At 40.0% G+C, this 72,089-nt stretch overlaps 2 protein-coding genes across 8 annotated transcripts in view; one reads left to right on the forward strand and one right to left on the reverse strand.

Annotated features, from left to right (window-relative positions):
- Window positions 1-22,571: 22,571 nt before the first annotated feature.
- LOC114313943 (uncharacterized) lies at window positions 22,572-31,518 on the reverse strand. Of its 6 annotated transcripts, none has more exons than XM_082865886.1 (6): window positions 31,202-31,518; window positions 30,950-30,987; window positions 30,724-30,839; window positions 29,077-29,249; window positions 28,872-28,954; window positions 22,572-23,300 (listed from the first exon to the last, which is right to left on the reverse strand). In XM_082865886.1, the coding sequence occupies exons 4-6, from the start codon at window positions 29,189-29,191 to the stop codon at window positions 23,142-23,144; spliced, it is 357 nt and encodes a 118-aa protein (XP_082722012.1). In that variant the 5' UTR covers window positions 29,192-29,249; window positions 30,724-30,839; window positions 30,950-30,987; window positions 31,202-31,518; the 3' UTR covers window positions 22,572-23,141. The 6 variants fall into 6 exon arrangements, 5 of the variants coding, with proteins under 5 accessions (XP_082722012.1, XP_082722010.1, XP_082722013.1 ...); XM_082865884.1 differs by having other exon boundaries at window positions 30,950-30,999; window positions 31,202-31,515; XM_082865888.1 differs by lacking the exon at window positions 22,572-23,300 and adding an exon at window positions 23,386-24,540 and having other exon boundaries at window positions 30,950-30,999; window positions 31,202-31,513.
- A 36,160-nt stretch (window positions 31,519-67,678) lies between these two features.
- LOC114273243 (uncharacterized) overlaps window positions 67,679-72,089 on the forward strand; it is a 7,615-nt gene continuing 3,204 nt past the window's right edge. Inside the window, exons 1-2 of one of the 2 annotated variants that reach the window (XM_082865890.1) lie at window positions 67,679-68,210; window positions 68,593-68,691. Coding sequence is in view for 1 of the 2 variants with exons in the window: in XM_082865889.1 (XP_082722015.1) it covers window positions 71,413-71,464; window positions 72,045-72,089 (97 nt within the window). In the remaining variant the exon portion in view is untranslated. Of the gene's footprint in view, window positions 68,211-68,592; window positions 68,692-71,057; window positions 71,465-72,044 lie in introns of those variants that run through there. The other variant, XM_082865889.1, reaches the window with a different exon arrangement.

A 72,089-nucleotide genomic window follows, 5' to 3' on the forward strand; every position in this document is an offset into this window, starting at 1 on the left:
CCTTGTCAAAATGGGTCGTCTTTGGGCTTTGACATTCACTCATGTCATTTCATACTTCGAGTTCTGTCAAAAAGGGGCAACTGTAGACACCCCATTTTTGACCGCCCTTACTACTTGGGCACCATCGCTTGCGCACCCAATGATGAAGTTATATATGCTTGTCAAGTGCTTGAAATCCTCAGCAGAATGCCACAACTTTGAGCCCTCAAAACCCTACACACCTTGTGTCTTGTTTTGAACCAAAACCCTAGTTTTTCAAGTCTAAAAACCCTGGGACCTGCGAGCCCCTTTTTGTGGGCTACCGGCCACTTTTATTGGCTGTCGGCTACTTGTGTGGCCTGCCGGCCAAAATTTGTGGCCTACCGGCTACTTGTGTATTTTTGCAGATATTTATGCCAGCTGTGCCACCTATTTCCACAGATGCTTGCATCTGCCTACACGTGTACATATGAATGTTTCTGAGGAAGTTGCATGTTTTTCTATAAATAGAGGACCTCCCCTTCCATTTTGTGGGTTAGAAAATTTGGAGCACAATATTTTCCCTCTCTACAATTCAGTCTCTCTCTCTCTCTTACAAATTCTTGAGCCTTTGCCTATACACCCTTAACCAAACCTTGTGGTCTTTGAGCTGAGGTACTTTTGAGCCTGCATTCAGCTCTTGAGGGTGTGTAAGTGTTAATTTGTTGCTTAGAAAGTGTTCTCCTCTTCAAGAGGTATAAGTCTTGGCTTGGTTGTTTTGATTTATTTGCTTTCTTTCCACTATTTTTTAGACAGTTTTTGGGTTGTTTAAACTCTGAAATTTAGGGCTGAAACAGATGGTTTAAGGCCAATAAGGGTGGAGGGATGGCTCACCCTTCCTTCCACCTAACTTCCTAGGCCTTTGCCTTTGTGTTTCCCACCTCTTTGTCAACTTTTTTTGAGCTTTTTACTACTGATTCTCAAAGGTATTTCAGTAGCTAAAACCATGTTTTGAAGTCCAAAAATGGAAGGGGTAGCCTCCCCTCCTTATACTTTGTTTACTAGCTTACATAGCTCCATGTTGTGGCTTACTATTTTAGCTCTTTGTACTTCATTTTTAGCAATATTTTTGACTGTCTTATGACTACTTTAGGCTATTTGTTTTATTTGAGCTTTGTATAGCATGCTTGTAGTGTAGTAGTCCTCATAGGCTTGGTGGTTTAGGCCTTAGCCACCAACCTATTTGAGTTGATAGCATTTATTTCTTACTTTCCATACTTGTGATCACCTCTAATCACCTCTGCAACCTCCTTCATTTCTTGACTTTTTCTTTGTTTTGAAAGTGGCTTCAAGCTAAGTGTTTGTTTAAGCATGAGATTAAGGTGTTATGCTTAATGATTTAATCCCTTTGGGGGTTCATTACCAACGGCATGATGTCTCTCTCATGCCCAAAACAACTCTTGGTTTGATACTTCTTTCCATAAGAGGACTTAATGATCACTATTGGACTCAATGAATTAAAGAATGGTTGGTAATTAAAATGGAGTAATAAAAGTGGGACTAAAAAATGATACAAGATAATAACTTGGTTAGGGTTCAATTGGACGTTAATTGAACCCTTGAGTCTTTGAGTCGTTTCATACTTGTTAGTGATGAAAATGGCTCAAGAGCCATTGTCAACCACTTCCCTTGATCAATCCATGATAGGGAGGGGGATTTGAGAGCCTTTTATTGGTCATTTATTGAAATTGTGCCCTTTGGTTCATAGGCCATCATGCAATGAAATTGCATCGATTGATGGTTTGTGAATCAAACTTACCACTCCTTTGAGTTGTTTGATGATAAGGAAGGGTAAGTTGTACAAACAACCCTTGAGAATACCTTGTTTGTGCTCTGTTTGCTCTCTGTTACAGCAAGAGGGAATAGGCTCCAGTGGCTTGCCAACCTCTTTTTCTGGCCGGTAGGCCAACTTTTTTGGACAGCAAGCTCACTTTTGTGGCCGATCGGCCACTACTTTTGGCCTGCCGGCCACCTTTGCAAAACCAAGCAGTGGTTTTTTGAAACATAACAAAGCTAATTTTGAGGAGAAAAACAGTGCAAATATTCTGATTCTGCAACAAAGGCTTTCTAGCAACATGCCTGGATGGAAATCCAGGCATGCATAAGCACTCCTCACTTCTCGCGGCTAGTTTAGTCATTTCTTTAATGTTGTATTCGTGTTGTAACTAATTAGTTAAATTCTAATTTGTAATTAATTAATTAGTGTAATTAATTAGTTAGTTCCATTCGAATAGGTAATTAGTAAATTCCATAGAATAGTTAATTTGTTGTTGTAATAATTAATTAGCTAGTTTAGTTAATTTATTTCATTCGGTTTGTAATAGCTAGTTAATTAGCTTAGCTAATTAGTTTATTCAGACCCTCCTGCGTGAGGACACAAATGTTGTAATAATGTGTATGTCTTCCAACTTCACGCCTTTCTCCTTTTTATTACCTGCTTATGATGGTTAGATTAGATCATCATGTTTCATTTAGCATACTTTATGTTTACATCCACTTGTATTGCATGCATTGAGGCTTGGTTCATCATTCTAACTTGTATTGTTAGCTAAACATTTCTTTGAATACATGCTTAGACCGCATGCTATCAAATTGCTTCACATGTTATGTTAAGTAGCCGAGCCTATGTAGATTACATATCACATGTGATGCATTAGTCATATTGCATTAGTTAGGATCATGCATTTTTTTTTCTAACTCTTTCATCTTTTTTTAGCTTGGAGTACTAGGTAAGCATTTATTACTTTAGCATAATCGCATGTGTGTGTATTGTTGCCATGTCTAGCATATTCACCATGAGGCTAAATGCTTATATGGTAAACTATTTGAATGCTTGTGGATGAAGGCTAATTGCTTGAATTGGGATGATTTGATCAATGCACATTTAAGTCCACTTTTTCGAAGTGACACATTCAGAAACTCTTTTAAAAAACAAACATGAAATCAGATGTTCCAATTTTTGCAAATTAGTCTATACTTGTGTGTGCCACATAGTAAGTTAGCCTAATAAATCGGAACAAGAGCATATAATGTAAATAAGAATCACATCATGATTAGTAGAGGCCGATCTTTGATCGAACGAGCGGGGGTGCTCAATGTAACAACCCCGACCTCTGATTAACGTTAATCCATGATTAAGTATGCCTAATTAGTAATTAAGGAGAAAATTCTGAATTAAAACGCATGTGTGTGTTGCATTGTTGTGTTTATATCTGTTAGGCGTAGAAAGATCTGTTCATGTTTTAGTTTCGGTTTGCGAATTGAAAGGCTTATCGGCGTCCGAATTAGAAATTGATTAGTGTTATATGCTAATTAGGATTTATATGATTTTATGGTAGGTTTATTTAAAATTCAATTTGGAATGATTAAATTAGATTAAATAATGTTAAGCTAATTGAATCTAGGTAATTACATCATTGCCATTGAGTGGGCCACTTCCCAAAACATTGTTTGGGGTTAATTCATACACCATTCTTCAACCATCTTCTTGCCAAAACTGTGAGAGAGAGAGAGGGAGTGTAGGAGAAAATTGATTTCATCATGAGTTTCTTGGAAAATAAGAGGAATTGAAGGAGAATTACAAAATTAAGCTCCCATACTTGGAATTCAAAACTTAAGGTAGGAAGTTCTTTCTTTTAATTGTGGATTTAAGTTGTTCATGCATGAATTCATGTAATTTGAGCTATAAGATGTGAGAATCAAGCTTAAGGAGTAGGGAAGTAGATCAATCCATGCATGCATGCATGTTTCATAGCATTTTGAAGATTGATTTTCAAGAATTCCTTCATACATGTGTTGAGTTCACTCTAATTTTGGAAACACAATGAGTTTCATGTTATTTAGTAGCATTTGATCATGTTTTGGAGGGCCTTAGCTCAAGAATGTACATGTATATTATGTTCATGAATTAATTTCAAGTTTCAAGTTGAATGTTGCTCAATTGGCATACTTCTGGGCTTTAATTTTGTAAAATGATCTTCAAAACATGTTTTTTTATGAGTTTTCGTGTATTTCCTCAAGCTTTGGCCCAGAAAAATGAGTTTTGGATGCTCCAAGGTTGAATTTGAGCTTGGTGATCAAATTTGGAATTTCTAGAAATTTGATCCACACTGGAGCGGGGAACTTTACGCTCGAGCGTGCACTCTGAGTACATGCATCTCCGCTCGAGCGTCAAAGTTTATGCTCGAGCGTGAAATGCATATATCCAGAAGTTCTTGTGTTTTGCAGTCCGCTCGAGCGGGGGAATCTACGCTCGAGCGAAGGTCTGAGTCTCACTCTCAAGCGGAGGTCGAGCGTTTGTCGAGCATGAAAATCATGCATCCAGCACTTTTTCAAGAGTTTACAGTCCCCTCGAGCGGGGAAAGTCACGCTCGAGCGGAGCTTCATTTTCTGCATGTCCGCTCGAACGGGGAAAGCCACGCTCGAGCGTGGACCTTATTTTTTGTAAGTTTCAAGAAATGTTTTCCAATGCATTCTTGCATCATCATTCCATCCTAGGCATTCCTAGGCCATGTTTAAGATTCCATAATGAGGATTAAAGGTTAGAAACACACTAAGAGCCAACGAAGTAAGTTATGTGCAATTAGAACGTGTGTTTCAAGTGTGTGTCTGTTATGTGTTATGTAGGTCACGTGCCGTGTACCGTTTGACCAATCTGCTCTGTTTATCTGTCTCAAGGCCAACTGTGAGTAATAACATAGTAAAACTATGTTCAACTTTATTTATTTTCTGTGTGATGAATTAAGATCTGTTTTCTGAATAATATGTTATGTACAATGAATGATTGTCCAATTTTTTATATGTATTCGTGACATCCTTAGTATCATGTGATATTTGTTGGCTGTTACCCGGTACCGGAGGTTCCTTCATGGAACTGGTTATTCGTAACCCACATGTGTCTGTATCTGTTCTGTATCTGCTCTGTTAATGCTAATGGATGTATCACGTATACTTAAGCATACCTCATGATTTCTGTATATGATCTGGACAAATTATGAATTTTATATGAAACTGAATTTTGATTTCTAAATCTGTACGGACTCATTCTTTGAAACCCCTTTACTTTGTTATTGTTCACTGAGCTTTCGCTCACAGTTTATATTATGTATGTAGGTGAGCTGGCGCGTGATCAGGGCCAGAGTTGACGGCCGTCAGCCAACCGTTGTGCCTCCCAAGGAGGTTCCGATCGAAGTCTAGTTACATGGCTATTTTTGTACTTATGTTAGCCTCTGTCTGTTTTGTAAAGTCGGGTCCTGGGGATTACACTTTTGTAAATATTTGTAAATATTGGTGTCCTTCGACCGACATGCTTATGTATATATAAGTTTTTGAAATCTTCTGTCCCATGTACGTTATCACAGTTCATTGGACTTTGTCTATTTTGTATAATTGCTTCCACAACCCCTTAGTATATGCTTTTCTGTTAAAAGGCCTTTGGTGATCCACGGATTACTGGCCGGTTACGATGCTAAACCTACAGGGGTGAGTTTGGATCGTGACACTCAATTCATGACCTTCCCCTGTCGTACCTAAGTTCCCGAGCCAAGACAACTTTGGTGATGACGGACATGTGGCCTTTGGCACGAGTCTCGGGTTTTCTAAATTCTCCAAAAATATTTAGGTGGTGACTCTATATCTGGCAAAGCAGTCCATTTTTGGGATTTTGATTCAAAAACGATTTTCCAAAAGATTTGTCAGATTTGGACTCTTTGGTGTTTATTTATTTCAGATTGCACTTGTGAGATCAGATTCAGAACCGCGGTAGTCCGAACTGAAGGGCTTCTCGTCTTTCGAAAGGAGCGTGAAAAGTCGAGCTATAGATATCATCTAGAGAATAAGTTGTGTAATACATAAATTGAGCTTAGATAGATGGATATGGTAGTGAATCATGCATGCATGCATAATTCTCATGATTTTGAAGTTGAATTCAAAGAATTTTTCCACATGCATGTTCACATTTTGACCTTAGTTCAAGAAATCAACAAGTTTTCTTACTAAACATCTCGTTTGTTCATGTCTTGAAAGCTTTGAAGAAAAGTCATCTCATGTATGGTATGATTTCCTAAATCTCAAGTTGCTTTTGTACAATTGACAAAGTTTTGGGGCTTGATTTTGCGAAATGGTTTGTAATTCATCATGTACTATGAGTTTCTCAATGTTTTACTAAGTTTTGGCCCAAAATGAATCTTTGAAGGTTTATAGGTGAGTTTTGAACTTGGAAGAGCAATCTGGAAATTCCAGAAGTGCAGGACCCGCTTGAGCGATGGGATTTGCACTCAAGCGTAGATTTCATGCTCCCAGAAGTTTTGTAGAGTTTTGCATACCACTCGAGCAATCGAAGTTGCGCTCAAGCGGATACCCTTTTTACTCAGTCTTCATGTAACGTCCTAGAATTTTTACTTCTCGAATCCATTACCATAACTCTTTAATTAAGTCCATTTTCAAGATAATAAGCAAGATTAAAATAAATTAAATCAATCGAGGTTCTCTCTTGTATAAATACACAATGGTGACGTGACCAACACAAATAATTTCAAGTGCCCTTGGGCTTACATTGAGAAAAAAAAAAACTAAGAAAATGAGATGAGAGGGATTAACCTTCTTACAACAAAATGGCATCCCGCCTATGGGAAACAGGCCATTTGGCCACATTTAATGGGACGCCTTAGTCATGAAACAAGCTCTAACTTTCTACTTGAAAAAAAAAAAAAAAGATTAACATGGGATGGACAATAATGTCCAGTAGGAATCCCAATTATCCTAAACAACAACAGAGCATAGATAGGTATGATCATGAATGCTATAAGTCATAATTATATACATATAATGTGACTTTTTATATCCAAATATATATATATATATATATATATATATGCATAGGTATATATTTTCTCAAAAGAATCCTTCTTTTATCATTGCACAAAAATTCATTTCTCCATCCTTGTAGTCACCAATTTCCCTTTGGAAAGATTAAAAAATAAATAAATAAATAAATAATCCACATCTCGAATATCATGCACGTTAGTTATTTCTTCATTTCTATAATTCATCTCCGATTATTCAAATAATTCTAAGCCATTATTTATTTGCAAAATCAATTCACATTTAACCCTTACACTCTCGTGCTACTCATTTACATCAAGCAATATGCACATTATTCTTGAACTCAATATTCATCTCAATATGTAAATTTAACAATATCCTCAATACATATATTTATCAATAATTATCTCTACAGGTATTCACATTAGCAATCAAAATTCACAATCAAATGAACAACTTAAGGACTTGTCAAGCCTCACATCACCGCTGTGGTCTCACCAAACCCCACGTCTGCCTGCTTTACAAGTTGCTAGCCAAAAGGAACACATTACCTCTATATAGCATAGCCTGCTTTACCGGATGCTAACTAGAAGGAACGCATTATCTCTATATAACACATCCACCTGCTTTACCGAGTGCTAACCGGAAGAAACGCATTACCTCCATATAGCACTTTCATCACTTCATCACATGACACATTATTCAAAGTTATACCTTCAAACATTACACAAAACACGTGCATTCCATTCAATACAAGCAACACCATCCTCCACCGATGGCCAAGGAAAAAACCTCTAAACAATAAAGACATAATTTTCATAGATAACACGATATGATTATCAATCCATTTCCATATTTCATCTTTAGCAAGGTTTGTTTAGAGCTAACTCAACTATCACATTATCTCAAAAATCTCATTTTGGACAATAACATTCTCATAACAATTTCCACTTTTGACTCCACTATTAGCAATCATCAATAGTTTCGACATAAGGCAAATTTCAAAGCCATTACATGTATCTTTTCCTCTCCCGATCATACATTCCTAGCTCACAGCAAATACATTACAAAATCCTTAATCTTTCATTGTCTATTTATATTCCACAATTTCAATAATTCAATTTCATTAACTCAGTATCCCAACAAATTTCATATAATTATTTTCATGGCAAACCATTCATTTTTTTCTCTTTAATCAATGTGGTTCAAATATTATAATCTCACCAATTTACCTCATTCTCAAGATTATTAAACAAATAAATAATTAAGATTAGGGCTTTTCATCACACACCTTATGAATATATTTAATTAGCTCAAAACTCACCAAATTAACAACAAAACAAGAAATCAAACCCAATGAACTTGAAACCCTAACTCACCTCAACATGCTTTTCAAAACTCTCAACAAAATCAGTTTTTTGTGCAATAAAAAAAATACCACATAGCTACCTATAGCAAAGTATTATAAAAAATCAAGAAAATCCCTACCTTTAGAAGAGAAGAGGAGAAAAGCCCCAAAAATCAATCTTGCCGAAATTCAATCTCCACTAGCCAAAACGATGTCCTCAACATGCTCATCATTTTGGCCTAAAGGACTAGGGTGAGATTCTAACTCTAAATGTTGTAGATCACGAGTTTTGTGTCTTAAAATAAATAAATAAATAAATAAAATTGAAAGAGAGAAAGCAGCCGAGAGAGAGACACAGAGCGTGTCTGCCAAAACAACCAAAACCAAACAAAGATGAAGAAATAAAGAAAATGGAGTAAGGGATGGGGGTAACCCATGTGGGTTGCCTCCTTTATTGCTTCAATTTATTATATATACATCTATACATATATATATATATATATACATATACGTATATATCTATCAAAATTTTATTTTAACATCTTAATATTTTATAATATAAAATGATATAATTTTTTTTTCTCATCACAAATATACATTTCCATTTGGTGGTACATACCATAAATATTCACAATCTTCTTATAATAACAATAACAAGCAATTACAGATGACACATGATTTAATCAATTGGATCCAAAATGAATGAAGTTTAATAATCTAAAATAAATTTTCGATTGAGACTAGACTACAAAATATTTTAGATGGACTCAAGATGGTTCCCACTATTTATATAATTAAAAAGGACCAAACAGTTAAGTAATACTTAGACACATAAATCCAAATTAATATGTCATAGGTCTTAAAACCCAAAACTTCAACACCAAAATTCTGCTAATCCGTCAATTTTGGAAAATAAATACCCATCGTTTACATTCTAAATTTTTTTTATTTTTTTATTTTTTTTCGGTCTTCACACTTCAGCTCGAGCTTTCACAGACCTTGCATCCCCCTCGAGCAACCGATGTTGTGCTCAAGTGGATTGCCCTGTTTTTGAAAATTTGACTAAGTGTTTTACAGCACATTTTGGCATCCTCATTACATCTTAGACATTCCTAAGCCATAATTAAGACATGATAATGAGGATAAAGATTAGAAAACACACAAAGATAGAAAAGAAATAAATTAAATGAATTACGAGCGTGTGTTTCAGTGTGTATCCGTTCTGTGTTTGTATAGGTCACGCACTGTAGGCTATCTGGTTATCTGCTCTGTTTGTCTGCTTTATCTGCTCTATATGTCTGCTATTGGAGCCAACTGTGAGTAATAACTTTTTAAAACTATGTTCAATTATAAGTATTTTCTTAATGATATAAGATGATCTGTTTTCTGAAATATTATTTTTTCGTATAAATGAATGGTTGTCCAATGTTTCTGAGATGTATTCGTGGCATCCTTAGCTTCAGATGACATTTGTTATCTGTTCTGTTATGTCCCAATTATTGGTCAACTATACGTCTCATGAGCTAACTGTTCTGGTTCCTTCTGTATATGTCCCATTTATGGGCCAACTGTACGTCTCATGAGCCAACTATACCGTCTCTATGCGCGTGAGTCAATTGTATGCTTGCATGGCCTCTATTTATGGGTCAACTATTTCTGTTAGTGCTAATGGTTGTACCACATACAACTAACTGTAAATTCTGATTATGAATATGATTCTGATTCCATTTTTGTTATGACTATTGATTTCTAAAGAAGAATATGAATCCATTTCTGATGTAAACTAAATTCTATTTTATGTATCTGTTATGGACAACATTCAGTAAACCTTTTACTCCGTTATTATTCACTGGGCTCCAGATCATTCTATTAATTATATATGTAAGTGACCAGGCTCAGTGATGATTGCCTGAAATTCAATTTTGTTAGCCAACCTTTGTACCTCCCAAGGAGGCTCCAAAAAAGTCAAGTTTGAGTTTTGTGAGCTAAGTATAAGACTTTGTTTTCTTTTATTGAAACCTTAACAAGCTTCTGTTTATTTGTATACTGGCCAAGTCCCATTTTGGTTCTGTCTGTACATGTGGGTGACGTAAGATTAATGTCAATATGACGTCACATGTGTGTATATAAAGTCTTAAATTTCTGTTTCATGTATGTCAGCACAACTCTATGGACATTGTATTATGTATATTTTTTTCCGCTAGCCTCTTATTTTTGTTTAATTTGTATAGAGGCCTTTGGTAATCCCAAAATTACTGGCCAATTATGATGCTAAACCTATAGGGGCGGGTTTGGGCCGTGACAGAGTGGTATCAAAGCACGAGTTTTACCTCACACGCGAGTCCATACGAGCTATAGGATGTCCTAGAAAAGCATTAGGGCCATTACATCTGCATACGTGAGTGTATATGAATTATATGAACATATCTGAACTTAAGTAAATGACATGAATGTATCTGAACTGAAATGAACTGAAACTGAGCATTGTTCACATATATGTCTAAATTTTATTATCTGTTCATTTTTAAATTTTTTTTTCTATCTATTGAAATACTAAGCCAAACCAAATTTTATATGTTGAGATACAAAGCCAAACCAACCCTTATCTGTTGTAATACCAAGCCTCTATTTGTTCAAATTTTGAACAGATCTATCCTATTATCTGTTTCAAAATATTATCTGTTTCAAAATATTATCTGTTCAAAATTTGAACAGATCTATTTCATCATCATTATTATTATAATCAACAACAACAACAACACATAATGGATATGGAAATTTCCTTGTCCAAATATTTTTTTTTTAAAAAATTGTTGAAAAGATCTGTTAGGTTTTATTTCTTGGCAATCCCGTTTGACAAAACTTCTTTGAGTTGTAATTTTATTCGCATTTTTATTTCAGTGAGACTTTGAGTGTTTAGATGCGAATCCAACCCGAATCAAGCCTTTCAGAGAAGTTTGTGTTGATAAAGCTTTCAAGATTGCCACTTCGCTGATTATGACGGGGATCGAGCTGTCCGATCATGTTATTTTTTTTCCAGTTTTTCTAGTTTTGGCCTTCCCGCTCGAGCGGGGAAAGGGACGCTCGAGCGTGGATTGGAAGCTCTCAGCATCTCTGCAGTCGCCTAAAAATACTGGTGGGTGTGATTTTACGCTCGAGCGGATTATCCTACGCTCGAGCGCATCTCAGTTTGTTCGCACGCAGTTTTTGGTCAGTCCGCTCGAGCGGGCTGTGTTAAGCTCGAGCGAAGATCGCGAACCCAGATTTTCAGATTTGATTAAAAGAGTTGGTTTTCTTCTGAATCTAGGATTACTTTTGGTTCTCTATAAATACTTGGTTTTCTCCCAAAACTAAGGGGATTGAAAGACTTCTCCAGATCTTATTTTTGGATCTTAAGGTTTATATCTGGAGAGATTTTGCTTGGAGAGATTTTGCTAGTTTTCTTTGATGTTTTTATTGAGTATTCAACTCATGATCTAAAGAGAGTACATCAAAGGTTTGTTTGTTATACACAAAAGAGAGAGTTATTCTTCAGTTGTGGATTCTGAAGAATTCGAGCCTGAAGCTTTGGTGGAATCTGGAGTGGCTCATCAGAAAGACAATTCCGTGGTGAAGATGGGGTTGGAAGAGGCACATAGAGGTTGGTTCAATTAGGCGTTGTGGATTCGCTAGGTAATTGAGAGTATACCTGTGTAATTCCTTTAAATCTTCTTAGTGGATTGTTCTTGTGGCTGTTGCCCGTGGTTTTTTGATCACAGTTGGAGGTGTCCAATTGTGGTTTTTTCCACGTTAAATCGTTGTGTCTCTTTGTCTTGATTGTTTGATTGGGATTGTTATATTCTGCTTAAAATTGATACATAATCACAAATCAACATCTAGGGGATTTCTAGATTTTTTCAAGATCAAATGATCTATGATCTGGACATTTGGTCTGTTGAAACGATTAAGCAACCAAAAAAAAAAAAAAAAAAAGATCTAGAGATGCCTTTCTCTTCACAAACCCACTCACTCACTTTTTCTTCTCCGCCTCCATCATTAGATTGCCTCCACGGCATCTTCGCCGCCGACAGCTTGACTTGTCTTAATTAGCTTCCCGTACTCAGTCTCAAGAACAACTCGCTCGCTGAATTGATTCCTGACCTCCATTAACTAGGTTAGATCGAAGTTCTTGATGAATTGTAGAAGACCATGTACTAACTCACTCCCGATTGCAACATAAGATTGACAACCAAGTCGGTACAGAACAAAACCCAAGTCTGGCCCAATCGAGGTTAAATGTTCAAGGGGTTCAGGGAAATGAGAGGAGATTTCAAGGTCAGAGAACATGGGTAGTTTGGTCATTTTACAGAAGCTTATCTTTATGGATAAAGTGTTTGAGCGCCTGGACCTTTAGGCAAAGAAAATTCAAAATTGGATTTATTTCCCTAGCACCCATATTTTTATTACTAAAAGTGTCATTATTATATTTTTAGTAACAAAATTAGGCATTTAGTAATGAATTGTTATCATTTTAGGACCAAAATTTTTATCTAAAAAAATTAACATTTTTTGACCAAAATTATTTTGTCCTTAAAATTGTGTTTATCAGAGATATTTTTAAAATTTTATCATTAAAAATCTTTGTTTATTTATTTATTTTTTAAGATGACATTTTAACGACTATTCTCGCAATGGTAATAATTTCTTTCCAAATGTTTTTACAATAGAACTTTTACTTTTAAGAATAACATTTTAGTTTCTAAATTTCTTATTTGTTATAGAGCAGTCACCAACGTCTATCAAAGAATCTTTAGAAAGTGACCAAAGCTCATCAACAGTCAACCAAAAGGTCGCCGAAGGTTGCATGTGGCCATCAACACTAGTGGCCGTAGTTGGTAGAGAGGGAGTCAAATTTTATTTTTAAAATAAGTGAAAATGTTTTTTTTTTTAAATTAAAAAATTTGAAATGAATTTCACTTTTAGAAAATGAAAACAAAAAATAAGAAATGGAAGGGCTACGCCTTAGTTTTCTATTACTATAGGTTTTTTTTTTTTTTTTTTTTTATTTTCAAAGTATAAACTAGATAGTTAGTTCATCTCAATCACTAGCCATGATTCCGAATTTTGCAATACCAACCAACAAAGCACATGAGTTTTGGTTTAGGCTTCGTGCTTATTCCACATGATGAGGTTGCTTTAGGATGATAGAGATTAGGAATGAGAATGATTGAGGCTAGTACAAAACATCAATGTTATGCATTAAAAAAAAGTTACGACAATGCTACGTAGCTCAAATTTTGTGGCTCAAAAGTGGCTCAAATGGCCAAAACGACGTCGTTTTGGCCATTTTTATGTTGTTCTGTACTCAAAACGACGTCGTTTTGGCCATTTGAGCCACTTTTGAGCCACAAAATTTGAGCTACGAGACATTTTCCAAAAAGTTATTTGAAAAATGAAAATAAAATGTGTGGTTAGATTTATTTTAGATATAATTCACACTGTAGGATTATTTAGGATTGACTTTATTAGTTTTTTTTTTTTTGTCTTTCTTGAACTTTTGTTTAATTTTTTTTTTCTTTTTTGGGATTTTTTTCTGTTTAGATTCTTCCACACTTGATGGATCGGAAAAGTAAATTTTTGTACAAAAATTTAAAAAAAAAAATCACTAAAAAAAAGTTGAAAAAAATATGATTAGTTTAATTGGATTCCAAAAGAGGCCCAAATAGAATTTTGCACTATACATTATTTTTTTTTTCTTTTTTTAAAAAAAAATTAAAAAAATTGGGCTGGGCTTCCTTGCGATCTAAGATTTGGACTGAGGGTGATGTTCGGGCCTGTAGGGTCCATCACAGGTCCCGTTTCGATTATCTGAACAGTTCAATTTGTAAAGCCTTCTGTATGTATTATTAACAAAAATAAAATAAAATAAAATAAATCTGATAATTATATTCTATTCAATTTGTCACGTTTGTGAGAAAAAATATGAATGATTTTTTTTAAAAATGCATTTACTGTCTATATTTTTTGAAGACAAATGCAACAAATTGAATAAGTTATGAGATTAACCTAATTTTTTTTTATAAATAATATATATAAAAGATCTTACAAAATAAATAATTAAATTATCAAAATGAAAACAATAATAAATTCCATGGATACAAACTGTTTAGTTCGAAGATAATCCAAACCTGTTTAAATTTATAACATTTTTGCATACCAAAAACTTTGGAGATTGACATCTTCTGTCTCATTTTCTCTGCCTTCTATATATATATATATATATATAATGCTTGGGACCCCCTTTTGGGGGTCACCCTTCACCCCCCCCTTGCCACGTGGCAGGGGGTGATTGGAGGAGTAGGAAAAAAAAGAAAAAGAAAAAAAAAAGGTAACCAATGAGAGAGAGAGGGGGTCAAAGGGGATGGGGGATGAATCATTACTCTTTTCTAGTTAGATAGAAGTTCATAGTGAGAAGAGTGTTTTGGAAGCCCGAGTTGGTTTAAAAATTGTGGGGTCTAAGACAGGCTCATCATGTAACAATAGCCATAGATAGAAAATTACTATTCACGATAAATTTAAAAAAAGTATTACACATTAATAAAAAAGGTTTATGATTTTAATTATTAATATAATTAAAATAATGTTTATCATTTTTTGTAATTTTTTTTTCTTTACACAATTGAAGTGTAATTTTTCCTAGATATTATTGCCTACTTATTCAATGGGATTTTTGAGTAGAAGTTCCTATCCCGTGTTTTGCTTCTTGTTCATAGCAAATGTGCGGCCCTTATTGAAATTAAATCCAGATCTTTTACCTTTCCACTCGGTTGCTAGAGCCTTGGTTTGTTTCATTACAACCAAATTAGCTTAAGCCATTAAAGCCCTGCCAAGGACATCCACATATTTAGATAGCTTTAAAACACCAACCCGATCAAATACATCTAAATTCAAGGCACCTTTAAATTTTTGAACCTTTTTATAATCAGTATCCATCATGTGTGGAGCAAACCGGGCCAATTCGGTAAACTTGGCTTGATACTCTGCTATTGACATATTGCCTTGCTTGAATTCTTGGAATTCAGACATTTTCCTATCTCGGAAACATTGAGGGAAGTATGTCTCATAAAAGATCTCTCTGAATTGATCCCAAGTCAAAGTCTCACTGCTATCACGAATAAGTATCCACCAACATCAGTTTTCGTCCTTTAAAGTGTAGGTGGCCAACAAAACCTTTTGAGTTTCAGTAGATGGAAAGACTTCAAATAAATTTTCAATTTCTAGCATCCACGTTTCAACCTTTAAAGGTTCAATTCCATCCAAGAAAGTCAGTGGTTTCATCTTATTGAACTTCTGAGTCAATGAGATAATGTCGGCATTTACCGGTTGTAAGAGGAGTTAATTTAAGCCCACTAAATTATTTAGGCCCAATAGCCCAAGATTAGTGGGCCCGAATTTATCGCAAGTCCAAGATTGGTGGGCTTGGATTTATCGCCGTCAAACGGGCTGAATGGCTCTAAGCCTCGAAAGGGTTCGGATCCACGAACCTAGAGACTTACTCAAGCCCGGACTCGAAAGGGTATTAAGAACGCCTAGAGATCCGAGGCACTCGGACTCGAAAGGGTTCGGATCCACGAACATAGAGACTTACTCGGGCCCGGACTCGAAAGGGTATTAAGCAAGCCTAGAGATCCGAGGCACTCGGACTCGAAAGGGTTCGGATCCACGAACCTAGAGGTCCGAAACACTTGGCTTCGAACGGATTCAGACGCAATCTAGAAGTCGCTCCGTTAATAAGTCCCAGAACACTTGCGGGCTCGGAGCTTTCCGGGATCTACGCACCAGAACCATGGGCGTAATGGAGTTCGAACAAAGGACCCGATCCCGAGGACGGTGAGTGGAGACAAATTCACTCTTCGGTTAAACTAGCCTATACCCGGGTCGAGGTGGCACGACCTTGGGGGGTCCATGAGACTCGGCAATACTTTGCGGCAGGACGTCCTCTGGGACTACCCCTGACCCTTTGGGATGATTGGGGATCATTGGTTAGGTGTGGCTAAGAAGAAGGATTCGCCGAGGGATTGATCTCCTCTTCGGGGTTCTCTCATCCTCGGAGAAGTCACCTCCTCGGAGAAGTCACCTCCTCGGAGAGGTCACCTCCTCGGACAAGGTGGTTAGAGAGAATATCCCTCATGTGCCTTGCACATGGGCTCCATCCTATATCATGAGGTGCCTATAAATAGCACCCACACATAGCTTTACAAGGGATGAATTTTGGAGATTTTTTAACTCTTGGGAAAGAACTAATTTCCCTTCTCCATTATCAACCTTGAGAGTGAAAGTGGGAGATCGATGGGAGAGCCTTGCCATTATTCTATTCTCTAGCCATTTTGCCTTCTTCTTCACCCAATCTCTTATCTCCATCATCTTCTTTACTCTTGTGTTCTTAAGTTGAGACCATTGAAAAATCTAAGCCTCTCACATTTCTTCTAGAGAATTCGAAGTTGTTCTTCAAGGATCTTTGAAGATCTTCGAATTTTTCAACTCCTTTCTTGAACCCTTTCCTACATTTTGGCGACTCTGCTGGGGAGGCGGATTGGTTAATGGTCTCAACGAGATCTGGAATCCACACAACTCCAACAAGGATGGCGGGAGAAGATGAAGTTCACCAACAAGGATCCTCTAATGGTGGTGATGACAGGACCATGGCTCCAGATCAACCACTTTTACTTGAAGCCATTCAAGGACTTCAAAATACTCAGCAAGAGATTCTTACCACTCTTCAGAATCTCACTCACACCATGTTGGTGATGAGTTCTAATTTTGCACCGGCGCCAAACGGAAATCAAACGGGTGGTGGAGTTATTCCCGCCGGAGCGCAAAATCAAATCCAAGGAGAAGTAGGCCCCAATCAGCCTATGGCTCATGGCAACACGGCCACAGTAACGCATGCTCAAACCACAGTAGGCGGCAGCAGTTTGCCCATGCCCGGTCTGCATGGCGTGCCAAGCCAAGATCCAATGGTGACTAGGGGAGTTTCTGGTGTAATGAATGGCGCTTCGGCGACTGTTGGTGTCCAGGAAAACATAAGGAGCATGATGGCACAAAAGGGAGCTTTACCCGTACCTAATCTTATTACGCCACCAATAAATGTTACCCAAGCACCAAGCGGGCCTCCTTTGGTGCCGACAACAAATCTGCAAGCACAACCCGGTATAGCGGCGCCATGCGGTGGACTCTACGGGCCTCAATTCAATATCCCATCACCAACTGGCTTGTCTATAGGCGCTGATGGCCAGTATCGTCAAATGTCCTCACCAATGATGAATTCGCAGCACCAGAATGGCCAAGTCGCCCCTAGCTTAGTCTTCGGGTCCATAAGCCAAGTCCCGGGAATACCACCATCAAACTCTCTCCCTCAACAGTTTCTCACTCTCGCCGATGTGCAGGCCATGTTCGATCTCGAACGGGGCAAGAGGACCTTACCCTCTTTGCCTGATCCAGACGTCAAGCCGCCTTACCCCATCGAGATACAGAGCTATCCATACCCTGAGGGGTATACAGTGCCGAAGTTCATCAAGTTCGACGGCAAACAAGGAAATGCCCGAGAACATGTTGTGCGATTCATCGAGACTTTGGGTATTCATGGTTCAAACCACGTCCTCCGACTGAGAGAATTCTCTAAGTCCCTCACCGACCGAGCATATAGTTGGTATGTTAATTTGGCCCCAAACTCTGTCCGAAGTTGGGAGGAAATGGTTAACAAATTCCACTCCAAGTTCTTTCAAGTGGCGGAGAAGGTGACCACACTTACATTGTGTAAAGAGAAGCAACAAGAAAGTGAAGACATCCTTGACTACGTCAAAAGGTTTCAGGACAAGGCCGTAGATTGTCATGAAGCAGTTGATGAGAGTTATCTGGTTCAAATCTGTCTAGAAGGGGCATTGAGCAGGTACAAAATGTTTCTAGTTAATCACAAGCTACCCACCTTCTCGGCATTAATAGAAGCAGCTCGGAACATTAGCATTCCTCAGGCTCAGGAGTCCGGATTTAAGGCCAGTTACAAGACTAGTTTCAAATCGTCTCGTGGACCTATTGTTGCTGTTGCCTCTGCCCCAGATACCCGAAATTCACAAGGAGGAGGTCATAGAGGCCAGAAGAGAAAGCAATATAATGGTGAAAAGGGGAATGTTTCTTATCCATGTGGAATCGAGGAAGTGAAAGCTCTAGTTAAGGAATGGGTGGCTGACGGAGAGCTAAAATTGCCTTATGTTGAAGAAATGCCGTCAAAAAAAGACCGTCAGAGCCCTGAATTCTGTGTCTACCATCGTACATTGAAACATCCGACAGAGAAGTGTTGGACTCTCAGGAAAATCTTCAGAGATAAAGTTGAGGCAGACGAATTGAGGTTCAAAAAGCAAGGGACTCAAGACATCCGAGAACAACCATATCCTCAACACCGAGACAAGGGCAAGAATGTTGCTATGATAGCTTATGAAGGCCCGATGATCGAGGCTATCGCCAATCTCGATGACGATGATTGTTATCTGGACGACATCCTCGAGCCAGAGGGTGAGCAAGTTTACTATGGAAGTGCTCTCGATCCAGAGGGCAGAACATTTATGACTCATGGCGAAGATCCCTTTGATCCAGAAGGAGGAGAAGAGTACTACGGAAGAGGAGGACACCATGTTTATGTGGCATCTTATTTTGAAGAGACCGAGGAGATGGTTAACTACGAGCCTCCAAGAGTGGAAAAAGATCCGGATCACTATGCCAAAACCTTGCAAGACTGTGTAAAGTTCAAGCAGTTCTTTGACCAGCTTGGACTTTCCAAGGAGGCAAGAACAGAAATCACCAAGTCTATCATTAATATAGCCGAGGCACACCATGAGGAATGCATGTCGACTGAGGGATCTATCCCGAGGAAGGCAAAAGAGCAATCTAGTGCCATTACTTTCTCCGAGGTTGATCGGAAGTATCCTTTTTCTCACAACCGCCCGCTTTATGTGACTGCTTTTATTAACGGGGTTGAGTTCAAAAGGGCCTTTCTAGATAGTGGAGCCTCTATCAACATTATGACTCGCGCTACTCTAGAAAAGGCCGGAATCTCTGAAGAACGCATTGTGAAGCAGCCGATAGTCATCACTGGCTTCGATGGGGAAAGGAGAGTTACTATCGGATGCGTAACAGTTGATTTAGCCGTCGGAGAGATTCGCTCGGCCACCAAGTTCCATATTATCGATTCTGAGGCAAATTATCACATCATTCTAGGGAGGACCTGAATGCATAGATATGGGGCTGTACCATCAAGTTATCATCAGTGTGTTAAGGCTAAATGGGGAAACAAGATGGTGACAATTCAGGCTACAGAAAGACCGTTCGAGATCCATGAAGCTCATTATTCTGATGCCATCTACTTCACCGAACTGGCTGTCGAAGAAGTTCCCACCACCTCTAAGCCTCGAGGGGTCAAAATTCCTCGTTGGGAGGATATCAAAGATGACAAGGAGCCGATGACAGAATCAAGTAAGCGGGCGATGTCTAGACCAGAAAGTCCGCCTATTCCTCGGAAGGTGATGAAAGTTCGAGAAGGAGGCAAGATGGTGTACTATTTATGAAGGTGCGGGGAGTCGGTTTCTTCAGTCACCGACTCCGAGTCAAAAGAAGAGCCTCCTGACAATGATATAGTAATAAAGCCTGAAGTGGCTCCAGAATGTATGCAAGATGGGCCGAAGCCTCAGCCCGAACAACTTATTGAAATAGATCTGAGTGATGGACAAGATGCACCGAGGCCGGTATTCGTAAGTTCGAGCCTTAGCCCAGAGAAGCGGGAACAGTTGTTAAAGTTGATAAGCCGATACTCAGATGTGTTTGCTTGGTCATATAAGGAAATGCCCGGACTAGATCCTGACCTAGTCTCCCACTATCTTAATGTGTTCCCAAACTCCAAGCCAATTAAGTAAGCTGCTCGAAAATATCATCCAGATCTCGAAGAGAAGATTAAGGAGGAGATTGAAAAACTTCAACAGGCTGGTTTCATCCGGCCAATACAGTACCCCACGTGGTTAGCAAACATCGTGCCAGTAAAGAAGAAGAATGGCCAAATCAGAGTATGTGTAGACTTTCGAGATTTGAACAAATCTTGCTCGAATGATGAATTCCCTCTTCCTCACATCGACACCCTCGTGGATACTACCTCGGGACACCAGATGTTCTCATTCATGGATGGATTCAGTGGATACAATCAGATTAAGATGGCTGAAGAGGACGCAGAAAAGACCGCTTTTAAAACACCTCTCGGAAACTTCTTCTATACAGTCATGCCTTTCGGACTCAAGAATGCTGGTGCAACTTACCAAAGGGCTATGACTGCAATCTTTCATGACATGATCCATCATGAGGTGGAAGATTATGTTGATGATCTAGTGGTGAAATCCAAGAAAGAAGAAGACCATCTCCGAGACCTTGAGAAGGTATTCAAGAGGTGCCAGAAATTCAAAATGAGGATGAATCCTCTCAAATGTGCTTTCGGGGTGACGGCTGGGAAGTTCCTCGGGTTTCTTGTACATAGGCATGGTATCGAGGCAGATGAAGACAAGGTCAAATCTATCAGAGCAATGCCTCCCCCACATTCTCAGAAGGAGTTAAAGAAGTTCCTCGGGAAGGTGTCTTATATTCGGAGGTTTATCCCAGCACTGGCAGAGATCTCTGTGCCTTTCGGCTCTTTGTTAAAAGGAGATGCCAAGTTCGAGTGGAACCAAGAGCACCAAAAGGCCTTTGAGAGAATCAAGGCGGCTTTAACCTCGCCTCAGACCATGATAGCCCCGCACCCCGGGGTGCCTCTAATGTTGTACTTAACTTCAACCCCCAAGTCCATAGGGGCATTATTGGTCCAAGATGTAGACGGAGCAGAACGCCCGGTGTATTACATCAGCCAGAAGATTCGAGGAGCAGAAGTCCGATATACTCCGATAGAGAGACATTGCTTAGCTTTGGTATTCACCGCCCAAAAGCTCAGACATTGCTTCTTAGCACATCAGATTCAGATTGTTACTAGGAGTGATCCAATCCGATACCTCATCAGCAGGCTTGCTATAACCGGAAAGGTGGCAAGATGGTTGTTAGCACTGGGTGAATTCGAGATCACATGTGTAGCCCCCAAGGCGATCAAAAGCCAAGCCTTAGCTAACCTCCTTGCTCAAATTCCAAGTGGTGACTATGAACCAGTGAATGAAGAAGTAAGAGGAGAGGTGAATGCAACTATGGCTTCCGAGAAAAGCTTTTGGACATTGAGCTTTGACGGAGCAGCAGCCGGAGGTAAAGGAGGAACCGAGATAGTCCTTACAAGCAAAAGTGGGGAAAAGTTATATTTGTCTTATAAACTGGATTTCCATTGTTCGAATAACGAAGCCGAGTATGAGGCTCTTATTTTAGGCTTGATAGCAGCTGAGAAGCACAGTATCAAGAAGATTCGGATCCGGGGGGACTCAAAGCTGATAGTGAAGCAAGTTTCAGGACAGTTCGTCTTAAAGGAGCCTGCCTTGGCCACATATCGAACAACAGTCCAAAGGCTTCTTGACAAATTTCAGAAGGTCGAAATAGAGCATGTGCCTCGCTCCGACAACAAGTTTTCAGATGCCCTCGCAACATTAGGGGCAAGGGTTGACATTCCAGAGGGAGAGGCAACAATTGTTATCAAGAAGAGAACAAAACCTTCAATAATACCCGAAGACAAAGACCTTCTGGAGGACTGGAGAGAAGAAGTCCTCGAACAACTCAGAAGCAAAGTTGGAAAATTGACTATGGCCAAGCTCGCCCAATTCATAATTATTCAAGGTGAACTTTATTTCCGAGAAGGTACCGGATTCCTAGCCTGGTGTGTTGACCAACAAGAAGCAAGTTTCCGACTACAACAGATCCATGAAAAATCCTGCGGAGATGGGGATATCAGTCTGTACAGAAAGATCCAAAGACATGGCTATGATGGTATATGACGGCCATAACCCGAGCAGCTGGTGAAAGCTTTCCAAATGATCTTGCAACTCTAGGGGCAAATGTCAACATTCCGTAAAAGAAGTCTACCTATGACATTTACAGTTTGCATTTACTGCATTGTCCATGAAGTTCTATCTTTCTTATGTTATGAAGAAATTTATTTCTTCCATATTATGTATCTCCATTAAAAGTTATTTTCTCTACATTGTATATCTTCATTGTGTTATGTTGCTTGAAACAGTTTTCAATTTTTGTTGCTCCTCAAAGAAGAAAAAGAAATGGTAGACTCAGTTACCAACCTGAAGGGAGTTTTCTTGACACAGTAGAAGTATACTTCCACTCGGACTTCCGAAGAGCAGCCCTCGCTTCTATCAGTGCGAGTCTCAAGGATCTTTCTTGCTGAAGTAGAGCATGTGCTCCCACTTAGACTTTCGAAGAACAGATCTTGTTTCCATCAGCGTGAGCTTCGAGGATCTTTCTTGCTGAAGTAGAGTGTGTTCTCCGCCTCAGACTTTCGAAGAACAGATCTTGCTTCCATCAGTGCGAGCTTCGAGGGATAGCCTTTGCTTCCATTAGCTGCCGAAGTAGAAATGCGCATCCACTCGGACTTCCGAGAGACAGCCTTGTTTCTGCTTGGACTTCTGAGGGAGAGCCTTCCGAGGGACAACTCTTGCTCTCATTAGTGCGGGTCCGAAGAACAGCCCTTGATTTCATCAATACGAGCTCCGAGGATCTTTCTTTTCAAAGTAGAGTGGACTCTTACTCGAACTCCCGAGGGATAGCCTTTGCTTCCATTAGCTGCCGAAGTAGAAGTGCACATCCACTCGGACTTCCGAGGGACAGCCTCGTTTCTGCTCGGACTTCTAAAGGACAGCCTTGTTTCCGCTCGAACTTCTGAGGGACAGCCTTGCTTCTGCTCGGACTTCTGAGAGACAGTCTTTACTTCTGTTGGTGCAAGCTTGGTAGACTCGGTTATCTTCTAGAGGAATCTTTCTTGCCAAAGTAGGGTGTGTGCTACTTTCGAACTCCCGAGGGACAGTCTTGCTTTTGTTCGGACTTCCGAGGAACAGCCCTTGCTCTCATTAGTGCGGGTTCCAAGGGCCCCGAGGTCGTGGATTTCAATCAAGAATTCATTTGCCTGAAATAGCAAAGCCAACAAATGAGACAAACAATATCAATTTCAGATCATGATTCAGGCATTATCAGAATGGAGCAACATCAACAAATAATAATTATCTATTTAAGCTAGCAACAACACTCGTGGATTATATGTTCTTCCTCAACAGCAATAACTCATACAAGATTCAAGTGGATCATTCTCTCTCAGATTACAATATTCAATATTAAAGACCCGGTTTATACGAGACTTTGACTCTAAACAAACAGAGGTAGCAAAACCCAAATTGTTTACATGTCCAAGTGCATAAACTTAAAAGCCATCAGAAATGGAGAGTCAAAATTCAAGGGTTCTAGAAATTTGTTCACAAAACCTGTGAAAGCCAAATAAAGATGGGTCAATGGAAAGCTAGAATCGGCATTAACTATTTCAGAAGTGAAGAAGACAAATCCCATATATATTTTTGCAAGCCCAAGTTCATGAACAACAAATATATATATATATATATATATATATATATTCAAGAATGGGTTTCGGCAATTTGAAATAGCAACACAAAGAGGATGGGCCGATGACCGATGCCGCGTTGAGAGGGCGGCATGGTCGGCATTGGCTAGATCACAATTGAAGACAGTAGGTCGGCGGTGGCACGAGCTGTGCAGTGTTAGGCAAGACCACACACGTCGCGTTGAGTGGGCGGACGTGTGTGGTCAATGTCGGACAATCCGAAGCCGGAGGCAGCAGTGGTGTCGCAGAGGAGTTGGCAACCACACGCGTCACGTTGAATGGGCAACGGTGTGGTCGGCTCTGGGCAGTCGGGATCGATGGCGAAGTTGCAGCAGAGAGGCCAACAGTGGTCGAGCTCGGCAGTCTAAGGCTAGAAGCGGCAGTGACGTCGTTGAGGAGTTGGTGACCACACACGATGCGTTGAACGGGCGACGTGTGTGGTGGGTACCGGAACAACAGTCAAGGCTGGCGGAGAGGTCACAACGGAGAGGCCGACAGTGGGTTGGCGATGAAGCTACGGCAGCAGGCGGTGTGCAAGCGACGGAGTAGTTGGGCAGACCGACGCCGCGTTGAAAGGGCGGGCGTAGTCGGCATTGGCCAGATCACGGCTGAAGACGGTGGTAAAGTTACAGGTGGTCGCCGGCGGAGCAGGACCGGGATCTGGTGTATCCAGAGCATAGACCCTGCGTCATTGGGCCAAGATGAAACACTGACAACGGCGGTGTCTGGAGCTGCGGCAATGGACAATGTCAAACTGAAAAAATAAAAAAAAATTCGTTACTGAGGTAAGGAAGATGAAGCACAGAAAAGAAAATAAATAAATAAAAGAGATGCCGTGTATGCAAGGAGTTGGTGTCGGCCTCTGTTATTGCAGAACAGAGCTACGGTGGGCCTGGATCTCTGAGGGACTGCATCATTAAATTGAAGTAAAGCACCGATGGTGAAATAGAGCCTCTAGTTTGTTGAAGGAGCGCACAACATTAGCCTCTGATTTGTTAAAGAAAAAAAAAAAAAGAGAAGTGCTGGGTTGGTCTCTCGATCTAGAGAGAGAGGCGCCGCTGTGCAACAAAACAAAAAAAATAAAGAAAAGACAGGCTACATTGATTAGGGTTGCTATCCTTATCTTTGAATAGAATAAAAAAAAGGGGTGTGATACATGGCATATCCTCTCAAATATTCTGCATATATATATATATATATAACGGCCCAGTTCACGGTTTTCCAATTTAAAAGAAAAAAAAAAGTGGGTTTCCACTTTTGTAGAGAGAGAAATCACATGGGTCATCATGATATAGGACGTGTTTGTTTTCCAAAGGAAAAATTATTTTTTGGGTTTGAAGTCTCTGGAGAGAGAATGTCTAAAAAAAGCAATATGTTTATATATTGTAAAAAAAGGGGGGTCAGCTTTCTGATTTGTTTATTCTCGAAAAAAAAAAAAAATTATTATTATTATTTTCTTTGGCAATTTAGTTGTTGCTGTATGAATTACATGTCCAGGTTGGTTTGGTGGGGCATTAAACAATTCAAGTTTTGATTTTCTTTTCAAAAAAAAAAGTTCCAAAAAAAATAATAATAATAATATTAGTTGTCAATTTTATCCGTAATTTACAGTGAGTCCTCAGTTTTTATCCATAGATTTTATCAAGGCCAAATATTCTCGAAGACATGATGTGAAGCATGGCTGATAAGGTGAAATTATGCATGTCCGAGAAAATTACAATTTCTCATACACGCAAGGGGCAAATGTAAGAGGAACTAATTTAAGCCCACTAAATTATTTAGGCCCAATAGCCCAAGATTAGTGGGCTCGAATTTATCGCAAGTCCAAGATTGGTGGGCTTGGATTTATCGCCGTCAAACGGGCTGAATGGCTCTAAGCCTCGAAAGGGTTCGGATCCACGAACCTAGAGACTTACTCAAGCCCGGACTCGAAAGGGTATTAAGAACGCCTAGAGATCCGAGGCACTCGGACTCGAAAGGGTTCGGATCCACGAACCTAGAGACTTACTCGGGCCCGGACTCGAAAGGGTATTAAGCAAGCCTAGAGATCCGAGGCACTCGGACTCGAAAGGGTTCGGATCCACGAACCTAGAGGTCCGAAACACTTGGCTTCGAACGGATTCAGACGCAATCTAGAAGTCGCTCCGTTAATGAGTCCCAGAACACTTGCGGGCTCGGAGCTTTCCGGGATCTACGCACCAGAACCATGGGCGTAATGGAGTTCGAACAAAGGACCCGATCCCGAGGACGGTGAGTGGAGACAAATTCACTCTTCGGTTAAACTAGCCTATACCCGGGTCGAGGTGGCACGACCTCGGGGGGTCCATGAGACTCGGCAATACTTTGCGGCAGGACGTCCTCTGGGACTACCCCTGACCCTTTGGGATGATTGGGGATCATTGGTTAGGTGTGGCTAAGAAGAAGGGTTCGCCGAGGGATTGATCTCCTCTTCGGGGTTCTCTCATCCTCGGAGAAGTCACCTCCTCGGAGAAGTCACCTCCTCGGAGAGGTCACCTCCTCGGACAAGGTGGTTAGAGAGAATATCCCTCATGTGCCTTGCACATGGGCTCCATCCTATATCATGAGGTGCCTATAAATAGCACCCACACATAGCTTTATAAGGGATGAATTTTGGAGATTTTTTAACTCTTGGGAAAGAACTAATTTCCCTTCTCCATTATCAACCTTGAGAGTGAAAGTAGGAGATCGATGGGAGAGCCTTGCCATTATTCTATTCTCTAGCCATTTTGCCTTCTTCTTCACCCAATCTCTTATCTCCATCATCTCCTTTACTCTTGTGTTCTTAAGTTGAGACCATTGAAGAATCTAAGCCTCTCACATTTCTTCTAGAGAATTCGAAGTTGTTCTTCAAGGATCTTTGAAGATCTTCGAATTTTTCAACTCCTTTCTTGAACCCTTTCCTGCACCGGTTCTACTTGGACCGGAGAAGGCAGAAGTTGCTGTATTTGTTGCTGTCTCATTGATTCTGTTAGGGCTTCAAGCGTTTGTTAAATGTTATATTTTTTTAGTAAATTGAGTAAAGACAAAATGAAAATGAGTGAAAGACAACCTTGCCCTTAGCCTTTTGTGAGTCTCATTTGGCAAGTGGCTTTTTTAGTCAAAAAGTTACTAAAAAAGCTAAAAAAACCAATAACCTATGCCAAAAAATCAAAGATTCCATTTTCTCTCTATTTTTTACACATCTTTTCGTAAAAAGTCAAAAAGTCATCCTAAACATACTATTTTTTTTACATCATACTTTAGTCAAAAAATTAAAAAGTTACTAAAAAAACATGTTCCCAAACGAGACCGATTCCCATGACTCCAAGCCATACCAATTGCACTAGATCATGGCCGCTAAATTTGTAATTCACTTTTTTCTAGGCTTAATTTTCTTTTGATTTGATTAGTGATGTTATGGGATTTCGCTTAACACAATTGAATTTATATGACATGACGTGAAAAGGTAATTGCCATTTACAGCATACATGTAAAGTTAAAAAAAAAACATTTATGGCATACTTTGTATGCCGTATATAATCTTTTATAATATTTTTTTACATGTCATAAATCATCATACTTTTCACGGCATAATTTTGCATGCCGTAAAATGTTATTTTTAATATATTTATGATATACTTTATATGCCGTATATAATCTTTTACGACATAATTGTGCATGCCGTAAAAGGTTATTTATAATATATTTATGACATACTTTGTATGTCGTATATAATCTTTTACGATATTTTTTTGCTTGCCATAAATCACTACACTTTTCATGGCATAATTTTGTATGTCGTAGAAGGTTATTTTTAATATATATACATTCATTATATTGTTTCTATATCTCCTGGTATATTTTACTTGTTCCATTCAATCCCTTACATCATTTCTTACTCTACACAACATCAAACAATATTACAAAAAAAAAATATATTAATTCAACCAATTCACATCAGAATTCCCAATTTACATAAATGTCAACAAAATTCATATTCACTACTAATCTAAAACAAATAAATAAACTCACACTAGCATCATTTTAACATTCAAATACAAAAAAAATTAACAAAAATGTATAAACCACATGCCAACAACTTCTAAAAATCAAAGAATATTGCTAAGATGCAGATAAAGAAAAAAATGGATTCATAGAATTGTCAACCAAAACAAAAAATAAAAAATAAAAAGAAAAAGGAAACGCTTCAAAGCATAATGATTTTCAGATGGGAGTCAAATCTTCCTTCAGTGTCATCATAGTATTGCCCAAAGTTTTTAAAGGCGAATGCGTACTTTAAGGCATTTTACCTCTCATGAGGCGAGGCGTAAGTCTCAGGGCGTTGAGGCGTAAGCATTTCAAATTTCAAATTTTAATATTTACTGAATAAATTAAATATTTTTAAATAGTTAAAAAAATAAAAAAAAATTAAATATAAATATGTAAATACTTTTCGCTTTAATGTGTTGAACATTTTACTGCATAGAAGGAAGTTTTCTTTCACTGAAAGAGAAATCGATATTCTTAACTTCAGTGATTGAGCTTCTCACTTGACCATTAACTGTATTTTTCTTGATTGATCATTTACTTAATTTTTCCTGTAGAATATAGTTGTAAAAATGGATTCTTTTTAATTTTTTATGTTTAAACAATCTAATAGACTTAACAAATGCCCAAGGCAACTTTTGCATGTGCATACTCCTCACATGCTTATGCGCAAAAAACGTAAAAAGCGCACTTAAGGCGCATGTCTCAAACTATGATGCGCAAGCCTTTGGGGAGTAATGCCTAAAAATCAAAGCCTTGATGTGTTTTACCTTAGCCTCAAGGCGAGGCGAGCATCAAGGCGAGCCTCAAGAAAGCCTTTTAAAACTCTGGTATTGCCCAATCATGATCTCAAATCTACAACTTTCAATTGGGGGATCATTTATAGTGACCATGGAAAGGTTTGGAAACTCGCTGTCCTGGTCAAGTGATTATTACTCTGGCTGGAGTTCAAATTAATTACTAGCAACAACAAACACTAGCATCAACAAACACTAGCATTTTCATCTTATTAAGAGACAAACATCAATTAGGACATACTTGATGCATAGCATAAACATCAGGATACGAACTCCCACCATACCCTATTTCAAGATCTCTGAACCCTGCAGCATATCCAGGACCTGCATACGAACAATTTTCACAGTTCACTGTTTGGATGTGCTAAAACAATTCCTGATGTCGAACATTGCATCAAACTAAGCACAGCACAAAAACAACAAACAAGGAGTTTGAGATAAATTACTTGGAGTCTTTGCTGCAGCTGCTGCAGCAGCAGCCCTTGCTCTCTTCTCTGCATTAACAAGTTCGGCACGTAGTTTCCCAATTTCATAATCCATGGAGATCATACTTTTCTCCATTGCCTCACCTTGTTCAAGGTTACTAGCATGTGCCTCTTTTTCATATTCGATAGCATCCCTGTTCGTATTCATTAATCCATTGACAACACTTTAATAAATCAGAAAAAAAAAAAAAGGCCAAAAAATGGTAGACAAATGTATAATGTGGTAAACACCAATTACATAAATATTCCTCTATAAGATATATTAATGCAACACTAAATGTGATGAATGATGATGATGTAGTAAGCTATACATGACAAAACTTCAATCTAATGCATTGAAATGCATGAATAGATTGAAAATTTCATAAGATGCATAGAAAATCATTTCAAAATAACAACAAAAAGCAAGTCCACCAGTAACCAAGATGACAATGGTGTCTGTTGCCGTCGGAAAAAGTAACTTTCAATATGTTTCTCCAATGATTAAATACATGGATTTGCACCTTCAAATGCAACAAAAAAATTAAATCGAATAACTCCATTTTCAGAGAAATTGAACTATCTTTCGCTATGAATATTGAATTATTAACAAACACAAAGATATAGAGAGAGACTGATGAATTGTATACATCCTTCCTCTTTGAATTTCTTGGTACATGGTCTCAATGTCAGCTTTAATAGCATCCATTGCTGTAAGTCCAAGTGAGCCCTCACAAGGTCGCCATTTTTTTTCTTCTCTCTCACTTAAAACATAAATAAATAATAAATAAAAAGTTTTCAGGTATCCATAAATTTTGACCTATACGCTAAACATTTAATTTTATTAGTTTCAACCTATTTACTTTGTTTTGAACAATCCACATTATGATGATTACCTGTTCACATCTTCATTCAACAACATTATAGTAGAGAACATAGAGGACTTAAAAAGACTAACACACAATTACTTCTCTAGAACTTGTTAATCCCATGAATCGCTTACGTCTAATAATGTTAGAGTAGAAGGGATGATATAAAATAAAAATAAAAAAAATAAAAAAAAAAGGGGCCAATTTTGTTTCTATATAAGTATAGGCAAGGAGAATGTAAACTTGGTTATGATGCACCACAAATTGTACAAGCCATAATTTCTAGCAACAAAAACAGACTAAACATGCTCCAATAGAAATCCATATAACTTCTTTCATAAGGCCTCTATTCTCTCATTGGTCCCAATTCCATCTGCAACCAGGTCATCTAACCATTGATTAAACATTTCAAGCTGCCTAAAGAAACTTGCAATTTCAGAGTCTAGATAAAGGGAGTCTGATCTTATGTAGTCAATTTCATAGTATTTTTGATAATATATAATATATTTATGATTATATAAATTGCTGATAAAAGGTGATGGTGTCTAGTGTGATCAATTTCAAAGATACAAGAGAATGACACGTAACACAAAATAAAGAGTATCTTTGGAGTTTCTCTAAGACTTAGAACCACATTTTCTGATATATAGCCTTGGGAAATGTAGTTTATTTATTAGAACTTCAATTGTAAAACAGAAAGTTTCACAAACAATCACACAATAATACAAAAGGGGCAGATAGAACAACAATTATCACTTACAGAGGGAATTGGCAAAAAGTTGACCATTCCCAGTGCTCTCTCGATCAACACTATCTGCACCAATGCTACTAGAACTGAAAATCTAATCTCCAAACAGGGCTCGGCAAAGGAGGAATCTGGAAAATACACAAACACAAACTTAGCATTAGCAACATCAAACGAGAAGAACTCAATTTACAATTGAAATTAAAAAGTAATAACAATTAATTTCAAGTTTGATGAGAACCTGCATTGCTTTGTGGATAAGGTTGTGACCTTGCAAATCTTAGGATTGTTCTAATCAGAGATAACGAGCAAATCCGAGAAAATCACAATAAATCGGGATCAAATCAGAGAAAAACAAAATTCATGATGAGCAAAAACAACTCTCACATCAAGTATACAGGATTTAAGCTTTAGTCATAGAAAAACTCGAAACTAGTGTTTCAATTTCTAAAATTTCAACCGATGAAGAAGAGAGAATAGATATAGAGATTACCTTGAGAATATGAAGGTCGAGACTTCGCAAATGTCTTCGATGGGAGAGAGAGATCAGAAAAGAGAGATGGGGAGAGAGAGAGAGAGAGAGAAATACGGACAGAGACAGAAACAGAGAGAGCAAGGATCAGAGAGAGAAAGAACGAACCTAAATCTAGAGCGAGAGAGACCCAATCGGCGACGGAGACAGAGATGGAGACGAAAACGGAGATGGAGCACTATCTAAATAGTCGATGGAGATGAAGATAGGGCACTATTTAAATAGTTGAATTGTAGCGTTTGTTGTGTAAGAGAAAGGAGGCCTAACTAACTCTCACTGTGCCTAAATAGGGTGTCTATATAATAGAGAGGCAATCGACTTGTTTGATTGGTTTTTGGGAGTGTTGTTTTTGAAAAAAATTAAGTCGCTTTTTTTTTTTTTAGAGAGTTGTTTTTGAAAAAAATTTGAAAGAGTTGTTTTAGAAATTTTTATGAATTGATTACCTGCTCGTTGCTTTGGTTCTGGTTTAGATTACTTGTTCAAACTTAACCCAATAATGTGATGATGATTAAGTGGGAATTTGGGATTGATTTTTGTAATATTTTTTTGTTAATTTTATTTCATTTTTAGTGATTTTTTAATTTTAAAAAATAAATAATACTTGAATTGTTAAATCATATCTTGGCCTCGTTTGGGAAGTGGTTATTTTAGTAAGTTTTTTGACTTTTTAATTATTTTAGTAAGCTATTTTAGTTTGTGTGTTTGGGAAGTTGGGTTAAATTTTTGGGTTGATTGTTGTATTGAAAAATGTGTTTAAAAATGATGTTTAAATTGAAATGACAAATTTCCAAAATTGTTGTGTAGGGGTAATATCGTAATTTAACCTGTCAGCAGCCTACACTGTTGGTGTCAGTGTAAGTTGCGTTGATGCAGCAGCAGTTGCTTTTTGACTTTATTTTTTCTTTTCTTTTTTTTTTTTGAAAATCAATGGTTGGTGAGGCTTTTTGGCTATTTTCTCATTTGAAAATAGCCTCTTTCAATATGACTTGAATATTTAGGCTTGTTAATTACTATTTTTGCCATAAAAAATATATATATTTTTTATTTTCTTCATTTTATTGTTTATAATTTTTATTTTTTATTTTTTGCAAAAAAAATTATTTTGATCAGGTTATTTTTAGCAAACTTTTCCTTTTTTTTTTTTTTGAAAATAGTAAATAGAAAATGAAAAAAAAATACTAAAAACGTTGACTTTCAATATTTTGAGGATGCTCGAATTCTACAAAAGTAGATTATTATATTTAGTGGGTTACTATTTGGTGATAAATGTTATTTGATTTGGTGTTAAATTTAATTTTTTTAGTTAACGTTTTCACAGCATGCAAATGTATGTCATATAAAATTATAATGTATCACGGTGTGAAATACATGTCGTTCTAAGTATAAATATTGCACAGTGATTTTTGCAAGCCGTAAAAGTATATTTTTTGTACGGCATATTTTTTCATGTCGTAAATATATAAATCAACGACTTACATGGCATGTATGCCGTTATTGATAAAATATTAACGGCTTGCAAAAAAAAAATGTCGTAAAATACACTAACTACAGCAAGCATTTGATTTACGCCATAAACATGAACCCGTAAATAATTAATTTTGTTGTAGTGGTTAGAACTTATAAATAACATTTGTGCCAGATATACAGTAAGATTTCTAGTACATTAGATGTTCTCTTCTACTAAAATCATTTTGTTTATCAAGTTTATTTTTTGTTGGGTTAGTTTGAAATGTTGAATATCTATTTTGGTGGTAGTGGCCCATGCCAGTGTCCATATAACCATTGTTCTGTAGCTCCTCCTCCTTACATTATGTACTTGTACGGGGTGAAATATCCTCTGCTTTCCGTACTCCTTGTACTCTAAACTTCTCTTGACGGCGTCTACCTGGCAACACAGAAACGGTGAGCTGCCCGGTAGTGGCGTGTCGGATAGACCCTCCGACGATCAAGTCAATCCACTTGAGGAAGAAGAAGACTGTTCGAGAGAGAGTATTCTCTTTGGGTAAGAAGTTTCATACCTCTAACGTTCACCTCCCTCCACTATTTCTAGGCTGGCCATGCAGCCCCAAGATTGTGCGCACACCACCTCTGTTGTCCTTCCCTGGACAGGTGGCAGTGCTTGCCTCTCACCACCTTACGCGTGTAAAGATTTTGTCCTCCAACCAGTACATGCGGAGCTGCCAAACGGTATTGGTGTGTGCGTAGAGCAGACATCCTCCCCCTCACGCCATTGGCCCAAGTGGCACACTTAACCGGAGTACCATGACCAGCTGGTTCCCTGTGGAGAATTGCCTCCTCGAACACATAACCGAGCTAATGAACACCGCCCTGCCCCTTAGCAAAGGGGCCAAAGTGTTATTCTCATGGCCAAGCTATTTATGATCGGTCCCAACTGACTGAACGGCCATGAAGCACGCCGGACTTCCACCATTCTTCATTCTTGATCACATGAAGCCCGTCCATCTCGGCCGATCGGTTAGGCGCATGCCGACACTAATCGCACCTCAAGTCCAGTCCGGGCTGCTCTTAGCTTGGTCACCAGACATTGCTGCACGCTCGGTCGCGCTATAGCTCGGCCAGGCATTGGTTCGCGTCTGGCCGGTCGACCTCTTCGGCCGTGCAAGTCGGGCCGCTGGGCCGAGCAAAAGAGGAGTCTGCTCGGCGGCGCGCGGTTCATCATGGTCGGCGTTATCGTAGTTCGGCCGTACTAATGCGCAAATCTCCCTTCTCAATTGCCCCTTAACCCCATCCGACCTAGTCGTGACTGGGGTTACCATCGTGACCGAGCTAACGGATGAGTTGCGCCATCACCAAGCCGAGCATGATTGGAAGCATATCTATCGCCGTGCTGCTCCGTTTGGTCGGCCATTTCCTCCGCAGTCTCATCAAAGGTCGTACAGCCGTACTGACAGCCGCGTTTCCAGTGCCACGTGGCTTCACGCCATTGGGTCGTGCAGCCAACTGTTCTGCACGCGCAAAATTCAAACGGCGCAGTCGTTTGGGGTTCCTTCCCCCCTCTTTTGTATTCCAACGAAGGGCCTAAAACCCTTCACTTTTCACCTTCTCTCCCACACAAACCCTAAACCTCCCAAACCTTCGAACCCCCAAGATTACTGCCATCACTGCCATTACTGTCTCTGTGCTACATCCTCCATTTCAGATCCTTTCGAAGGCCGTAATCGAGCTCTCGAGGTTGCGTTCACCCTCGCATCTGTCCCCCTGGTAAGTTACACTACCCTCCCTTGCATTTTCTGTTTTTATTTCTCAAAATTTTTTATACATGTTCTTCATTTTCGTGCCACTGTGCTCCGTGTTTTTGTTTTGTTTGTGACCACCAGTGCCCCATTTCTCTGCTTAGAACCTGCATACCCTAGGGCAAATGGGAACTTTGAGAATGGAAGGGGCCTCTGAGCCCCCTGTTCTTCCTTGGTTCAAATGAGTTCGCCCCACTTCTGGGATGAACAGTTTAAATCTGGGTAGAACCGAGCTAAACGCTCATTTAGATCCATAGGTAGAGCTATAGCCGAGCAAAAACTGGTTTGTGGCTTCTTACTGAGGTCGCAACCGAGCTGAATACTCTAATTAGATTGGTAAATAGGAACGCACCGAGTTGAATACCCTAACCAAGCTGAATACTCCATTAGATCTGCCAATAGGAATGAATCGAGCTAGGAAATTGACCAAGTGGTCTAACCGAGATAGGGGTCAAGCCCGTAAAACACCAAAAATACTTAACTTAGCTATTTCCAATAGGAGTTGTGGAATTTATGCCGCGCTAACCCTTGGCCTCATTTTTTAACAATGCAGAATAAACTAGGACCGATCAGTTTAGTCAAGAACCATTACTGGTGGAGCTCAAAGACCGAGCAATTACACCAAACATTTTTGTCCGAGGTACAAGTTAGTTCACCAAATAAAACCCAGATAGATGGGCAAGTACCAATTCATGGTGAGCTCGCCCGGTGCGATGGCCGAGTTTCGTAGGGAGTACAACATCCCAGATGACGTCGTCTTAGAGCTCGCCAAAAAGGGAGACACCCCTTGGGGGGATCTAGACCGGTGCCCTTTTACCGTCGTATCAATAGTAGAGGGAGGGCTCCGCTTCCCGGTTCAACCCTTGATCTGCGAATTTTTGAGGCAGACAAGGCTTTGTCCGACCCAAGTTTCAAATAACACTTACAAGATAATAAACGGGGTCGCCGAGCTGAACCGGAGGCTCGGTCTCAACCTCGGTCTGGCCGAAATTTTCCATCAGTATAGTCTAAGTAGAAACAAGAGTGGGCTTTACTGGTACCTCAAAGTCAAGAAGGGCCGAGCAAAGCTAATAGAAGGCAACCCGGACAAGGAGACCAATGACGACGACTTCTTGTGGGTGTCCGGTGGCTATGAGGACACCGAGGCACCCATACCGGGATGGTATATTAGAAAGGATTTTGGCAGTGCCGGTGAGTCGCTCGGCTGACCGCGCTATTTTCTTTATGCATCAATTACTTTCCATGCCGATCTAACACTTGTCTTCTTTTTGCAGATAAGCATCTAGCAGCAGACTACTACCGAGCTAACCAAGAGGCCATCAGAGTCCTGCTGTGCCATCCTGCCGAGGAGAGGGAGGCTTCGAAACTGCTCGGCTTCTGTAACGACCCCAAAAATGCGTATAGAAAGTTAGCCTTATTTAATTAGGGGTTAATGTGTTTTCTATTGGAATTGAAGAACGATCCGTTGAGTTATGCCTTTGAAACTGGGATTGGTGACCTTTACCATAGAATCTGGAACTTTTTCCCTCCGCTCGAGCGGAGCAGTAGGCGCTCGAGCGTACTTTTGGGGTTTCCAGCAAATTGTGCAGACGGCCTGAGATTCTGGGAGTTGTGATTTTCCGCTCGAGCGGGGGAGTTGACGCTCGAGCGGACGTCTTTGTTGGTCTTTGCGCTCGAGCGCAAGGTTGGGCGCTCGAGCGGGTCTCCAAGTTGAGTTGTATTCCTGAGGCACAGGGGTTCATTTTTGGACTTTTTTATTAGTGTTTTGGAACTTTCTATTTTATTTTGGAGTATTGGTTGAAGCGGTAATATGATGGTAAAGTAAAATTGGACTAAAAGCTTGAATTAGAATGATTTGTCTACGACCAACCGTCACTCTTTTGTCCTTTTCTTTTTCCACACTTTGAATTTGGATGTGAGGTTAGAACCATGGGAAAGCTTATTTCCGGAGCTTCAATTTGGACACAAGAACGACCTAAAACGGAGTTCGGATGGGAGAGTTACATCTGTTTGAAGTTTTGGAATCTGTGCTGAGAGCAGGTCCGCTCGAGCGGGAATAGGGACGCTCGAGCGGGATTTTCGGGACAGCAGCTTTAAAATCAGGATTTCTAGATCATTCTTGATATTTTCTTTTCCCCTCTTCTTTCCTCTCATTCTAGGTCCGAAACCCTAGCCCCAAAACCTTGATTTCCTTTACTTTGATCAACAATCCACCATGATTCTTACATCAAGGATGGAGAACAAGAGAGGATCAACACTTTTAACCGATTGGAATTCGGGATTGCGAAGGATTCTTCTCAAAGCTTACTTTTCTTGCTTGGTTCTTGAGGTAGGGGTTCTAATCCAATTCAATACTTATATTGATAGATAGATTTATTGTGTTTTCATTATATAAACGTACAAATTTCCATTTTGAGCATGTAGTGTACGGTATGAGAATTGGGGGTTTTAGGATTTGTGATGTTGGGAGTTAAATTGGTGGGTTTAAATGATGGATTGGGAATCCTAGATGTAGGATCATTGGGAAAATTGGAATTAAAAGTGATGATTTAAGAAGTTTGATTTTCTTGTTAAAAATCCTTATTTTCTTGGAAACCCTAGGTTGATTAATGATGACAACCAATAAATTGGCTCAAGTTGAAAGTAGAGTAATGAAATAAAAGTATTGAAGTATATGTGTTCCAGTTGAATTGGAGTTTGGGAATGTTGGAACTTATGTTTAGAATTTGCGAATGAATCTTGTTATAAATGTTGAAATTCATGCTATCATGTAAAGGAAAATTAGAGAAATAATCTATCAAGGATATAGATGATATGAACTTGGTTTTAGAATGTTGAAATAGAATTCAAAGATTTATTGTGAATTATGTGAAGTTACAAATGGTGTTAATGAACTAAATGATGTTGTACTATGATGAATTATGATTGAATTACGTGACTTGTGTAGGATTAGCTACAAGGACGGACCACGCACCTGAACACTGTGAGTAGTAGTACGCTTTACCACCGCTAATGCTTGTCATTAGTATTCTGTTAATTTCGTTACTTATGTATGTAAATGATTCAAAGAAGATAAATGTTATATGTATGTAAAGGATTCAAGGAAGATAAATGTCATATGCATGTAAATGATTCAAGGAAGATAAATGTCATATGTATATAAATGGTTCAAGGAAGATAAATGTTATATGTTTATGTAAATGATTCAAGGAAGGTACATAAGTAAGAGAAAGAATGAAACAACCCTTCTATGATTCTGGGATTTTGTAAGACTCTGAAATAAGTTTGCTATGATAATGTTTGGGCTAAATGCCAATAAGTTTAATGCCAATACATGTAAGAGCTAAAGGCCAACAACTCTAAATAATCAAGAAATGCTCTAGTTATGATATGTTACGTTATGACTTAATGAATGTTCACAAGTTTACGTATGTTCTAAGCTCAAGTCTGTTACAAGATTACGTATGTTATAAGTCAAGAATGTTACAAGTAATATATGTGACAAGTTCAAGTATGCACAAGTTTAAGTAAGTTTATAAGTTCAAGTATATACAAGTTTAATATGTTATAAGTTCAAGTATGTTATAAGTTCATGTATGCTACAAGTCCAAGTATGCTATAAGTCTATGTATGTTACAAGTCCAAATATGTTACAAGTATACGCCTGTTACAAGTTCACGTATGTTGTAAATTCAAGTATATTTCAAGTATGGTCTAAGTATGATTTCAGGTAAATTACAAGTTCAAGTATGTTTCAAGTATGGTTTCAAGTATATTACAAGTTCAAGGATGTTTCAGGTATGTTTCATGTATATGTTACAAGTTTAAGTATGCTTCATGTCATTTTCAAGGGCTTTAATGCCAACATGTTTACAAGGGCTTCATGCCATTTTCAAGGGCTTTAATGCCAACATGTTTACAAGGGCTTTATGCCATTACAAGTTACAAGGGCTTTATGCCATTACAAGTTATGAGGCTTTTATGCCATTACAAGTTACAAGGGCTTTATGCCATTACAAGTTACAAGGGCCTCGTGCCACATGTTTCAAGGGCCTCGTGCCACCATGTTTTAAAGACTTTATAGTCATTATGTTTATGTTGCAGGATTGGGACTAAGGCCGTTATGTACTTTGCACAGATTCAGACTAACTATGTGAACTCTACACCTTTTTATTCATTGATATGAATTATGTTTCAAGTTAAGCATTGGTTTATGTATGTATTACTATTCACTGAGCCAGCTCACTCGCTGTTATGTCTGTTTCTGTAGGTTACCAATCAGGCGGTTAGTCCTAGGCAAGACGCCACTTCCTTTTGTCAACCTTCATATGTTCAGGCACTGTTTAAGTCTTTCAATTTCTTAAGTTGTCAAGATGTTGGTTTGCTTATGAGTGTCCATCTAAGGTTGTCGTATATACCTTTCATGTTTGTTTTTGTATACGCCCGACTGTAGGGCTAAAACTGTAAATGTGTATGTACATACTCTGGGATATAGTTTGGAACTTTATTTATCCGGTATAATGCATGTGATGAATGAGATCCTGGCATGTAGGAGTAGCTCAATGGAGTTTCATTGTTCATTATTATTTATCTATTTATTTTTAATGCTTCCGTTCAGGCCCCATATGATATATATATAACAGGTTAAGTGTCCGTTACTGAAGTGGTCATGCCCAAACTTTTAGGGACGAGTTGTGGGTATGACAGCTTCGAACAAACCTACCACTACACCGCACCGCGCAAGAGCCGGGTTACCGATTTTCTACATGCGCCAACCCCAGAACCGGATCCAAACCTGCCACCGATCAGGCTTGTTCCACTCACCGCCGAGCAAGAAATGGCGAAAATCAGGGCCATCAAGTCCATGATCACCGGAGAAGAAGACGAGTCCCAAAAACCAGAGGCTACCGGGGGGACATCCTCCACACCCATCGGGCAACAAGAAGGGGCAGTACTAGCGCTTACCAGCGAGCAACCGGCTGGTCGGTCCAAGAAGCGGCCGAGGAAAGAGCACACCGGGCTGCTTCTGGCGGATGAAGACTCTACCGATCGCGTCTCCATCGAGCTCGGGGACCAGACCGAGCAACCATAGACTGGCAAGTCCAAGGGCCCAGCCACCCCCCGGTCTGGGCGCCCGAGTTCAAATACCAGGGCCGAGCAGTTTCTGCTGAAGACTCTGTCTACGCGGACAAGGACTACTCGCTTGGTTTCAATTTGACCAAGGCGTTGATCTTGCCCGCTGATATGAAAAAACACGACGAGCTTTCCGACCTCAAGGTCCTCCGCTCGGCGGCGAAATCCATAGTGCTGGTAAGTTCTCCATTTTTTGCGTCAAACTGTTTGCTCGATTTTTGCTCGGTTCCCCGGATACTAACGATCTCACGCTTGTTTTCAGGCCGCGCAAAAGAACTATTTGGCCCATGACCGCATGATCAAAGTGTGGCAGAGCCTGCGGGATGCAATAGCGGAGAACAAGGCCCAAAAAGCCGAGATAGCGAAGCTTAAGGCCGCGCAGGAAGCGGTTGAGGCCGAACGAGATAACCTAAGCCAAAAGGTCGACCGAGCTGAAGCGGACAAACAGCGGGCTGTGAAGTCGACCAAAGCCCGGTATCTCGCCGAGCTGAGGAAGCTGCGCGATGCCCATAAAGAGGAGAAAGCTAAGGCCGTTAGCGACGCCGAAGACAAGGGCTATGCTCAAGGCGAAAGAACGTATGAACGGCAGGTGCAGGCGACTAAGGACATCTTTTTCAAGTGCGGTTGGAAAGTTGCCGTGGAGAAAGTTGGCCTTGGTCAGGATGCTGACATGTTCTTACATCCGCCTGCGGCCTTCATACCACACTATATGCAGGCCTATGTGAGCGCTGCGCAGAAGAGGCTCATAGAGGAGGCCAAAAAGGAAGCCGCGGAAGAAGTCGTTGCCACGCAACAAACCGAGCAAACTTCTCATGAAGCGTCTCAGGATGCTGAAGATCAAGTAGCCGATCGGGAGGTTGTCGCGGTGGAGGTCGTGAATGATGAGTTGGAAGTAAGCCTGCCCGAGCACAATCCTGAGGTGGTCGAGCAAGCTCTGGATGTCGCTGAGCAGACGGTTGATCTGGAACTGGACTGAAATGCCTCCTCCTATTTCTTGCTTTATTTTCGTTTCTTGTCTTTCTTTGTTTAATGTAACCGGGCTAGGGCCCCACAATTGTAACGCAATTTCCTCAATGAATGAAATTTGAACTTTTTGCCCGTTTAACTTCTATTGCTTTTTGGCTTCGACGTGCAAAATTTCCATAAACGTGTTCAAACTTCAACTAGCAGCACGGCTCCTTTGGAAATTCAAATGCGCCTTTTAATTTGCCAGGCAAAATATGCTCGGCTCTAAATTGAGGGCCCAAGTATGGAGCCGAGCAAAAATCAGCTCGCCCTTTCAGTTGGGTAGATCGCCAACATTTCACTTCTGCCGGGCAATGTCAGCTCGGCTTCTCATTAGTTGGACAAACCACCAACATGCTAAATCTGGCCGAGCAAAGTCAACCCGGCCGCTACACTGGGCAAAACACCAATTTTTCATTTAGGTTGGTCATGTCGCCAACATTTCTTTTCCGCCGAGCAAAGTCAGCTCGGCTTTTTATCGGCTGGACGAAACTCCAACATTGCGAATTCTGCCGAGCAAACTCCGCTCGTTTTCCATATTGGACAAGACACCAATACGCCATCTGGGCCGAGCGAAATCAGCTCGGCCCTTACATTGGGCAAAACACCAATGTTTCAGTTAAGTTGGCCATGACGCCAACATTTCGACCGGGCGAGCAAAACCAGCTCGGTCCCAATGCGAATTGGTCCATGCGCCAATTATGTCGTTGAACAATGCATGAACTGTTTGTGCGGTCTCCTTGCCCCTGGCATCCATAATTGCCTGGTGTCCTTGCAATAAAGATGTAATACCAAACAACAAGAGGGCTATTTTTCATTACAAAAGCATTGCTATCTTTTACATCAAGTGCCAAAAGGCTAAGGGTCCAGAAAAGCTAAACAACACAAGCAAATTACATCTTAAAAGTAAAAGACCTTAAGGTTGGCCGCATTCCATGGTCGTGGGACAGCCTTGCCATCTAAATCTTCCAGATGGTATGTCCCTTTACCAGCAAGACCGATTACCTTGTATGGTCCTTCCCAATTTGCACCGAGCTTTCCTTCGCCAGGGACCACTGTGTTGCCAAGCACCTTTCTTAATACCCAGTCCCCAATCTTGAACAGCCTGGGGTGCACAGCCTTGTTGTACTTTTTGGAGAGTTCTTGTTGATAAGCCGCTATGTGGATCAAAGCTCACTCCCTCATTTCTTCAGCAAGGTCCAACTCCAATGCCACCGTTTCATTATTCAAATCTGGCTGGAAACTTTCAGAGCAGATGGTTGGCATGCCAATTTCCAACGAGATGACGGCCTCCATGCCATAGGCCAAAGCAAATGGTGTTTCCCCGGTTGACCACCTTGGCGTAGTGCGGTATGCCCAGAGCACATTAGGGAGTTCTTCAGCCCACTTGCCCTTAGCCTTTTCAAGCCGCTTCTTCAGCCCGTCCAGGATGGTCTTGTTTGAGGCCTCTGCTTGACCATTTGACTGAGGATAGGCCGGCGTCAAATTGTAGAACTCGATCTTCAACTCTTCGCAAAATCCGCGAAAGAGTTTACCATCAAATTGAGTGCCATTATCCGAGATGAGGGCCTTGGGTATACCGAAACGGGTGATGACGTTTTGCCATACAAACTTCTTCACGTCCTTTTCCCTTATGGTCGCTAGTGGCTCGGCCTCAACCCACTTGGTGAAATAGTCGGTGGCGGCGATGAAGAACTTGCGGTTGCCCGGTGCAGCTGGGAGTGGCCCAACAATATCCAACCCCCAAAGCACGAACGGCCAAGGACTTATGAGAGGGAGCAAATCTCTAGCCGGCTGGTGGATCTGGTGAGCGAACTTCTGACACTTTTCACACCTGCGAACATATTTTTGCGCATCTGCCTACATGTGCGGCCACCAATAACCCTGAGAAATTGCTCGGTAAGCCAAGGATCTGCCCCCAATATGGCTGCCATAGATGCCCTCATGTATCTCATAGAGGAAAGCCTCCATCTTGGTGGGGTGGACACATTTCAAATACGGCCTGGTGAAAGATTTCTTGTACAAGGCCCCGAACGGGGAGAGCCAAAACCACTCTGACTTTGCCCAGATCTTGTGCGCCACCTTCTTTTCTTCTGGTAGAATTCTATCTTTCAGGAAGGCAATGATAGGATCCATCCAAGAAGGGCCCAAGTTGGTGCAGAGTACCTCGGCTGATTCTGGTTCCTCAATGCTTGGCCGGGGTAAAAATTCTATCATTAAGGGGTTTGGAAAAGCTGTCTGAGCAGAAGCAAGTCCGGCCAATTCATCAGCCGCGCTGTTTTCCTCGCGGTCGATTTGTTCCATCCTTACTGCAGCGAACTTTTTGATCTCTGCGCGTACCAGCGCCTGATACTTGGCCATTCTTTCGTCCTTTGCCTCATACTCCCCTGAGACCTGATTAACCACCAACTTGGAATCACTGAATACTATAAGGGCTGTGGCTTTCATTCTCAGCGCGCTTCTTAGTCCGGCAAGGACAGCTTCATACTCAGCCTCGTTGTTGGATGCTGGGAAGCCGAGTGTAATTGCTTGCTCGATGATCATCAGCACGATGCCCAGCCCGGCCCCATGTCTGTTGGATGCCCCATCAACGAAGAGCTTCCACATCTCACCAATAAACAACTTCCAGCAATCAGAGGGGTTCTGGGAGCTTCTCAATTCCAAGTCTCTAGTTGGCTCATTCTGGTCTCTTTTCTCGTCATGGTTGACTTCCTCCTTCATCGAGTCGTTCGCCTTCGCTGGTTCGGTCGCTCTTTGCCCTTCCTCCTCTTACGCACCAACACTTGCTTTTGTTGCCAGAACTAAATCCGCGCCAACCAAATCAATTGGGCAGACTGGATGCATCCCAGGGGCAAATTCCGCCACAAAGTCAGCAAGTGCTTGAGCCTTGATTGCGGTGCGCGGTCGGAACTTGATGTCATATTGCCCTAATTCCACGGCCCATTTCAAAATTCTCCCAGTGAAGTCTGCCTTTTCAAAAAGCACTTTGAGCGGGAACTCAGTTAACACAACTATTGTATGGGCATGAAAATAGTGTGCCAGCTTTCTTGACGCCATCATTAGGGCCAGCGCCAATTTTTCCAAGGGAAGATATCTCGTTTCGGCTGGGAGCAGAGTCTTACTTACATAGAAAATCGGTAGGTGCTGGATGCCTTCAGCACGAACCAATACCGCGCTGACTGCGTGTTGAGAGACAGCCAAGTAGAGGTACAACTCTTCACCCGGCTGAGGTGTGACCAAAATAGGGGCTGAGGAGAGATATGCTTTTAGGTTTGCTAGTGCACGGTCGCACTCGTCATCCCAGAAGAACTTGGACTTCAGAGTTTTAAAGAAGGGCCTGCAACGATCAGAAGACCGGCTGATAAATCTGTTCAACGCGGCTGCCATCCCGGCAAGATGTTGCATATCCTTCGTGGAGTTAGGACACTCCAGGTCTTGTATAGCCTTGATCTATGATAGGTCAGCTTCAATCCCTCGATTTGTGACCGGAAAACCCAAAAACTTCCCGGTGCCGACTCCGAAGGCGCATTTGGAAGCATTCAAACGAAGCTTGTGGCGTTTAAGTATAGCAAACATCTCTGCTAGGTCGGAGAGGTGCTGAGCTTTCTCCTTACTTTTTACCACCATATCGTCGATGTAGGCCTCCATGGTGCGGCCCAGCATTGGGGCGAACATCTTTGTCACCATCCGTTGAAAAGTCGCCCCAGTGTTCTTTAGTCTGAACAGCATGACTTTGTAGCAATATAAGCCTCTGGGGGTTGTGAACGACGTGATCTCTCTGTCCGGTTTATACATGGCTATCTGGTGGTAGCCGCGATATGCGTCCAGGAAGCTAAACCTCTGATGGCCAACGGTTAAGTCCACCAGCTGGTTGATTCGTGGGAGGGGAAAGCTATCCTTGGGGCAAGCTCGGTTGACGGTCTTGTAGTCAACGTAGACTCGCCACTTGCCATTCTGCGTCGGAACAACCACCGTGTTGGATATCTACCGAGGGTATTGCATCTCCTTTATGGCCCCAGCTTCCAACAGATTCTTCACTTCTTCTACCACCACTTCAGTATGATGCAAGGCTGAGCGGCGCGTCCTTTGAATGACTGGTCGTGCATTGGGGAAGACATTTAACTGATGACAAATGAAGCACGGGTCGATGCTAGGCATGTCGTAAGGCATCTAGGCAAAGGCCTCCAAATTGGAAACCAAGAAGTTGACATAATCCATCCGCTCGGCGCTAGACAAGGATGATCCCAAGAGGAAGAATTTAGTTGGATCGTTCTCATCAATGCGCACTTCCACCAAATCTTCGATCGATTTTTCCTCGGCCTTTCTTCCGACGTCTTCAAGGACCTCTTTACCCTTGGGCCCCTCAATCATTTGGACGAACCCTTTGGCCACTCGGCTGCCATTTACCGCAACGAAGCATTGTTTCGCCATCACCTGGTCCCCCCAAACTTCCTCTATTTGTTCGCTTGGTGTCGGAAAGCGCATGACTTGGTGGAAGGTCGAAGTAACTGCTTGCATGGCGTGCAGCCAACCCCTGCCTAAGATCAAGTTGTAAGTCGATGGAACTTTGAGCACCCAGAACTCTACTTGTTTTACGACCGATCCCGCTTTGACCGGCAAAATAATCTTTCCGATTGGCCATTCTGGCTGTGAGTTGAAGCCGACCAAAGGGGACGTTGCGGGGGCCAAGTTCTTGTCTTCCAACTTCATTTGTTTAAACGCGTCATAATACATGATTTCTACCGAACTCTCCTGGTCGATCAAGATTCTCTTGATGTCAAAGTCTTTGACGCGAAGAGTGACTACTAAAGCATCATTGTGCGGCATCTGAACTCTTTCCAAGTCCTTGGTCGAGAATGAAAGGATGTCCCTCTCTTCGGTCTTTCCCTTCTTCGCAGCGGGCTGAACAGAGAGCACTTCCCTCATGTGCTCGACCTTCTTGATCATCCCTCTCAGCCCGCAGACCCTGGCCGGTTCAATGATGCCGTGGATGACGTTGATTACACCTTGCGGGGGCGCTTCTAAGGCGGCCAGGCCGTTTGGCTCGGCTTGGTCCGCTGGCGTGGCCTTGATGCCCCCATCTATGTATTGGTCAAGATGCCCCGCCGCCACCAACTCCTCTAAGTGTTGTTTGAGCGGCAAGCAGTCCTCTGTTCGGTGCCCCCACTTTTCATGAAAAGTGCAGCGATATTTTGAATTGAAGCCCCTCTGCGTACTCCCCAACTTGGCCGGCCAACGGACGAAGGGTTCACCTCGAATCTCGCTCAAAATGCGGTAGATGGGGATTTTAAATATCGTGGTGATTCCAGTCCGTGCCTTTAATTTTCTTTTGGCATCCTCTACTACATCACGGGGAGTGTCAGCCCGGTCATTTCGGCGGCCCTTGTTTCTGTCATCACGGTTTGAACCATGGCGCTGATCTTTTGACCGGTTGTTTGGGCGGTTATCCTCCTGCCCAACCGAGTGAACTTTCCCCGCCACCCTTCTGTCCGCCGCGACCGGATTAGCCTTCTCGGTCGCGGAGGCGGCATCATCCTCCACACAAATGTGCTCATTGATCCGCTACATCAATGACTCCATGGTTGTGGGTTTATGCATCGTGAGTGAATCTCGCAGCCTATGTCCGACTAGGAGACCCCGTTTGTATTGAGTAATCGCCAGATTGGTGGGGCAGTCGAGGATCTCATTGTAAGTTTCCCAGTATTTCGCATTGTATGCCTTCAACGAACATCCCGACTCCATCTTGATGCCCAGGAGATGGTCGACCTCCTTCGGCGTTCGTGTGTTGGTTTTGAATCTGGTGACGAAGGCTTCCGCTAGTTGCTGCCACCCCTCAATACTCCCCTCCGGGAGCCTTTCAAACCACTTCAAACCCAGCTCTCCCAAGCTTGTTGGGAATATGAGGCACATCAAGGCGTCATTGCGCCGGTGGCCAACCATCACTTGCCGGTAATGGCTCACATGTATGTACGGATCCGTCTTGCCGCCGTACAAAGTGAACTTTGGCTGATGGAATCCGGCGAGGAGTGGTGTACTCTCAATATCTGGAGACAGTGGCGTGGCTGTAAGTCGCGCCAGCTCTTTGTCCACCAGCGCAGGGGCCATCACTTTGGGGGCTGGCATCGCCACTTCCTCACTACAACGAACTGGAGCGCTCAACCTTTGCAATGCCGGCACTCTCCGAGCCTCCCGACGACGCGCCCTCTCCTCTAATACATCCCTCAAGTCCCTAGAACGTGTGGAGAAAGAGGATCCCGACGTCAGCGTCCGGCGTGAGGGCGCGGTAGGTGCTGTCGCGAAAGAGAGCCCTGCCCTCTCTTTAGTCGGAGTCTCCAACCCCATAGTTCCCGGTGATGGAGAGAGAGTGAGTCCTCCCCTGGCAGCGACTGCTACTACGAGGGGACGGGGTGCGCTCACTGAGGTTGCCCTCTCCAGCAACACCCTTCCCTTTAATCTGGCGTTTCAGCAGCTCTATCTCCGCCGCCATCTTGCGAATGAAGGCGTCTTGGTCCTTGAGTTTGTGCTCCAGGTGCTGCGCATGGGACTCCCCTCGGCGTCGGCGTCGGCGGCTCTCCGGACTCTAAGAGCGATCAGTACTCCTCCCGCGTTTGTCTCGCGCACCTCGCGAAGGAGTCTCTAGGCCCGCCATGGCTGGAATATTCGAAGGGCCTTCTTTCAAGCGGACGTATTCAGGTGTGACACCATCGACGACGGACAGTGGGGCTTCGCCGTTGTTGGCCATGGAAATGGTTGAAGAAGCTCAAAAAACAAGGGTTGAGTATCAAAGATTTCCCACAGACGGCGCCAATTGTACGGGGGCGAAATATCCTCTGCTTTCCGTACTCCTTGTACTCTAAGCTTCTCTTGACGGCGTCTACCTGGCAACACAGAAACGATGAGCTGCCCGGCGGTGGCGTGCCGGATAGACCCTCCGACGATCAAGTCAGTCCACTTGAGGAAGAAGAAGACTATTCGAGAGAGAGTATTCTCTTTGGAGAAAAAGTTTCATACCTCTAACGTTCACCTTCCTCCACTATTTCTAGGCTGGCCATGCAGCCCCAAGATCGTGCGCACACCACCTCTGTTGTCCTTCCCTGGACAGGTGGCAGTGCTTGCCTCTCACCACCTTACGCGTGTAAAGATTTTGTTCTCCAACCAGTACATGCGGAGCTGCCAAACGGTATTGGTGCGTGCGTGGAGCAGACATCCTCCCCCTCACGCCATTGACCCAGGTGGCACACTTAACTAGAGTACCACGACCAGCTGGTTCCCTGTGGAGAATTGCCTCCTCGAACACATAACCGAGCTAATGAACACCGCCCTGCCCCTTGGCAAAGGGGCGAAAGTGTTATGCTCATGGCCGGGCTATTTATGATCGGTCCCAACTAACTGAACGGCCATGAAGCACGCCGGACTTCCACCGTTCTTCATTCTTGATCACATGAAGCCCGTCCATCTCGGCCGATCTGTTAGGTGCATGTCGACGCTAATCGCACCTCAAGTCCAGTCCGGGCTGCTCTTAGCTTGGTCACCAGACACTGCTACATGCTCGGCCGCGCTATAGCTCAGCCAGGCATTGGTTCGCGTCTAGCCGATCGACCTCTCCGACCGTGCAAGTCGGGCCGCTGGGCCGAGCAAAAGAGGAGTCTGCTCGGCGGCACGTGGTTCGTCATGGTCGGCGTTATCGTAGTTCGGCCGTACTAACGCGCAAATCTCCCCTCTCAGTACTTATTATGATGTTTTTCACATCGAACATTGTTTTGGGTACAGTGATCGTGCAAGTATCTTTTACTTTATAACTAGGGTTGTTTAAATTTACATTAATTTATCTTTGAAGTAAATGCTTCAGCAAAGGTTTGAGATATGTAAATGTTATCCTGTGCTTATTGTTGCCTATAATATTACTTCAATAGAAGTTGACTCATTTTATTTTAGTTTTTTACCTATGTTGTGTACGTTGCGATAATCATGAATTCAATCTTGACACAGGAATTTCCATTGCTTATTTTGCTTTATCTAGACATGGATGCTTAACGGTGGTTGAAAATAGTTGTTATTCAAAAATGGGTAAGTTTTGCAGACCTTGTTTTTTTTTTTTTTTTTGGAAATAATAAAATTCCTTGGTAGTTGATAAAAGCTATATGATCACTAAAATGGCTTGGATTTTTATATGATGTTGATTTTCAGTAGCCATTGGTGTGTTAATGTGAGCATACGACTCATTGAATCCATAGGACTAGTAAACTATTCTGTCTCAGATGTTGATTCCTCCTTTAACTTAACCAACATTGTGGTAAAGAGGCAAATTTGGAGATCAATCTTGATTGCTGGTTTATGGTCCCTTTGGAAATGCATAAATGATTATTTATTCAATGGGTTGCAACCTTCCTGTGAAGTGAAGAATTATGGAGATTGAATTATCTTGATTGATTTCATCAGTACACTTACAACAGTATATATATGTATAGGGTCCAGCTTCTGTCCAGTCCGGGATCGGATTGGACCGTGCTGTTAGGCCCGTGAGGACCACCACGGGTCCCGTTTTGAAAATCTGAACCGTTCAATGTATAGAACTCGTCGAGTACTACATGCTTGTAAAAAATCACATTGATTGGATATCGATAGCTATGTGATCAAATCAGTTTTGTATAAAAAAAATGGACGGTGAAAAAATTAACGGTTGATAAAAAACCGTTTTGTTCACATAGCTATCGATATCCGATCAATGTGATTTTTTGCAGGCATATAGTACTCGACGAGTTCTACACATTGAACGGTTCAGATTATCAAAACGGGACCCGTGGTGGGCCCCAACGGGCCCAACAGCACGGTCCAGTCCGATCCCGAACTGGATAGAAGCCATGGCCATATGTATACATATTAGATATATGTAACAAACTAACCAACTCTAACTAACTCTATTATGGTGTATGATTCCATATGACACAGTACACCGTAAGCTAAACTATAGCTGATCTGCTTGATTGTGATCTACTGGGGTTTCTTCCCCTATTTTTTCCTCTGTTGCCTTCCAGTCTACCCATCGGCCTGCTCCTATTCCTAGGCCTGCTGTTGTTTCTCAGCCTGTTACTAGGCCTACTATCCCTCAGTCTGCTATTGCTCACCATATTGCTTTTCAGCCTCCTATCCGGCCTATTGCTCCTCCATCTGCCACCAATTCTGCAGCACTTCTTTAGTTTATTCCAATTGGTTCTATCGAGGTTGTTTTACCTCTTCTCCCTCCTCATTTACAATCTTCTCGGGTGCCGTCTTCTGTGCTACCCCTTCCCTTTACTGCTCTATCTCATCTTTCCTCTATCCCACATGTTTTACCTCTCCCTTCTCCATCTACTAACATTCATCCCATGCAAGCTAGATCCAAAAGCAAGCCTTTCTGTTTTCCTACCTCTCTCTCTTCTCCTTCTCTTCTTGCCAATTCTTCCACTAAGCCCACCTCATATAAAATTGCTATCACTTCCCCTGTTTGGTTCAATGCAATGATGGATGAATACTCTGCCCTTCAGCATTAGGGTACCTAGTCTCTTGTCTCTCTTCTCCCTTCTAAACAGCCTATTGGTTGCAAGTGGGTGTTTAAGATCAAACGCAACTTCGATGGTACTGTTGCTCGTCACAAAGCTAGACTTGTTGCCAAGGGTTTCCACCAACAACAGGGTGTGAATTTTCAAGACACCTTCAGTCTAGTGGCTAAACAACCCACAATTCGCATCTTACTTTGTCGGGCATTACATCATCACTGGCCTCTTAAACAATTGGACATTAGCAATGCCTTCTTACATGGCAAACTTTAGGAAGAGGTGTACATGGACCAACCCCCCGGTTTTATTGATCCCCAAAATGCTTCTTTGGTTTGTAAGCTCCACAAGGCTCTCTACGGTTTAAAACAGGTTCCTCGCGCTTGGTTCTCCACCTTTTCCTATTTTCTTCTCTCCGAAGGGTTCACTCAAAGCAAGTGCGGTTCTTCATTATTTGTCCACAAAACTTCCTCCTCTGTTACTTACATTTTGATCTATGTGGACGACATTCTCTTAATAGGTAGTAATCCGACTTACATTCAAAATTTGTTGGCTCATATGCACCATGCTTTCTCTATAAAGGAGTTGGGCAATATTTCCTACTTCCTTGGCATTTCAGTTCAACCAGCCTCTCATGGTTTCTTTCTCTATCAGCATAAGTATGCTTCTGACCTCCTTGTCAAGCTGTGCAACGCCTATTTCTGTCAAACTACCTATTGCAGCTGATTCTCTGCCATGTACCCAGCCGTTTCTTTATCGCAGTCTTGTTGGGGCTCTTCCATATCTTACAATCACTAGACCCGAACTATCTTATGCTATGAATCAAACTTGTCAATTCATACACGCCTCCACGGTGGGTCATTTCTCATCCGTTAAACGCATTCTCCGATATGTGAAAGGCTCATTGGCCCATGGTCTTCATTTTGTTTCTAGTAATTTTATGTTGCAAGCCTATTGTGATTCCAATTGGGCTAGGGATCCAGTTAACAGATGGTCTACCTCTGGCTATTGTGTTTATTTGGGCAATGTCACACCCCAAATCCGGGTATGACCGGCCGTGGCCTACAGGGACTCAGCTCAAGGCACACGTAAGCCTAAAATGAACCCAAAATCACAAAAAATAAATGCGATGATAGCCCATAAATAAATAAATCAAAACCCAATCCAATAACAAGTCACAAGTATAATCAGTAAAACCAGCCACAACCAACTTTCAAAAGTATATACTAAATGGAACACAAATCACCCACAAAATAAAATAGTTCTAAATAAAAATCCAACCACAATGTATGCACAAAACCCGACATAACAACCTAAAACAAAATAAATTAATGTCCTAGAGGTCCATGCAATTAAGTCCCCGCTACGCCATGAGTCCACTCTAAGTCCTTCTAACACCTGGAAGTGATAAACAACTAAGTCAGCTGATAGCTCAGTGAGTAGCAACATGGATAGTAAATACAGTTTTGAAAATAGGGTTCAATTTCAAAATAAGATATATATTACCGAAACTAGATTGACATACAGTTTTGATAAAGATAATCTGTTTCAAAAAGAAGGTTTGACAGTTCAATAATTAAAATACTCATGTCTCTCAAGAACATGATAAATGACATTTTTCACTTAAAACAAATTATAACATGAACACCAATAATTTTCTGGGTACCAAGAATAACAACTAACATGCCACATAGTTCTCAAGGCTATAAGCCCGTTAGATCCAATACCGAACTAAGAGTCATCCTCAGGGTGGCAACCCGGGCCTTTTCTCGAAGACGATCCGATTAAAGGTCACCTAGCCTAACCTAACCTAGGTCTTTTCCTTGCAGTCGTTGAGCACTAGAGTCATCACGGCCCAACCTGGATCTAATCCCTAGTGGCCAGAGTCACCACACACAGTGGAATAATTTCCTTGGACTAAAATATATAGATGGACCCAATAATCAATACACATCAGTTTCGCAAAACATGGTAGTTCACCATTATAAACATGAGACCAAGACAAATAGTTTACAGTATGCCAAGTTCACACATGTTTCAGAAATAATTTGATTCCATTGATAATATAATAATTTATCAAAACAGTTTAGTCCCGAACCAACAATTTAATTTTCCAACAGTTTAGGATAGGGGAACATTTATAAAAATATGTAGCATGAAACTACTCCCCTGAAAACGAAATAATATAATCCTCGAATAGAATATGAAAGTCCAACAAGTGCCCTGAACCAAGTATGAAGACTACACGTCACTACTAATTTAAAAATACTAAAGAGAATAATAAACTAAGTACCCCACACTAAAGCGCACTAACGCAGCTCAACCCCACTCACCGTTACTCTTAAATATTACCTAATCTCATGTTCTTCAACGTCTAAAATCACCCAAGACATGGGTTCCGATCGAAACTTAATTAAATTTGACTTTAAGATAAAATAGAATTTTTGATAGGTTTTCCCAAACTGTTCACTAACTCTGAAAATTAAAAACCCACTCTACACCATTCGAAAAATTCCAAAACCCTCCAGATATCAACTAATATATCCTAAGTTTCAAATCCAATTAGTTTTACTTGATTTTCTTATCAAACTAATTATTTACAATTAATTATATCCAAACAAGTTATTTTCTGCAACACTTTAACGAAATTAATGGTTCTCTTAGTATACATGAGCAATCAATGCAAGGCCAAAAATGTATGAAACTAGACTCGTAACCGGTTCTAATGACACTAATTTGATAATTTTCGGATCTATACCCAAAGAGAACGATGCTTCCGAACTTAATGTTTTAAATCAGTTTTCTGGACAGATTTGAACACATCAATTTATATGGATTTTGACTCCCAAAAATTATGAGAAAATTCAGATATGACATTCAATATGTAATTAATCTACTGTAAAAATTTCAGTTCAAAATTCATTCGTTTGATATGGTTCCTTGATTTTTAAAGTTTGTGATTATGTGCAGAATTCTAAAGATATCCACCCACCATTTAAGCACAAGTTCAGCTCCTTAATTTGCTTTCAGATTTCTTTAAAACGAAATATATAGTACAAAAGGTAAGCCAAAACTAAACTATTATTATGGGTCACTCATGCACTAATATTTGTAGCCCCAAATAATATACCCATCACCATAGTTACATCCACAATATCCACTTCTTGCTTTCAAAAGAAATCAACTACACCCAAAACCTCCCATCACCAACCATTAATTTGTCACACCACCATCCTTCATCCTCACAAGACAATGATCTCAGCAATTAAATGACTACACCATAGCCTTACCTAAAAGAAACAATAGCATACGTGAATATATATAAAATACTTATTTAGTCCTTCCTTCAATCTCCTTCGCAAGTAACCCTTCTCTCTCTCTCTCTCTCTCTTTTCCTCCATCACGGTGGCTGTGAAGAATAAATAAGAATGTAGGGTTTTGTGTATATTTTATTTAATACTAGTGATTGGATACACCTAAAGCATGTGTAGGTCAAATATATAAATAATATACAAAATGTATATATACGTTATATGCAACTCAAATGGTAAGAGCCTTATTTATTAATTTTGTGGTCTAGAGTTCAAGTCACACCCTCTTCTCTATTTTTTTTTAATAATAAATCTTACCTCTAAATTAAAGACTTTCACCATAAATTTATTTTAGGTTTAAAATTAATTAAAAAATCCTCCAATAATATTTAATTTGGACTTTAGGATTCACTACCAAAATATTTGAGATTGTAATATTATTATTATTTAATTATTTACTTTATTTTTATATTCGGGTTCTCACAGGCAACAATCTCATTTCTTGGTGTTCCAAAAAGTAATTAATAGTGTCTCGCTCTTCCACCGAAGCAAAATATCGCTCCTTAGCTCATACTACAACTGAGTTAACTTGGCTTCAGATGTTGCTTGTTGATTTCTCTATCCCTTAAACCTCTCCTCCCATCTTATGTTGTGATAACCTATCCTCTATATCCTTGGAAACCAATCCTGTGTTTCATAGCTGATCCAAACACATAGAGGTTGGCTGTCATTTTGTCCGTGACAAAGTTGCCGCCCATACACTCATTCTTAAGTATGTTCCAACCGTCAACCAATTAGTCGACATTTTCACCAAACCCTTTTCTACTGCTCGCTTCTCCTCTTTAACTCACAAGTTCATGGTCTTACCATCGCCCATGCACTTGACAAAGGATGATAAAGAAGGAACCCCAATAGATCACAATCAAGTAGATCAGTTGTAGTTTAGCTTATGGTGTACTATGCAAGGAGTGGATTTGGGAGCTAATTTATGAGGTGAGTATGGTTTGAGCCAAGGAAAACAGAGGCAGCCAAAAACTTTCAGATGTGTGTAGTTTGATTTGGCTCTAAAAAGAGGTTCAAAAGGAGAGCAGTTAGACAGAGAGACAATGGGAAGGCGATTGATAAGGTATATGGCAGTAGCTATGGCATCAAACCAGTAGGTAAGAGGTAAAGAAAAGTGATAAAGAAGAGAGATAGTTGTTTCAGTGATGTGTAAATGCTTCCTTTCGGCAACTCTATTTTAAGATGGAGTATGAGGACAAGAATGTTGATGAAGTATGTCGTGGAGATTCATAAAGTTCATCATGGAATTGTTGATAAATTCACCTCCACCATCAGTTCGTAAAACTTGAAGAGGAAAACCAAATTGTTTTTCAACAAAGGCTTTAAAAATCATGAATTTGGAAAATACCTCACTTTTATTAAAAAGAGGATAAATCCATGTAAATCTACTAAAATCATCAACAAACAACACACAAAATTTGTAACCAATAGATGATCCATGAAAAGGACCCCAAACATCACTATGAATCAAAGACAATGGATTATTAACAATAGAGTATGAAAGTTTGAATGGAAGCCTATGACATTTGGAAACTAAACAATCAATGCAACTCAAGTCATCTTTATTTAGAACTATAAACAAATGAGACTTAAGTGTTTGAAGCTTTGAAAAAGATGGATGCCCTAGTCTTTTATGCCATAGTTCAGCAGATGGTGATGAACCAGTAGTAGAAAAAGCAGCAGGAGTAAATGAAGGCAAAGCAGGAGGTAAAGACATAAAATGATATAAACCATTGGCAAAATATCCTTTGTGAAGAATAGCTTCAGAAGCTTTGTCCTAAATGGCAAAGGAAGAGTGGTAAAAAATTATAGAACAATTGTTGTCTTTGGCTAATTGTTGAACTGAAAGAAGATTAGATGAAATAGTAGGAACATGAAGAACTTTGTTAAGTTTAAAAGAATGATATGGAGTTGGCAAAATACTTTTCCCAGTATTGTGAATGGGAGAGATTCACCATTGCCAATAGTAACTTGTTCAGGACCAAAGTAAGGTTGATAGGAGTTTAAACGATGTAAATCATTTGTCACATGTTCAGAGGCAGCGGAATCCAGAAACCAAGGAGTGGAGGTCTGAGATGTAATATCATCAGGCATGGAGGCAACATAAGCTTTGGAATGAGTTTGGGGCTAAGATTGAGGAGAAAAAGATGACTAAGATTGAAATTCAAGATCCAGTCGATGCTAACAATCCAAGGCAGAGTGGTTAGGTTCACCACAGATGTGCCAAACAAAACTAGAATATGATCTGCCACGATTCAAAGATCTGCCTTTGAAGCTTGAAGATCTGCCAGGACCAGATCTGTATGATCCTTGGTATGAACCTCTTGATTCATGTAGAAAAGAACCTCAATTATTGTGATAAGAAGTGAAACCTTTGGATAACCGAGGTTCCTTCATTGTTGCATATGCAACAGTAAGAGCAGAGGTCTGCTTCATTTTGCCTTCAATGTGAATTTCTTTTGAACACAATAAGAACGAAAGATCATCCATGGATATGCTCTCTGATCTTGCTCGAATTGCAGTTTTGAATGAATCATATTCCGCAGGTAATCTATTCAAAGTGATAAGGACTATGTCTTCATCTTCAACAAATGAGGAAGCAATGCTAAGTTGATCAACAAGAGTTTTAATGTTTCTGAGATATACCTCCATTGAGTCAGAATTTTTCAAGATAGAATTTTATTTGTTCTTAAGCTTACTGATATGTGATCTTAAGAGAGTTGTAAGTTGTTTGTCCAATGCAGCCAAATTGCTGAACTAGTTCGAAGATGAAGAACTGTGGTAAAGATAATAGGTGAGAGAGTGGTCGTGATGCAGCTTATTAAATGTGCATCAATCATCCTCCATTGAAGTGCTTCAGGATTGCACACCTCTAAACCAGACGAATTTCGGATACAGTCCACTGGACATGAATACGAGCCATCGACAAATTTCAGCAGATCGGTAGCGCGAAGAATGTTCTTCATGTGACTACTCCAGATGATGAAGTTTGTATTATCTAGTTTTACAGTCACGAGAGAACTTAGATTAGAGATCAACATATTGAGATTCGAAGGAACCGTAGAGGAAGACGACGAAATTATCATCGGAGACGTCGCCATTGTAAAGATGCTCATCGGAGCTTTAGTGCTCTGATACCATGAAGAATTATTGAGATTGAATTATCTTAATTGATTTCATCAGTACACTTACAATAGGATATATATATACATATCAGATATGTGTAACAAACTAACTAACTCTAACTAACTCTGTTATGGTGTATGATTCCATGTGACAGTACACCATAAGCTAAACTACAGCTGATCTGCTTGATTGTGATCTACTGGGGTTCCTTCTCTATCATGAAGATCTCTATGTGCTAAATAAAGTTAGAGTGGCCCTTTGGATGAAAACTCACTCATTTGGGCAAGGGTACAGAGTGAATGAGTTTGTGTTTAATATTCATCAAGTTAGAAGTTGCATTTAGTGTGTCTGGTAGGTCTATGTACACTAGTTATGCTCTACTACTGGTCCTATTTTTGTGGGGTTGCTGCTGATTTTGTTTCACGTTTTGTATAGGAAGAAGCTGGCTACAAAGTCTTGGTGGTTGATGGATGTAACGCCCTCAAAATAATACATATAAACCCTCATTCTTGACATGCATAGACGTAAGAGAATAAAGCATATTTCCATTCATCAGAGTATTAAGTACAGAAGTATTACATGTTGACAACAAAAGTAAATGCCCTACGGGCTTACAACTTTCCAAGTCAACACTTGGGTTCAACAAAAGAAGAGTTCTAACTCTTTATACAAAATAAACCATTGGCTTGATTTACATGTAATACAAAAAGATAACACAAAAAGGGTCTTTCAACCTCTAAGCCTCCCAAGCTACGTCCTTGGAGGTGGCATACTGTCTGTACTTAAAAATGATGTCCCATAAAGGGTGAGCCAAAGCCCAATAGAGATATACTAAACCAGTTATGAGAAATAACTAAAACATTAGCGTTCGATAAATGGTTAACACTTGTAAAACCAACTCACAACATATTCAAGTTCCATGACAAATATGTCCATGTTTCATTCCCCTTTCCTTTAATTATCCAATTTTCAATTCACGAACATGGCTCATTATCTAGCCAAATAGTTAAATGAGACCACAACTCATATCAAAACACTTTCATTATCCACAATTCAAATGAGACTACAACTCATGTTAAAACACTTCCAATACTTCAATTATCTACGTTATACAAATGTAATTAGAATTTCAAGACTTTCACCTTGGACACTCCGGCCAACTTAGTTATCAATGGAGTCCATCCCCTATCTCCTCCTAAACAGGTTTGAGAGTACATCCCCTATCTTCTCTCAAACCATGGAGTACATCCCCTATCTCATCTCAAACAATATACATATACAATGTATTTAAACACTTATCATATACAATAATCAATCAATACACATATTCGATGTATTATTCCAACCGTCATATTCAATAACATATCTCAGGTGATTAGTTTCAGTTTTCCCTAATCAACATACAATGTCTACAACAATCAAGACTATCCTCCACCGATAGCCCAAAGCAGTTATCTCTAAATAGATAATAAATTTATCAAACAGATAAAATATCAACATTTTCATAGGTGAATGATTAACTAATCCAACTACACCATTCAATCTCACAACTTCCCAATTTCATGATTTTCAACTCAATTTCACATTTTCCCAAATTAATTATTCTAATTAATTATTCAACATAATTAGGACATTATCTCCCTTTTTCAAATATCAACCCTAAGGTTCAATTTCATCAATTTAACAACTATAATTCCATTTTCAAAGGTCTCACTTACACATGGAGATTAACATTTAAAAACCCCCTTTTTATAATATTAAATCAAACCCTAACTTTTCTAAAATTACCAAACAACACCATATGATCAAAATGACTAAAATTTATGCCAAAACTCATAAGATGGAGTAGGGTATCCCTACCTCAAGCGAAGAGACCCAAAGGAGAAGATGAAGAAAACTTGAGATGCTCTAAATCCAAAAATTTTCGGATCAAAATGTAGCACACACCAAGCTCTACACTTTATACAAAGGAATTAGGGTAGGAGACCACTAAAACTAGATGGATTCTTAAGGTATGTAGAGAGAGAGGGAGCAACCGAATCTAGGGTTTGTGTAAAAGAGATGGTAAAGAAGTGAAGTGTAACCTGCTACTGCCAACTAATATAATCGAGGCTCGCTCGAGCGAAGGAATGGTCGCTCGAGCGACCAAACACAAAGAAACCTCACTTGAGCGCATAAAGTCTCGCTTGAGCCAACAATTTGAAACTTCAGGTTTGTAACCCAGAAGCACGCTCGAGCGAAAGAATGCTCGTTCGAGCGAAGAAACCCAAAACATAGTCCTCGCTCGCTCGAGCGAAGGAAAGCTCGCTCGAGCCAAGAAATGCAACCTTCAGGTCCAAAACCAGACGCAGACGTAAGCTCGAGCGCAAGACTTCTCGCTCGAGCCACCAGACACACCACTCAACTCTCGCTCGAGCGAACTCTAGCTCGAGCGACGGAACTAGAACATAGAGCTCGCTCGAGCGACAAAAGCCTCGCTCGAGCGAAGACACCAAAATCTGGGCAACAACCATTTGTTTCAAAACACACCCAACCTGTTACAAACCTGCCCAACACATCCTAAAACTCAAATATAAGGAATTAAAGGATGGAAACGCAACATATACAACAACAAACATCTACGGAACCGAGTCCGAAATTCAATAACCAATGGAGGGAAAATCGGGGTCGCTATAATGGAGGTGGATGAACTAATATGTTGACTGAAAGTGAATGAGCTGATATGTTGGACTGCTATGCTCAGCTGTGGACTGCTATTCTGATATGTTGGACAGCCATGATGTCCTAATGTTGTAGAGGAGTTTCTTCTGTTACTTTGGTTGGTTGCTCACCAACTTTGGGAGTGCTAGCAAATGATAGGATGGGCTTTTTGGTGCCAACATAGTTGGAATGATTTAATTCATCGTGATGCTTTTGCACTTGCCTCTCTTTCTTGATGTATTTTGTTTTGTACCTTGTATTTTGCTTTTACATCATTAAAGTTTCTTTTTTGCCGATCAAAAAAAAATGATAAAGATGCTATATGCTTATGTGATCAATTGGGTAATAATTGGTAAGGTATCCTCAAATCTTCCATCTATATTTGCAAGGTATTTTCTAAATTTTTTGGAGTTCCTTTTGGCCCTGATTTATTTAGCCAAGTACAGCCTCTTGAGATCTTTCTTGAAGATTCCTGTCAGCTTATTAATTTTTTTTACTGTAGTTGATGTAATTCCTTCCTTATTTTTATATTTCTAGCTCATTGAGAGATCTTCTGTACCAGTTCTTGTATTATCTTCCTTCTTTCAACAACAATCATTTCTTTAAACCAAGAATTTTCCCCGTTATTTAGTCCATGATTGTACATGTGCAATGATGGTATATTGGAGTCCTTGTATCATAAATAAGAGGTGTCTCCTAATCAAATGCAGGCGTACTCTAAATCTGAGGCCATCATGGAACATGATGTTAGACCTATTGTCCCTGAGATTAGTGAGCTCAAATATGCACTTTGGAGCTCAAACCATAACTTAATTATACAATACGATGTATATTGATGTTAGATATTTGTACGAAAAAGCTATTCTTTTTAAGTTGGACATGGTGCAAACTCTTTAATTACATTGGTCGATGCTGACCTTTGCAGCCTTATATAATGATTATGACTATAAGATAAAAATTTTGTTGTATGAGAAACTGCTGAGTGTTCAAGGAAGGTTTGCCAGCTTTAAAGGTGTGAAAGATAATTCGCAAGGCAAATTTGTGAGAATTGAGGACTTTCAGTAAAATGGGTTAGCAAATGAGCTTATAGATGAGATGTTCAAGTCTGTGAACAAAGGTTTTTGGGTTGTACTTGTGTTCAGTTGGTCACCACCAAAGTAGGTACTTCTTTGTTTAGGATCAGCATCTTCTGAAGACCATGTTGTCAATCTTGGTGAAAACATTATATAGGTTGAATTTTTGCAAGTTTATGGATCAAAAAAAAAAAAACTTTTTGTATCCTCTTAAAATTCCTGAAACTAAATTCACCAATTGGTTAATGTACCCTATTTATATATAACTTAAATTAGTCCAATTCTGTGGTTTTTTGTGGTGCAATCTACTGGATTATTTTGTTGATTTATTTTAAAATATGCATAGACTTGCAAAGGAAAGAAGAATGAATAGCAAAGAGATTGACAAATTATGATATTCTTCGAGTGCTACTATCAATATCCGTAAAAAAGAGAACGTTTTTTTTTCTTGGTTGCTTACATTTTTGCTTGATGCATTAAAGACGAAGGGCTTACAAATTTCAACTTTTCTAGGGATTGTAATGTTTATATCCATATATGGGGGTCATAGAAATACAAACACCACATACCTATATGTATATCTTATGTGACAAAAGAGGAAGAAGAATTCGCTGATATCAAAACTTAAGAATCTAATTCTATCAAAAGATATGATTTTTGTACAAAAACTAATTATTATGAGATTCAGAATGCTTGTCAAATCTAGTTCAATATAATCTGAAATCTGATACAATGTGAAACAGCGAAAACAATACACCTGATGTTCCCCTAAAACTGAGTGGGGTGAAATCCATGAATTAGACGATGATTCAAAAACAGTTTGTGGTAATACAGCGGTGAATCATGAATATTATTCTTGAAAAAGTGATTTATCAAATGGTTAAAGCTTTTTCAAAAATTTCACTTGTTTTGATATTCCATCAAATAATCCGATGATTATGATGGTCCGCATCCACTTGTACATTGACAATTAGGAATTAGTAACCAGAATTTGGTAAATGTGAATCTGATAGATGTTAGCAACGTCAGGATTCATTCTTGGACACTCATTTTTCTAGAAAAAGTTTGCCACTAATACCAAGTTCGTTTGTATGCACACTAGTTAAGTTTATGTAGATGAGAAATGACTGCAAGTATATAAATAAGGCTCATTACATGCTTTGTCTTGATCATAAGTTGGGCCCCCATTAAAATTCAAGAAACAGAATAGCCAAATTAGAACCATGAGCGTGGATACGGATATAGACAAGATGGAGATACAAAAATAAATCATGTAGATTTTATCTGTTAATTTATGTCCACAAACAACCAAATGAAAAACTAACACAAATTCAATATGAAAGAACCATTCAATCTATAATTTAGACGTCTTTCAATTACAAAATACTATTTCATCAAATGCAAACCATTACATCACCGCTGTAAGAGAAATTGATAGAGAAAGAAAGAGAATGAATTATGTATTATTGATTGTATTGATTGTTTGTATCTGTATATTACAAGTCCTATATATAGAGAGGTTTTGGGAGTAGTAGGTGTAGAGTGGGTGGTGGTAGTAGGTAAAGTGGAGGTGGTAGGTGGAGTGGGTGAGGAGTAGTGGAGGTGTGTAGTGGTAGTGGTAGGTTTTAGTGGTGTAGGAGGTGTACATTAACAGCCCCCCTCAAACTCAAGGAGGATAGGAACTAACCAACTTGAGTTTGAAGAGAGTAACAAAACAGGAAAGTAAACTGATAAATAAAACAGGATAGGAGACACGGTATGGTCGTGTCAGACCGTTGTAGCAGACAGTTTACGGGGTCATGTCGGACCGTTGTAGCAGACACTGTGTGGTCGTGTCAGACCGATGTAGAAGACAGTTTTATGGGGTCATGTCGGACCGTTGTAGCAGGACAGTTTACGGGGTCATGTCGGACCGTTGTAGCAGACACTGTGTGGTCGTGTCAGACCGATGTAGAAGACAGTTTATGGGGTCATGTCGGACCGATGTAGAAGACAGTTTACGGGGTCATGTCGGACCGTTGTAGCAGACACTGTGTGGTCGTGTCAGACCGTTGTAGAAGACAGTTTATGGGGTCATGTCGGACCGTTGTAGCAGGACAGTTTACGAGGTCATGTCGGACCGATGTAGAAGACAGTTTACGGGGTCATGTCGGACCGTTGTAGCAGACACTGTGTGGTCGTGTCAGACCGTTGTAGAAGACAGTTTATGGGGTCATGTCGGACCGTTGTAGCAGGACAGTTTACGAGGTCATGTCGGACCGATGTAGAAGACAGTTTACGGGGTCATGTCGGACCGTTGTAGCAGACACTGTGTGGTCGTGTCAGACCATTGTAGAAGACAGTTTATGGGGTCATGTCGGACCGTTGTAGCAGGACAGTTTACGAGGTCATGTCGGACCGATGTAGAAGACAGTTTACGGGGTCATGTCGGACCGTTGTAGCAGACACTGTGTGGTCGTGTCAGACCATTGTAGAAGACAGTTTATAGGGTCATGTCGGACCGTTGTAGCAGGACAGTTTACGGGGTCATGTCGGACCGTTGTAAAAGACAGTTTACGGGGTCATGTCGGACCGATGTAGAAGACAGTTTATGGGGTCATGTCGGACCGTTGTAGATGGTTGTGGTTGTGCACCAAGGGGGCGACTTAGGGAGTGCGCCATGAGTGACTTATACATGATACTGTGTATAACCCCCCCTCAAACTCAAATAGGTGTAAAGATAGAAACCTATTTGAGGTTGAAACAAAGGGATTGATAAAGCTGACCGGTGTAGAAGACACTGTATGAGTGTGTATATAGGCTGCCCAAAAAATATACATGGATGTAGATATCGAGCTCTCAAAAGTCGTGCCCTCAAAAGGTGTGCCCAATCTGTCAAAAGGCGTGCCATCAAAAGGCGTGCCCGATGCATCAAAAGGCGTGCCAGATATGATGGCGAGGCACGTGAGGGCCTTGGCTGGCGTGCCCGTTTGTCGGGCGTCAGAGGCGCGCGATGCGCGTGGCTGCCTCGGCTATATAACCAAGACTGAACCTGAGGCTGAGGCAGACAAAAAAACTTCTGAAAATTCCCTGAAAAACTCTTCCGTTGCTGAGAGAGAGAGTCTGGAACACTCTGTTGCGAGAGAAAGTCTGTAATACTCTGTTGCCCAGAAAATGGCTTCGTCTTCCCGCGGGCTGCTTACCCTCTTTCCCGACCTCAACGAGTCCACAGGAGAGAGAACTGGTGCGGTGGCCAGTGAACCTCAACCAAACACCGCTGGGTTTGCTCCGCTGAACTTTCCGATGCGGTCTGTGGAGCAAAAAATGGCGGTGCAGACGGATGTGGAGGCCAATCAGTATACTTTGAAGGCATGTGTGGAGTCCATGACGGCGGTCACAAACTTGTCGCACCGGCTGCAGAGTAGGACAAATGAGGTGCAGCAATTAAACTCCCAGCTGGCTCTGCTCCAACGCATGTATAAGGATGCGTGAGCAGAGATAAGCGTGCTAAGGGCAGAAAACAAGGAGCTGAAGCGGAAGGCCACCGTGATGTTCCGATTTGGAGGTCCTCCATATGCTGCAGTGGAGGAGTATGGGGGAGTGAACGTGCTCGGCGGCGTGGAAAACACGGAGGCAGCATCGTCAAGGGCCGTCCAGGACGGAGGCAAGAAGAAGAGACCTGCAGCAGAGTAGAGAAGAAAAATCCCACTGTGCCGATTTGTGTTGGTTTGGTTTTGTTTTGTTTTTTTTTTTTTTTTTTTTTGTTTTTTTTTTTTTTTTTTGGTGTAAAATGGTGATCGGGGTGAGTCCCGACATGAATAAAAGGACAAGGTTGTGGAATGGTGTTGGTGTTAGCTGGTGGTGTTGTTTTGTCGAATAAGAAAAATAAAATAAAAGAAACAATGGATAAAGAAAAGAGAGAAAAAAAAAAAAATATTGGTGGATGGGTGATAAGAAAAACAGCGGTGTGCAGGTCATCTTCTGTTTTTTTTTTTTTTTTTTTTTTTTTTTTTTTTTATGATGATTTCTTTGAGTGGGTGGAAAACAAAAGGTAATGGATGGCAAACAAAAGGTAGTGGATGGCAAGAGTAAAAGAAAAAAAAAAAAAATCTAGAGAGAGAAGCCGTGGGTCTGTCAATCCCGTGGGTTTGTGGGTGGATTTAAAAAAAAAAAAAAGTTTTCATCACATGTGGGTCTGTCAATCCTGTGGGTTTGTGTCTTGTGTGTCTGCTGAGTGCCGTGGGTGAGTATTGTGTGAGAGAGAGAAGCCTAGAAATCTAGAGAGAGAAGAGAGAGAAGCCTAGAAATCCAGTTCGCACACTGCTCTTCAAGGCAGTCGTGGTCACCACCATCAGCAACAAACATGCGAGAGAGATTGTGCAGTTGCGTCCAAACTTCCACAGATCATGGTCGGCGGTGTTCGGGGAAGATAACCATGGCGCCGAATCGAGGTGCGAGTTCCCAGACGAAGCCGGTGTTGTCTGCGAACCACGCAATGTCGCCCTCGTTCCCACAGTAGAGGAAGATAGGACCCAATTGACTCGGACCCACCCAGTGGTCGTCGTTGATCAGGTACCGTTGATGGAAAGTTGGAAGATCGGCGAAGCTGAAATGGTCGAGAGGCTGCTCGAAGTACCGGGTTTCGTCCTGGTATTGTTGTTGGGTCATGGATTGGGGTTGTGTGAGGAGAGAGGATTTGCCGAGGAATCGAGGGACCCATTTGGAGGAAGATCGAAACGAAGCTGAGGCTGTGGAGAGAGAGAGAAGGAAGATAAGAGAGAGAGTGAGAAGTGGAGTGATGGGTTTAATCGCCATTGTTATCTGAGTAAGTGAGTTGGGTCAACAGAAGAAGTCAGGGTTGGGCGTTTTAGGCAGTTTGGTTGGTGCAGAGAGAGAAGATGTTATGTGCTTAGTTTTCTCATCGTCCGGCGGGCGGTCAGGGCGAGGCTGCCGCCCGCCGGTGAAGCGAAATTACTAGGTTGTCAACTTGGCTCTGATACCATGTAAGAGAAATTGATAGAGAAAGAAAGAGAATGAATTATGTATTATTGATTGTATTGATTGTTTGTATCTGTATATTACAAGTCCTATATATAGAGAGGTTTTGGGAGTAGTAGGTGTAGAGTGGGTGGTGGTAGTAGGTAAAGTGGAGGTGGTAGGTGGAGTGGGTGAGGAGTAGTGGAGGTGTGTAGTGGTAGTGGTAGGTTTTAGTGGTGTAGGAGGTGTACATTAACAACCGCTATCCAAAACATTTATGTTCAATACTGAATAGACCATCTATAAAAAATACATATTAGGAAGTAATGATACGGTCTAAATATTTATCAAGTCTACACAAAATATTCTACATAATCAATGTAAATAAAAGCAGATAATAGAAGCAATAGCACAATGAGAGGGACAGCTGATTTTTTCAAAGGAGATATACGTTGATCACCAAACCCACCTTTCTAAAACTATAATAAAGCCCCAAACATGTCTTATGGCATGTCCAGACACGTGTATTCTTGATGTATCCCCCAACGTGGTCCAATAAGAAAATAGAAAAAATTGACACATCATGTGACGTGCTCGGCATGGTGTCTTGTTGTATCCAAGGCATGCTAGTGTTTAACATGTGTCGAACACAAATATGACAACTAAAATGGAGTGTCCGCGCCTTGTAGGTAATATGTCATGCCAGCAATCTTGCATTTGCATAGATAACAGCGGCTATTTTGAAATTATGTTTCCCTCGACTTCTTATTTCTTTCCTTAGGCTTGTTATTGGTTTATTGTTATATATCTGTCAACTACTTGTGAAACGAGATCTCACTTCACCTGAGTACTAAAGTAATAGGCCTGTTTGGTAGAGTTTATAAGCTGCTTATTTTAGCTTTTAGTTTAATTTAAGTTAAAATATTGTGTTTGGTACAGTTTAAGTTAACTAACTTATAGCTTAAATCAAGTTATTTCTCAACTTATCTCAAAAGCTGGTCAGGGAGTGTTTAAATTTTTTACTTAAGCGCAGAGCTGGTGTGGGGGGTTAAAATTACTTAAATGCCCTCGTCAATACACAAATATTAATATTAATTAAAAAAATAAAAAATTGTACATTTCTGAAGAAAAAGAAAAAAAAAATCAATATTAATTGAAAAATAAATATTAATTGGTATTAATTATTAATAAATTCATATTGTATATTTTTATATTAATTAAAAAATAAAAAATTGTATATTTCTGAAAAAAAGAAAAAAAATCAATATTAATTAAAAAAATCAATATTAATTTGTATTAATTATTAATAAATTAATATTGTATACTTTTGTAATGAATTAATTATTAATTGATACTAATTAATAACAATTGTTGATTATTAATATTAATTGATACTAATCAAAATTAAATATTAATATTAATTTATACTAATTAATAATTTTAGTATTGAGGCTAATTAAGCAATTAATTGATACTAATTAATATATAATGAAAAATAATTGTGACAATAATACTTCCATTACATTTTTAGCAAATGTATCAATTTTTATATTAATTGATACTAATTAATACTAATTATATTAACTTTTATTAATAAAATATTTTTTTTAAAAAAAATTAAAACTGAAAAAAAGACAAAATAATCATTTTTATATCATATAAAGGCAGAAAAGATAATTATACAGTAAAAAGTTATTTTACAGTTTATTAATTAAACACTATTCTGCTGCTTAAATCCATAATCTCACAGCTGCACCAAATAGGTTAACAGCTTATATTCACAGCTATAAGCCATAATCTGTTAAATTATAATCTATATCACTTTTCCACAACTCTACCAAACGGGGCCAATGTTAAGCATATAAGCATGATGGCACCCTCACCTCAAAACCTAACTTTTGGGGTTGAGTTCTACCCAAGACCATGTAACATGATATTAGAGTCGGAATACTCAGTGATGGATAGAGTGTGTGTCCTTGGCTTGCATGCCACGAGTACTGCCGAGTGAGCACACTAGACGTAAAGAAGGGTGTGAAGCGAAGTACCATATCACCTGAGTACTAAAGTACTATTAAGTATATGAGAATACACTACAGGAAAAATAAGAATTAACGGCGTTGATTTGGCGGCGTTTAAAAAAATGCCTCTGTTTCTATATTTCACGGCGTTTTTTAGACGTCGCATTCTTATTGACTTAATACGACACCGTTTTAACTTCCGAAAACGCCTTCAAATGTTTTTTTTTTTTTTTTTTAACGTAAATAGCCTGTTCTCTCTCTCTCTCTCTCTCTCTCTCGCTCTCACTGTACCCTTGATTTCACTCTCTCTTGCTTCAAACCCTTTCGTTTCTCTCGATTCAAACCCCTTCATTTATTAATCGATTAATCTGCAACCCTTCTCTTCAAGTATTCGATTCACCCCTTCGTTTATTCGATTCAAGTATTCGTAGATCGTCGATTCGCAGATCATAATGTGCCATCTCGAGTTCGTGTTCGACATCGCAGGTCTTTCTTCGTGGTAAGTGTTGATCAGTGTCATCTCTATCTTCTCACATTCAAGTTCGATTGAAGATGATACTTACTGATGGAATCATTTGATTCAAGTATGCTAGGTTTTGTCTACTTTATCATTCTTAGATCAGATTGATTGAAGATCTGTTGATCGATTGAAGGTGATTTCGAAGTTCAACCTTCTTCAGCTCGGTGATTCAATCTCAGATTCATTCGGCGATTTCGAAGTTCTCTCTCGATTTCAAAGCTCGGTGATTTAATCTCAGATTCGTCCGGTGAGGAGAGTGAGTACCATCATCTACCAAGGTGAGCACCATCGCTTCAGAAAATCTCAAGCTCTATATATCTGTCTCTCTCTCTCACTCTCAAGTTCTTCCTTCCCGTCGATTCTTCTCCTAGGGTTTTCAATCAATGTTTTGAAGAATTTTAATCTCTGTTTTTTATTGATCAGTTTGGATTGATCAATCAGTGTTTTACACATCTCATTTATTTTTCCCCAGATCACCAGAACTGATTTTTCAACCAGTGTTTTTTATTTTTCACTCTCTGTTTTTTTATTACCCTGTTTTAAACCCTAAATTACCCTGGTTCAAAGTGACCTGTTAGATCTGGATACTATTGAACTAACAATATGTCTGTTTTCCAAGAATATTTTATTTTACTATTGAGTTCTTGTTGTCCTACCCAGATATTTGGCGGTGTGGGCTTTGCTTGTCTGCCATTGGGACTTATCTTTTCATTCTTTCGGCGTCCAAAAGCTATTATCACTCGTTCACAGTATATTAAGGTACCTTTTGCATTGTGCTTTATGTATCCATATGAAATTACCTATTTATGCCTTTTGTATCAACGTAATGGTTATTTGCATGTTCAAGTTGATTATAGGCAATTGACTCGATAATTTGAGGAAGCAATTGAACTAGGTAAGAAGGCAAGAGAATTGAAGAAAGCAGCTGATGCGCTTCGTCAAGAGGAAGAGAGTGGCTCAAAGGGAAGGAAGTGGCGTAAAAATGTAAAGGCAGTAGAAAATGTATTAACCTTTATCAGTATTGTTAGCTGAAGGGTGCCTTGCCATGGCTAAGAGGGAAGGTGCATGGTTTAAGTCCACCCTAAGACATATCAAGAAAATTGGTACATCTTATAATTTGGTGTACTTCAGCCCAAAGTTGGTTTTACAGATGATGTAGGGTCTAAGATACAATATGTTGGATTTGAATATCGTTTCTGAGATCTGTATAAGCTTCTTTTCTTCTGTTAAAATGTTTGCATCAGAAATTAATGTCATGAATCATGATCCAACTGCAAGATTGTTTTCATTTAAGACATAACAATTGATAATTACAATTACAAGGTTTCCTGCTTTTTTTCCAATTGCTATTATATGCTTAGGGGCGTTTAGGGTTTGTAGAAATTACATCATTTTTTATGAAATTTGAAGTTTACATTGTTGGTTGACTTGTCTATGTATCCATGGTTAGATAGATTGGAATCGGGTACTGACTTATTCTTAACCTTGTAGGAGCTGCTTCTTCTGGAAGAAGATGTAAAGACTTTAGAAGAGATGTATCCTCAAGGTGAAAAGGTGATGGTTTGAAATTTTTTTAATGTGCTGACCTACACATTTTTTCAAAAGCAGTTTTTGAGAATATGTTTTTTGAAAAAATTTCAATAAAACTAAAAACTAATTTGATGAAAGAAATGAAAAAATAAAAAACACTCATCATTTTTATATGGTTTTATCTTTTTTTGGGTGTGGAAGTAATTTTTAAAAATATGAAAATATTATTTTTGATGTTTCTTTTTGTCAAACTAATTTCTATTTGAAAAAAGAAAAAAGAAAAAGAAGAGAGATCTGATTTTGTCTCCTGACTTTGCTGCTTGATTCATTCAGGCGGAGACTGCATGGGCCATGACTGTTCTTGGATACTTGGCCAAACTAGTGTTGGGGGTTTTAGGGTAAGTGTGAATTTTATGCATATCGTTAATTGTGACTTTGACAAACAAAATGTTATTTTGATTTCCTTGAAACTGTCATTTTTTGGGGTCTCTCTAGAAAATTTTAGATGAAAATTGTGTTATCACACCAAAAACATAAAAAACAAACAAAAGGAATTTAAAAACATTTCTTATGGATAACATATGGATGATGTTTAGTTTCTAGTTATTTGTTCTGGCCTTTAATTTTAAACGCAATGTAATTGGGGATAGGGATAGGGAGCTGGCTTTGATGTGTATGAAGTATTATATTTCTTATGGGGATATTATTGTTGGGTAAATATAAGATGATCTACATCTCTTTCGTGTTGATTCTATTTGCTTTCTCTATGTTTTATCATATGCGTTTCTCCTATACCTTACTTCACACTCCACTATTCGTTTGTTCTTGGCATTTAGTTTAGGTGTGAATAGAGTCCAAATTCTCTCTTTGGAGCATGAACAATCAAGAAAAGTTCTATGTTCTAACTGTATGGAATTCCTTGAAAGCTGAAGGACCTTGAAGGCTGAAAGACCTTAAAGAAAAACATTGAAATGCAATTTTGATGGCACCGTTAATACACATTAATAACATTGGCAAATCACCTAATTAGTTTATGGTTCTCTCTTAGATGATTTTGTTTGAACACTGTAGTTATTGAATTCTATAATGTATGCCAGTTTAATTCTAGTTATGACATGGAGATTTTGCTATGCTTCTAGCATATATTAGCATCAGAACTTCATGAGATATCAGAAAGCTCTGTGGCTGTGTTGGCTGCATTTAGTTGGGGATTTGAAAACTCGATTGTAGTATTGTTCTTATCACAAGTGTGCCAAGGCAGTCGAGTGGCTGCGCTATTGCTCAGGACTTCAACCCCTGCAGTTGTCATTTTCTTTTCTTCTTCCCTGCTTCCACAACCTGACTCTGTCAGCCCATATAGTAATTAGTTGAGTTGAGAGCTCCAGAGATGGTGAAATATACAGGGAAGACTCAATGGCTGAAACATTTCCAAGAGGAAATATTAGTTTGTCTTTTCCCTGGTGAGATTTTTCAAAAAGAATATTTGGAAAATTGGGGAAAAGTTAAGTTCATCTCTTTTCTTTTTCTTAACTCAATTGTGACATTGACGTAGCCGTAGGTGTAACAATTTAATCGCAACTGTTCAGCTAATTTTCAGAGTTCAAGAATGAGAGTGTGAACCCTGCTCTATTTCTATTAATTTAATTGCAAACATCCTAATCTCTTTTGCTTTATGTTTGATTTTAAACCTATGAATTACTGGTTTGGCTTCTTTGTTTACTTCATTTCTATATCCACTGCAAAGTCTCTGTATGGTTCCATGTGGAAGAGTTTGCAAAATAAGCTGTGTAAATTGCATTCTTAATTAACCACAATTAACTAACACTTCACTTTTTTGGTTTCTTAACTATTATTTTGTTGTTATTGTAGGGTGAGGAAAAAACAAATGTGGCTCCTAATGGAGAGCTGGAGACAGAAGCCAAGGTTGTAAATATACCAAGTTCATGCTCCATGGAATTTGATGCCCAAACTATGAATGATTTACCAGAAGTAGAAGTGATCCGTAAGTGTACTTGCCATTTCTTCAAGTTTTACTTTCGTGAATAAAAAATAATGGTTAACAACTCTCAGTTATTGAAGCTAAACATTAATGAATTTCTTCAAGCTGTAAAATTTTCTATATGCAATGCTAGTAGTACATCTTTGATTTGTAACAGAACATACATGTGTTGCTCTAAGGGCTTCACTCTTCTAGTATTACCAAAATATCAACTTATATCAAACTTAGACACATGTATTGCCATATTTGGTATTGGCTGATATATGGTGATTGTAATTGCAAAGGTGCTGGCAAATCCTGTGGCAAAATCCTGAAAAATATATGACCAACTCTAGAACATGAATCAGGTGTCTACAGGAGGTATTGTTGCATTTATGAGGTTCCTGGTTTTTGGTCAGGTTGTGTTTTAAGGTTGGAAGGTGGAATATGTTTGTTTTGGCGAGTTTGTGTTTAGTTTGAATGTAGACAACCAGTGGTTTTGAAATACTCGATATGTCTAGTTGCTTCAGAGCAAAATAAGATGTCAAAAGAACTCGGGCTCATTTAGGAAGCTAATATGGTGCGACCTTTTCCTTTTGTGCAGCTCCAGAAGAAGTTTCAGCTGTTGCTTGTGACGATAAACCAGATC

The sequence above is a fragment of the Camellia sinensis genome, chromosome 4 (assembly GCF_055761805.1).
Source record: "Camellia sinensis isolate YWXY chromosome 4, ASM5576180v1, whole genome shotgun sequence".
NCBI lineage: Eukaryota > Viridiplantae > Streptophyta > Magnoliopsida > Ericales > Theaceae > Camellia > Camellia sinensis.

Excerpts from the sequence above, each read along its gene's own strand:
- LOC114313943 (XM_082865887.1), bottom strand. The coding sequence starts at position 29,191 with ATGGAGAAAAGTATGATCTCCATGGATTATGAAATTGGGAAACTACGT. Across the intron at positions 28,955-29,076 it reads AGCTGCAGCAAAGACTCCAA|GTCCTGGATATGCTGCAGGG; the intron begins GTAATTTATCTC and ends GTTCGTATGCAG. Across the intron at positions 23,301-28,871 it reads ATGTTTATGCTATGCATCAA|GCAAATGAATTCTTGATTGA; the intron begins GTATGTCCTAAT and ends TTGCTATTTCAG.